This window comes from Varanus komodoensis, unplaced genomic scaffold, assembly GCF_004798865.1.
Source record: "Varanus komodoensis strain SLA01 unplaced genomic scaffold, ASM479886v1 scaffold20_1, whole genome shotgun sequence".
NCBI classification, from domain to species: Eukaryota; Metazoa; Chordata; class Lepidosauria; order Squamata; family Varanidae; genus Varanus; species Varanus komodoensis.
In genome coordinates, this window is record NW_025335587.1 from 11,038,168 (window position 1) to 11,110,256 (window position 72,089).

General features: G+C 41.8%; 1 protein-coding gene across 1 annotated transcript; it reads left to right on the forward strand.

Moving 5' to 3' along the window:
- The first annotated feature begins 642 nt into the window (after positions 1 to 642).
- DNAJC6 (DnaJ heat shock protein family (Hsp40) member C6) lies at positions 643 to 59,559 on the forward strand. Its single transcript, XM_044430218.1, has 20 exons — positions 643 to 781; positions 812 to 910; positions 12,462 to 12,612; positions 15,241 to 15,290; positions 15,408 to 15,556; positions 22,857 to 22,979; positions 25,633 to 25,766; positions 27,918 to 28,112; positions 29,512 to 29,629; positions 35,439 to 35,518; positions 36,094 to 36,287; positions 36,400 to 36,480; positions 36,981 to 37,424; positions 40,493 to 40,625; positions 41,426 to 41,496; positions 43,347 to 43,481; positions 49,368 to 49,622; positions 51,970 to 52,115; positions 55,022 to 55,198; positions 59,323 to 59,559. Exons 1-20 carry the CDS (start codon positions 643 to 645, stop codon positions 59,422 to 59,424), a joined length of 2,976 nt encoding a protein of 991 aa, XP_044286153.1. The 3' UTR covers positions 59,425 to 59,559.
- The last annotated feature ends 12,530 nt before the right edge of the window (positions 59,560 to 72,089 follow it).

The window sequence follows — 72,089 nt, forward strand, 5'->3', positions numbered from 1 at the left end:
CAAAACTTGAGCCTTTTGAAGGGTAGCCTGCTGCAATGGCCTCTTCCCAGGAGCTGAAAACAGTCTGATATCTTGCCGGGGCAAGCGATTAACTTCATTAGCTCCGGCACCCGCGCCAAATTGCTGGATTGATTTCTGGAATGTGGCGCTCTCCTAATGGGGAAGCATCGGCTGTGCCCAAGCAACGCGGCCTCTCGCTGCAGCTGCGGCCTTTCCCACGGTAGGGGATGCTGCATCCTCCTCACTCTTTTCCTCCCTGGACCGAGGAGAAGTCGAGTGGCAAAGGCTATGGGGCCTCCCTGATTGCTTCCGGGCGTCGTCTCCGCAAAGCCTTGAGCTCCTCGCCCGAAAGGCCTCGGTTTTTGTCTGTAGCAAAGCGTGAGGTGCGCCTGGCCGAGGCTGCTCCAATCGCTGGCAGGCAGAGAGGCGGGGACGCGAGCAGAGAGGCGGGGAGGCCTCCGCCCACAGCCAGCCGGCTAGCCAGGCCCTGTTCGGGGGGCTGCAGCCCCTCTCTGGGTGTGTGGCCGCCTCCGCCTCTCTGGGAAGGTTACGTACTGGTGATTCCCCTTTCTCTGGCCCCTTTTCTTCTTTCCTCTCCTTCCCTCTTTATGTCAGCCGAGTCTTCCTCTGTCTGACTCGTCCATGAGTCTTCTCGGGAGCTACCGGAAAAAGACCAACAATGATGGCTATGAATCTTTGCAGCTGGTGGACAGCAACGGTGACTTCTGCGGCAGCCGGGAGCGAACCGGCGGAGGCACTGGGGGCGGCGGAGGTAACAGCAGTAGCACCAGCAGCGGCGGCGGAAAACAAGGGGTGATCCCCGCGGTCGTGGCGGCCGCATCGGCAGCGAGGAGCCCAGGACGACAGCTGCAGCATCAGCCGCTCGATTCCAGCACCATGGACAGCTCAGGTAGCCGGTTTTGAACTTCTGTGTCGATTTCCACCGGACGACCCAGATAATAGGTGCTGGTGCACCGGCCCCACCTTCCTTCTAGGCAGATCTGACAGGTCCAGGCATGCGTGCACCGGGCTGGGGGTGGCGGCGAAGCTGGACGTGATCCAGACGATTCTCGGATTTCTCAGGAAAAGAAACCTTAGAGGGCCCAGCATTGCAAATTCAAAGGGCTGTTAAGTCCAGCTAATGAGGAAACGTCTGTTATTGATGAGGGTAAAAGGGTGCGGAGAGGGGCACAGCTGAACTGCTCAAGAAGCTCAGTGTATTGTTCTCTGTGGTGGTGTGCAAGTGGGCGGAGGAGGGGGAGGGGGAGGGGGAGGAGAGGGAGGGGGAGGAGGAAAGATTGCTTGGACTGGTCTTCCTGAAGTGCTTTCTTATGATGATACACAACTATATTAAGGTAACCTCAGGGAAATACTAGGAAGAAGCATTTTTCAAAAAAAATGTCTGGTTCATGGTCAATTAATGATTCTCATAATGAACATACCTAGGGAGCCTTTTAAAATGAGTACATTATCTCAGTTAAAATCTGTACTGGCAAAATATGGATTGATAAGCTTGTTCTGTAAATTGGCTTGTAAATTTTACAAACAACTATTGTTATGTTGGCTATGATCAAAAGAGTACTCTTGTTAAAAAGTGATGGAATATTGTAACTTCTGCAAAGTTTTTTTTAAAAGTAAAAACATAAGAGTACAAGAAGAACAGATTTTGTTTAAGATGTGGATGGGCAACTTGCATCCTGCATTTTGCAGGTAGGAGGTTGTATCAGATGATCTTTCCAACTGTATGATTCTCATGAACTGCCAAGAGAGCTTCAGCTATGGGTAACATAGAAATGCAAGAAATGTAAGAAATAAATAATACAGCAAAAAGGGAAGGAAGTGGACAAATTTTCTAGCATGCTCCCTGGACTTTTAGATAATACAACCCGTGAAATTAGATTGACATGCTGCATGGATAGGACTTCATAGGATTGGTATTAAGAAGTCATTCATTTCAGGAGGCCTGGTTTAGATTTGCCTTGATTGTGGAGAGTAGTTACTGATAGATTATCTGTTAATGACCTGTACTGAAATTGGTAGATGGGCAAGTATCTGGAAAGGATTGTTTTCCAATGCCACTGACACAAGCAGCATTTGCTAAGAATTTTATCCATGGCTCTGTTTCATTTCTTATGCCAGTTTCTTTTTATGCTATACTCTAAGGAGCATCCATGTATAAGCACTTTCTATAAAGTGATGTGCTGCTGCTACATTTTTAAAAAATCCTCATATGAAGTAGAGAAGTTGCATCCCAAGGCACAACTCTCAAATGAAGAGTCTGATAGTCTACAAGTACTCAGTTGTAGCCTGAGTAATTTTACATGATGTGAATTCTCTGTTGAAACTCAAAAAGTTTATTTGTTTATTTAAGGTATTTGTATACTGTCTGACTACTAGTCAGGACGGTCTTACAATAAAAACAGGATAAAAATGAAGCATAGCATCCAGTAATAAAATCATACATTAAAAACCTAACCAGCTTTTAAAACAATGGGTAAATAAAAAGGTTTTAGCCTGGTGCTGAAAAGAATACAAAGTCCGTGCGAGGTGAACCCCTCTGGGGAGAGCATTCCATAACCAGGGCGCCACCACCAAGAAGGCCCTTCTCCAGGTAGCCACCCTCCTAATCTTCAGGGAGGGCTCCCAAAGAAGGACCTCTGCAGCAGATCTTAAGGGCAAGGTAGGCACGTAGGGAAGGAGATGCTCCTTCAGATATTTAGGGCCTTATAGGTCATTACCAGCATATTAAATAGGTCTTGGACTTCAGTTGGTAGCCAGTGTAGGTGGTAAAGGACTGACATTATGTGTACATACCTGCTGGTCCCTGTTAGTATCCTGATAGCCCTGTTCTGAACCAATTGAAGTATCTGGACTGTCTTCAAGGACAGCACCACATAGAGCACATTACAATAGTCCAGTTGGGAAGTTAGCAGAGCATGGGCCTCCATTGCTAGGCATTGCTCATCCAGGTAGGGTTGCAGTTGGTGAATCAGCTGTAACTGAAGGAAAGTGTGCTTTGCCACTGCCACCACCTGAGACTCCAGGGACAGCTCCAGGTCAAAGACCACTCCCAAAATGCACACCCTGCCCTTTAGGGGGAGTGCAGCCCCATCCAGAACAGGGCTAACATCACTTACCCAAAAGGCTGAACTGCCCAATAGGACCTCCATCTTGTCTGGATTGAGCCTCAATTTGTTGGCCCACATCCAGCCCATCACCCTGGCCAGACACTAATTAAGGACAGCCTCTGCCTCACCTGGATTAGATGAAAAGAGAGGTAGAGCTGGGTGACATCAGTGTACTAGTGACTTTGCAGCCCAAACCCCGGATGACCTCTCCTAGCAGTTCCATGTAGATGTTAAAGAGCATGAGGGGTAAAATGGAACCCTGCAGAACTCCATGGCAAAGCTGCCATGGCACAGAGCCACAATCCCCCAGCACCACCTTCTGGAATCAGCCAGCCAAGTAGGAGTGGAACCACCACAGAGCAGTGCCTCCAACTCCCAACTTGGCCAGCTTATCCAGCGGGATACCATAGTCAATGGTATCAATAGCTGCTGAGAGACCCAGGAGAACCAACAAGGATGCACTCCCCCTGTCCCTCTCCCTGCACAGGTTATCATACAGGGAGAACTGGTTTAGGAGGTTTATACAGTTAAATAGGTCCAGATGGTCAGTTTCTATCAAGAGAGCCTGGAGTTGCCCAGCCACCTTGCCCAAGAATGGGATTATTAGCCACCCGCCAATAATTGGTGGCTATCTTTGGCTCGATGGTCACTCCCTTCAGGATGGGCCTGATCACCGCCTCCTTCAAAGGAGGGGGAGACCAGACCCTACCCCAGAGAGGTGTTGATGACCTCCTGGACCCATGTAAATTTCCCATCTTTGGCTTTGATGAGCAGCCAGGAGGGGCAGGGGTCGAGTAAACAAGTGGTGGGTTGGACTAGTCCAAGCATCTTGTCCACATCCTCAGGCTGCAATAATTGAAATTCATCCAATAAAGATGGACCAGATGGCGCGCCGGACACTTCCCATTCAGGGACCTCATCAACTGTGGAATCCAGCTCATGGTGATCCTTAAAGTGCTGGGCAAAGTCGTCACAGCAAGCCATGGATGCTGCAAACAAATCCTTTTTAGGCCCAGAGTGTAGTCTTTTGCACCACCCAAAAGAGCTCTGTGAGGATGCAGTGCAGGCGGAGAAGAAGTCCTTCTTCGCTGCCCTCACCACCATAGCATAGGCTCAGTAATGAGCTTGAAGGCATGTTCGGTCATCCTTCCAAGTATAAGTTCTTTTGCTGTCCACCCGTTGATTCCCACAGCACAGGGATACAAATGAGAAGTGCATGAACGCCCCTATTTTGTATGAACAATGATTTCCAGCTAAAAAGAAGTTACTACAGGACATGCCCATACCACTTCTGCTATATCTGAGCCCCACCTCTCCTGACAGCTATGTTCCCAGGAACATGCATAATCTCTGACCATTCTTGGATGTACATGGCTTAGCAGTAGAAAGGAACTGAGCCAGTCTCTGTGTCATTTGCTTTCCCAATAGCTTAGTAAACAATTTAAATAAATATGGACGAAGGCAAAAGGCTATGCAGTTTGCTCTTGTCTTCCATGGAAGTCACTCACAGAGGTTTTGCATTTGTAAAGGTAGCATTAAATATATGTCATTTTGGGCTTCTGAGCTCCTCCTAAACCAGTCATCCAAGGAGCATGGCAGAAAGGGGAGGAGTTCCTATGGCCAGATATTCCCCATATGTTAATGTTGCACTCAAAGGCCAAATTCCATTTCGGAGCAGATGGGCTTCTCTACAAGAAGAGTTTATTATGTATTTGTGATTCCTCACTCATGGTGGTTTGTGGGTGACTTACTGATGTCAGTAAATTTTCAGGCCTCTCTCCCACACTCCAAGCATTCCCATGCTTTTTTTTTTATTGTGAGAAAAATGAGCTATTATCTGGCCATCATGCTAAAGCAAACCTGTGCATTTTTCCATTGCACTATGCCACATTGCCACCTTGTGGATGTGTAATGGAGCACTTACGAAAGAAAAAAAGGGAAAAATGTGTAGAAGAGCTAAACTTAATCCTGCAAAGATGTTGAAAGCCAAACCTTTGCGAAGTAGCAGGTTAAAAACCTCTACAGAGAAGCCTGCCCTTGAGGTTGCATTTCAGTGATAGGTAGGGCTGAAGGCCAATGGGTTAGGATCAAAGACAAAAAGGTAAGGCCAAAAATCCCAGCATTTTTTTAGTGAAAAGCTCTTCAAGCAATTACTAACCTTTAGAATAAGCATTTTGACAGTTTAGTTCAGTTCAGTTCAGTTCAGTTTACTTTTTCTTTTTCACAAAACCTGGAAAACCACCAAGCAGTTCATTGGCACAGGCAAATGAAGGGGGCATAGTCATCCAGAAAAGCCAGGCAGAATAGACTGGGATACAAGGAAGGTATCCACAGAATTTGGGGGGGGGGGGGTGAGTGGGCAAAGCTGCACAGCAATGTGGGGTTGTAATTCATGTGTACAGTCACAACATGCCTCTGCATTTTCCTTGACTTTGTGCAGTGTGACTTAGTATCATATTTCATTTAGAAGCCTATGCAGAGTGGTAGAAGATGCTGGCTATTAAGCAGCACTGATGTGGAAGAATTTTATATTCAAGAAGCATCATGAACTCCAACAAAACTTTATATCAAGTGAGGGACAAAATGCCATCTAGTCCAGTGTTATGCTATGCTGTGCAGAAAATGCATGGCAGATTCAGGTACCTTCATAATACATTTGTTCCTATAATATTTATTTATTATTTATTTATTTCTATACCACCCAATAGCCAAAGACTCTTTGGGTGCCTCACAGGTTAAAAAGAACCTATAACACGAATACTCCAAATTAACTACAACAGTAGGCCCACAGCAACTGCACTCAAAACAGTCCAGGGAAATAGTAGCAGTGCAAGATAAATATAGTATTACAATTGGAAATAGAATTTAACTATTAAAATACTGGGTAAATAAAATGGTTTTTACCCCAGGTAAAAAACAACTTTTGGGGGAGTTGATTAAGTAAGGATCAGAATGCTACAACTGAAAAGACCCTTCTCCTGGTAGTCACCTTCTTTACTTCATTTGTAGGGGCTCCCTGAGAAGTACCTCAGAACATAAACTGAGGGCCTGGATAGGGACATACAGGATGAAGTGTTCCTTCAGTTAACCTGACGCCAAACCATTTAGGACTTCAAATGTTAATGCTAGCACTTTGAATTAGGCCTGGACTTCAATTGGCAACCAGTGCAGCTGAAAGAGGACTGGCATAAATGTCATCTTGAGCCAGTCTCTGCTAACAGCCTTGCTGCCCTATTTTGAATTATTTGAAGTCTCTGGACCATTTTCAAAAGCAGCCCCAAGTAGAGCACATTACAATAATCTAGACAAGAGGTTACCAGGGCATGGATCACTGTGGCAAGACTGTCCAAGTAGAGTTGTAGTTGTTATACCAGCCAAAGCTGATTAAAAGTGCTCTGTGCCACTTGTGACTCAGGTGACTGTTCTGGACCCATGAGCACCCCCAAAGTATGAACTTTGTCCTTCAGGGTAGTGCAGCCCCATCCAGAACAGACTGAATATCACCAACTGGACAGATGACCCACCACCAACAGCATCTCTATCTTGTCTGTACTGAGTCACAATTGGGAAGGTGTGGTTTGTTGATCCCCTAATGTCATATGCCCCTCTATCTTTGACCGCAATAATGCTCCCCAAAGTCACCCAGAGGCACGTTAAAATATGTATAATCCAACAATAAAATGCCAAAATCAAGCTGCTATACCTCTGGCTGACCAACTGCAGCTGCTGTGGGGATTGTCCTTTTCCCCTGCCAAAGACCCAGCACCTGAATGGGCACTGAATAGGCACCAAATGGTGATATCCTTTCCACCTCCCTTCAGCTGCTGCCCAAGACTGCTGCCTTCGGCAAAGGCCTCCAGAAGAAGGTCACCACCAGTGGAAAGCCCTCCCTCCCTCTCTCACTGGCCAGTCTCACCAGCCAGGCGAGGGACAGTCCACAGAGGGGGAGGGTGGTAGGCAAACACCCAGTCCACAGTGGGAGGGCAGCAGATGGTGTCTGGTCTGCTGGGAGGGGACAGTCGGCAGAGTAGGGGCAGCCTTCACTGTACTGACAGCCTTCATGCATCTTTTCAGGAGCTGCATGGTGTGACATATTGTCTCAGCTCCAAGGCCTGCGCTGAGAGGGAGATGAAGAAAGGTTTAGGAGAGCTAATAAAAATCACAGCTACCTCTCTCTAGCCCTTAATACACTTGTACTGCTAGTACAATCTACTTCATGGCATCAGCTATAATTCCCTAAAACAGGAAGCTGCATATCCAGGAAGCTGGACAACAACTCTGGACTACACTGCAGCATTGTCATACTTTCCCCCTCCACAAAATGGGATTAATATTGGCTACTTTGCAGGACTAGTGTAACTCACACTTTCTCAGTCACAAGATCACTTCATGCAATAATAATGGTGAACCATATCCGTATACAGTGTTAGGCCATTATTGAAAATGTTTATGAACTCAAGGGGAAAAATAACAAACGCCAAGTTAGAAGCCCTGACCATGATGTAAAGTCAGCAAAAGTGATCAGCCCCATGCTGAGTATGCGAGATAGGGCCTTTTGTGCAGCAGCCCTGCATCTTTGGAATGAGTTGCCATGTGGGGTAGGCCAGACTCCATCTGTGCAGGTTTTAAGGAAAGTTCTGAAAACTGGATTGATTGTACACTAAGTTTTGTCTTATGCTGGTATTTTTCTTTTAATGCTTGGTGTGTTGTTGTTCCATTGGTTCTTACTATGTGAATATTATTATTGTACACCACCATACAAGAATGTTTATTAAGGTTTTTGCTTTAAAGATAATCAGGAAATATTTTAAAACATAAATAAATGGAAAGATCCTATCTTTGCTGCAACCTATTTATTTATTTACTGTCCCGACTTAAACTCCTGGATTTCTAAAGTTTTTGTTGTTGGGTTGTTTTTGTTTTAATTAGACTGCAATTACTTCCTAACTGTGAAGATCTCAGAAAGGTTCTAGAAGGGTTAATGAACTTGATACTGGTTAACTATATCCTTACAATACTGAAGAGCAGAACTAGTTCCTCTATATTTTTAATGGGCAGGATACAGCCTCAGAGAAGCAGCTGACACAGTCCTTTCCCCACTAGATACAGGGTGAGAAAGGGGTGGGGGGGGCGGTCTGAGTGTGGATCTCTAGATCCAAGGATGGAGCTCTTTTCCAAACTTGGATCTGGAAATCTGAAAAATCCAGTGCCCTCCAGATACTTTCTAGGGGCCAAAGGACTGCTGCATAAGGCATCCAGCTAGCAGTTAAAATTATAAATTCAACGGTAGTAAGCACAGACTTGAAATAGCAACTTCTTGAAAAGAATGCAGTCTTATATGATTGGCACTCTATAGATGGAGATACCCTATATCTGGTATTATTAGGGCCCTCTGTCTATCCTAAGCCCTCTGGCAAGAGCTAGGCAGGGTAGGAGAAACGTTGGATGTATTTTTGCCCTTCCTTTAGACCAAGGGTCCTCAAACTATTTCAATAGGGGGCCAGTTGAAAGGTGGCGGTGACCGGCGTGGGTCCTGGGCGTGTGGGCCGGTGAGTCATCGTTGGGCGCGCGCAAGGCGGGCAGCAGCGGCGGCTCCCTCTCTCGGAGTTCTCCCATCGAGTCCAAAACCATCTCCGAGCGGCCAAGCTACCACCTGCCGCCCGCACGGCGAGGCGGCGGTGTGCACAGGTGTGGGTGGCTGCGCGGACCGGATAAATGGGCATTTAGGATCCTGCATACCCTGGCCTCTTCTACCTCCCCGCCATGCGTTTCCACTCTCTTTGTCCACTTGCAAAGTCATTCTGGCATCTGCCTCACAGATTCCATGTCTGGATTTCCTTCTTTGTGCTAATAGCTCTGGCTAGAATCATGGGAGGAGCTCTATAACCTCCTGGCTCACCAGATGCTGCCTGGGGCACGGGGTTGCTCTGCCCATAATGCTTAAGTGCAAAATGCAAATAAGATTTTGGGCACCTTCATAGGTTTAAGGTAGATTATGAAAATAGGTAAATATTTATTGGACCTGAAACACTAAAATTAGTCTTGAAACATTTTGATTATTAAAAATGTTCTAAGTGCCAGCCTAAATAGCCTCCATAGATCAGGAGTCTCAACCATTACTTGGTTGCTTCAAAAGTTAGTTCAAGAAACGTGTAATAACTTCAAAAACATTGCATTTCTAGAAATAAAAATCTATTTTTATGTTTAATATTGAATAAGCCAAGGGATATCTCCATTATCAGTGAAAACAAAACATGGCAATGTCTTAGACAATGTCTGGTCTGTCTTTCTCCTTCTGCCTTTTTAAGCAGAAGGCACATTTCATAAGCATCTTTGTTTCTTGGAGCTGAATAGCATGACCAGATCATCCAAACATCTTTTGTCCCAGTAGCATTGGTCCCTGTGTTTATTTTTCCTTCAATGATGCTTTGTATCATGATGCACTTGAAATTACCATTTAAGTTGCATTCTGTTGCTTTGGGTCAGCAAATACTTTGCCTATGTAAATAAGGATTGTATTAAAGTTAATGTAAACCTTGGCTAATCGATTTGCAGGAAATTGGAGACTGCAGGGGAGGCTTAAATAATGGGGGAGGGTGTGTTAGTAAAAGGTTGGTGAAATCCTCAGGACTAAGCCATATTCTGCCAATAAGGCTACCAACAGAGGTAGTTATTATGCACAGCCTTCTCTCCTTCGTATGAAAATTCCTTACAGTGAGAAATCTTGAGATGAATTAATAAAGAATCTGTTTTCACAGTTAAATACTATTATTCTAAGTATTAGTTTACCTTGGAGGTTAGTGTTAACTTGGGTGTTTGGAACAGATGCATTATATAACTGTAGTATGGATATGGGGTTTGCTGGGGTCTCTGTTCAATGGGGATGGTGGAACAAATTAAGACTGATGTGGCTCTATTGTTTTCTTGGTTGTTGTTTATTCGTTTGCAATATTTGTGTACTGCTCCATATCAAGGCATATATCAGAATGAACAATAAAGCATGTAAACAAAGGAACAAAAACAGGACTTAAAAAACAAGGTAACATTAATACAGTGCCTGGCAAGTTAGAAAGCCAGCCCAGAAAAAAGATGTCTTCAGCAAATACCAAAACAATACAGTATTGATGGCTTTCTGGCCTATCGCTATAGGGAGTTCCAAAGAAATGAGGCTGCCACATTGAAGGTTAGTGCATAAAGCACTTTGGAATCCTGCACTGCCTTTCTGTAACTTCTCTACAAGAGGGGGAACAAGGACTACATCACTAGCTTGTCAGTGCAGATATCATGCTGATCCATAATTAAAGCATCCCCATCCATGCTTTGGTGCATTGGATTAAGGCATTGCATGCATTTATCTCTAGTAGCAGGAGCTGTTGCTAAGGATGAAGAGAAAATGCATAAAATGCACAATTACCAACAGTGAGAAAGATAATCTGAAAGATAAGGGAAAGAGATAATTTGATTCTGTATCACATCTAGCTTTCTCCTTGCATTCCTTAGCCTTGCATTCTTTTCCTGTGGCTGCTGTACAGGCTAATGCTAGGAAATGCAAGGAGAGCTAGCTTCTGAGTGCTTTCATGGAAGGGCTGCAATCCTATGCTCACTTGCTTGGGAGTAAATTGTATAAAATCCAATGGGACACACTTCTGAGTATTGTACCGGAGTTGTACAATCTTTGAAATAAATAGCTGGTCATGATGCTGACGGTGTAACTAATAGCACAGAGGTGGCCCAGTGTGTGCTAAGAAAACTAATAACAGATGTGCTGTGTGTGTGGGCCCTTGCAGGATTGCATCCTTCATTTATCTGCTACTTTTGTGTTCATATATGCCTCAGTCCAGAGATCTATGTCTGCTCAGATAAGTGGATCTACTTCCTTCCTTGGAATTAATGGGGATGCTGTTGTGGTCAGGCACTTGATGTGAACACTGCAGCTTCTAGAAAATAAATGATAGAGTCACATGACAATGAGGATTGCTGCAAAATAACATCTGGGGTTTTGGGCTTATATGTAGTCAAAAGGACCCATACAGCAAGAATGAGGGTATGCTAGAAGAGGAATTTCGATTGGTCACTTTTTAAGGAGGAAATGTGCAACTATTACTGCACATGTCTTTACTGCCAACCTCTCTTGATGACATGGAAAAGCTCAATCTCTTCAGCTTATGAGGGGTTTGATTGCCTCAGGGTTAGTTATCACTACCTCTCTAAATGGATTGTTCATTTAAATAAACACTGTTTCAAATACTTTGCTTTTTTATTTTCAATCATTCTTTGGGGCAGGGGTTGAAAATGAATCGCGCCTAGAACTTATGGAGAGGGTGAGAATTTTTGGCAAATTTCTTAATGCAAGGCTTTAGTGTGTAAGGAGGTGATTGTGGGAAGTTTTTGTGTGAGCTTTCTTTTATCCCTTTTTTTACTTTGTAGATTTTTTGGATGTTTGAAAAAACACAAATAACTTCACCCTCACCCCGACACCCAGCTTAACTAGAACTTTTTCCTAGGAACTCTACTGTACTGCTGCCTGTCAAGTGCTGGAAAACTGAGAGCAGCGCTGCTGCTGCTTTGCACTTTAAACAACAACAGAACCAAGCGAAAAATGCTTTGTTCATCTTTCAGGCACTCAATGGGCAGCAGCAGTAGAAAGGCCCAAGCGAGAAAGTCCTAGTTAAGTTTCCTAGGGAGCTTTTCAAAAAGCTCAGTTTCAAGTGAAAATAACATTGAGAAATCCGGTATAGGAGCAATTTGCATGGAACAATATGTATATTACTAAAAAAAATGCATGTTTTAACAGAAATGCATGCATGAGTTTGTATGAATTTCTGTGCAAATGTCCCAAAGGTTGGAACAAACTGAACTTACACTGGGAAAAATGAGAAAATGAAATCAATGGATTCAACCATCCCTTTGTCTTATCAGCCTCTGTCTCGAGGAGCTCTTCCAGGTCCTGCACTTTTTGGCAGTGACAGCAACCCGTTCAGCTATTGACACTTCTTTTGTTTTTGTTTTGGCATGCCATTTCCTGTTGCTGGGTACTTCTGTACCAGATCAGTTCACTTCAAATCTTGTTCAGCACTATCTGGATTCTCAGCCAAATGGAAAAAGATAGTCATGATATCTGGACATATCTTCATCAATAGTTTCATTGCCAATGCAAAATCTCACTGTCTTATCCTACTTTACCGGAGATTACAACTTACCTTGATTGGTGTTTATGTTCATTTTCTCATGCCTTACCAGCAGCTGAATGTGGTGCTTGCAGTTAGTAAACTTCCTGATGTATGTTTATGTGTGTGTTTGCCTGCCTGCCTGCCTTTCTCTCTCTCTTTCTAGGTGCCTCATCTCCTGACATGGAGTCTAGTTATGGTGGTGGCCTGTTGGACATGATGAAAGGAGGAGCAGGGAGACTCTTCAGTAACTTAAAAGATAATTTGAAGGACACACTGAAAGATACTTCTACTAAAGTTATGCAATCTGTTGCAAGGTATTAAAGAACAAACACATCAGAAGTGTGCTCCTTGGGTGATAACTTAGAGATACACTGGTTTAAAAAGGTTATTAAAAAGATTATGAAGAGAATTCAAAATCCCTTTTTTAAAAATATGATGGAAGTATGGGAAAAATGGAGACAACAGTTGATCCCTGGAATTTCTCCATTAACACCAGTGGTCGAAATGGAGAAATTCCCAAAAATAGAATTAAAGGATAGGATTAATAAATTAAAAAATAATTATATATACAAATGGGAAGACTGGAAAAATAAGATTAAAAATATAGCACAGTTAAGGAGTATATTGACAGAGGCCAAATTAAATTGGTTAAATTTAATTCAATTAGAAAAATGGAAAAATATGGAGGATAAATTTAAAGAGGAAGGAAGACAATTAACAAAATTTGAAACAATTATGAAAGAATGTGAGATTGAGGAAGAATATACAAGCAAAGGAAGAATTGCTAAAATTTATAGGATATTAATGGAGTTAGAAGATCAGACAAGTTCAAAATTAATTTGGGAAATGGACATAGGTGAAAGAAAAGACAAGGATTGGAAGAATATTTGGAATAGAAGAGTATATAAGAATATGTCAGTTAGAATTAAAGAACATGGATGCAAAATGATATGGAGATGGTATTTAACACCGGTTAAATTAAATCAAATTGATGATAAAATATGTTGGAGATGTTGGGAAATTGATGCTAAGTTTGATAATGGCAGCTAGGTTAGTGATAGTTAAATAATGGAAACAGAATTGCATTATGCAAAGGCATGAATGGTATAATGAAATATGCAATATGGTAATTAATGATAAACTGACAACAGAAATAAAAAGGCTTAATGAAAGCAAATAAATGTAATGAAATTTGGGAATATTTTGTAAAAGCAGTATTGATAGAAGGTAAAGGTTATAAGCCTAATCAAGATTATATGGATTTTTGGAGGGGATATGCATATAACTGAAGTATATTAAATGTTATTGTTATAATATATGAAATGAAATGGAGGTAGTATTTGTCTCCTGGGTGGTGGGGGCATTGTATTATTTTCTTTTTATTCATTAGTTGGTGTGTTATATTATTAATATTGTGATGTTTGTATTTATGTATTATGTTTTTTTCTGTATTTAAAAAAATAAAAAAAGGGGGGGGGGAAGAAATGTCCTCCTTGGAAAGCAGTCATTTCAGGACTTGAAAGGGATTTTAGGAATCAGTTTATGGATAAATTTAATAATACAAAATGCAGGAGTATTTGAATTGCAGGAATATTTTGAATAACATAAACAGGGTCATAAGAGCTTATGAATGAGTCTTTATTTTGAGCCAGACTCCTGAACAATCCAGCTCAGTATTGTACATTCTTGCTGGCAAGCAATTCTCCAAAGATTTTCTAGATCTGTTTCCTATAATTTCAACTTTCCCTTTTTAATGTTTTTGTAAGAGAAAAGTGTGACAGAGAAGTTTGTGTTCATCTTTCTAATCTAAAATAAAATCTCTCATTTTTCCAGTGCATCCAGACACAAGAAGCTCAAATGTCTACATAAAATTGTAATAACTATTGCCAGCCTTTTTAAAGACTGAGGTATTGGAAGAAGCTAGTCTGGACCTGAAGTTTCCTGGTGCAGTTAGATAAAGTGTACTGGATTATGTATTACACTAAGTCAAATCTTGGGCCTCAGCTGTGAGCTGTAAAATGTTCAAAGTGGCCACTATAATGAATTTTAGGCCTGTATCTTTCCTAATGTTCAAAGTGGCTACTACAGCCCATCACTTCTTAGTTGTTGCTGATCTTCCTGTTTGTGTGCCCTTCCCTATCTTGCATCTGATTGTGTTGAAGCATCAGTGCAGAGGCTCCTTTACTTTTAGCTGAGGAGACAGTACAGAATTATTTAGCCGCCATCATACACAGTTGCTTGTGAGTGAGCACAGAAGATGAGAACTGGAGATGTTGAGAATAACTTCTGATATTACACATTAGTTTGAGATTTTGGATATTCAATACTGAGGCACTTGAGAGGCATAGGAGATGAAGTGCTGGTTTACTCTTGTTTCACCACATCTCTTTGTATTCTTGTGCAGAGCAAGTTTAAAATTAGTAATTCATGGACATAAATATTTTTCATGTTTTTGTATACCAGTTTCTAGGGAACTTGAGCAAGGGCCTCTTTTGCATTCCTGCCCCACTTTTGGGCCTCCCACAGGAATCTGGTTAGCCACTATGTCAACAGAAGGCGAGCCTTAATGGACTTTTTGTGTGGTTCAGCAGGGCTGTTCTTATGTTCTTATCTTCATTTCTGATAATACAGCTGGAATGTACAAACCTGTTTCAGTTTTTATGGTATAATGCAGAAATTTGAGGAAATATGAATCTAGCAATTAGAGGAAGAACTATAGGGGCATAATGCACACTGGGTGTTTTGCTAAATGGTTTGGTAGTTTCTGTTAAACAAACACACAGTCATGGCAAAGAGGATCAGCACCTAGGAGATTTTCTAATGCAAGGGAAACTGAGCATATGAATATGCCTTCTGTAAATCTTTTTTTTTTCAGATCCCTGTGTGCATGTATTCATTAATCAGAATCTGTTTTCTTGTCCTGTTGTCTTCCAATATTATAGCTACACCAAGGGTGAACTAGATATTTCTTATATTACCTCAAGAATTATTGGTAAGTGTGTCAGTTATTTCAAATGAAAAAACATTACAGTCATCTCAAACTTTTGAGTGCCCATTTTGTGTGTGATCTCATTTAGAATATACACCTGTCTCTTTGATTTCTTGCTAGTGATGTCATTTCCTGGTGAAGGAGTTGAACTGGGATTTAGGAATCATATTGATGATGTACGGACGTTCTTGGATTCAAGACATCCTGATCACTACACAGTTTTCAATTTGTCACCAAAGTCTTATCGTACTACCAGGTTTCATAATAGGGTATGTGATTTCTGCTATTGCAATGGTATGTCAAAGACCATCACAGGTATTCAGCTCTCTTGACATGCCATTTTTATGAATGATGGTATAAAGAACAATGATGTAACCTCTCACATGTCAAGATGCCTTTGAAAAAGACAGGGAGAGAGAGAGATGGATATAAATTACAACTTTAGCAAAGTAAATTGCTTTTATAGCTTGTTGGCATAAGATCTTGTTGGAAAACATCTTTCTTTTGGGGGATGTTAGGAGCACCCTGTTAGTTGCACACACACATTGAATTGTTGCTTAGTTCTTACGCAGTTTGCCTGAGTTCCAGTCCTGTGCTCTTCACCACTACACCACACTGGCTCTCATGAATAGGTCTATGATCATCTCATGTCCATATGCTAGTTACAGTTCAGAGTTTGTAAGCTAGAAATGAGAGAGGCAGCTGTTCAGAGGATCTGTTCTATCAGTTGTCAGCAAGCAACTTTTAGTCAATTTGAGGGAAATTTCATGAGGACAATAAAGAAACTCAGGGACCTAAAGGCCCAAATGCTCTTTTCCTTTATCTTACTGGTCTAGGGATTTGGGTCAGCCAGGGAAAGAAGGGGTGCCAAGGTAAATGACTGGCTCAGGGTGTGGTGCCAGAAGGAACACTTCATGTTCCTCAGTTTCTTGACAATGGACTTCTGGCGAGGGATGGGCTGCACCTCACGAGGACGGGCAAAAGGTCCTTTGGAAATGCTCTATTGTGCTTCATCCAGAAGCCTTTAAACTGAGCCAGGGGGTGGGGTTCAGGTCCCCAGAAACTTGTCCTGATCGAACAAGAGAAGGGAGAATCAGGGTTTTGGGACCAGCATGTTAGAGGTACTGCATGGCCTGGCAGGACTTCTATGAAGAGGGGGCCGGTATCAGGGAAGATGGGAGGAAGGAGGAGGCTGGGGATCCCAAAGAACGGGATCTCTGGGAAGGAGTTGAGATGCATGTACACCAATGCTAGGAGCATGGGTAGTAAGCAGGAAGAGCTTGAGCCTTTCTTAGGAATAGAAGGGTATGACCTGGTGGGGGATGATGGAAACTTGGTGGGATGAAAGGCAAGACTGGAATGTAAACAGAGGGGTATCACCTATTTAAAAAGAACAGCAAGGGAAAGAGGGGTGGGGTCATAGCTTTATATGTTGGGGATAAGTAGAAAAAAGGGTATACCAGGAGGAGGAGACCTGTTGCAGAAGGATTCTTCGCAAGGCTAAGGCTGATTATGAGCTGAGACTTGCAAAGAATATCAGGAGCACATGCTGAAGTAATTCACTTCATTTGTCCCTCCCAGCCCACTTCATCAGAAGGGGGATGTTGCATTAGAGTAGTCCAACCATGTGCAATTTCTGATTTCTACCATGTTGTCCCTTTGCCAACAAGATTGTGTTTGATAGTAACAAATGAGGGCTTTCTCTCTTGTGGTGCCAAAACTATGGAGTAGGCTTCCAGTTTTACCTGGTTTTCTCTTTGCTCACTTTTAAGTAGTGTTTTAGGACAGTTTTATTTCAGCTGACCCTTTCTTTGGGTTGCTACGCATCATTATGTATTTAGTTTGTTGTAACTTCTATAGATAGTCTTATTCTTGAGTGTTTTGTGTTTTGTTAGGGCTTCCTTCTAAACTGTTCTATATTTTCATTTATTTATTTATTCAGAACATTTCTATAGTTTTTCATTTAAAAAAAAATCCCAGAGCGATTCACAAAGTAAAATCATGATAAATTAGACATAATTAAACCAATCAACAAAATAATAATAAAATAGTAAAGCATTGCATGGAAATAGACATGAGTATTTAGTGAGACTTGTAGCCAGGAAATGCCAGGGCAAACTGGTGTTTAATTGTCATTAGGCAGGTGCTGTGCTGGTCTTGACAGAAGATGATTTCTTATGGTGGGCACTGTTATGGGGAAGGCCTTTCTTTGCACAACAATGAAGAGCACTTCCTGGTAAGCAAGGTCATCCCCTCAGCACAGAGAGACTGGGGCAGCAGAAGCTGGTCTTTTAGGCAATCTGCAAAGAATCTAGTGGAGCCTTTACACTCCCACCAGTTCTCTTGTGTTCCACTGATTCTTTTGGGTAAGCAGGACCTACCACCTGCTGTCTTCTGCCCTGCCTGCCTGCCACCTCTCAACCTGATGACTTGCCTCCTGTCTCTCCACTCTGCTGGAGAGAGTCACTGCAGCTGTGTCCCAGAGACAGGGCTTACCACTGGCAGTGGCCTCTTTCGAAAACCTCTGTCCAGGGCAGTGGCCTTGAGCAGCGGCCAAAGGGTGGTGCCAGAGGGAAGCCCCCGTTTGGCACCAGTTTGGGTAATGGGAAAGAGGACAACCCTACTACAATTGCAATTGCTTAATTAGGGGTACAACAGCCAGTCTGCTTTAATATTCTTATTATTGTTACTATTTATATTTTAATATATTCCTGAGGAACTTTGGGGAGCAAGGGAGTGCCCCCATTACTGTGGTCATGAGCAAGGAAAGGTATGGCACTGGGAGAATCATCAAGTTAGCTGAGGAAAAGAGGGGCTAAATACCTCACAGCTACTTCCTCTTCTGGTTCTTCCCCAATCCTGACAATTCCTAGCAGCTCTACCACCTCATTCTTGGACCTGGCGATACTGCTGCTGAATGCCAGGTCTGCCCAGAATAAGACATCCCCCTTGATTGTGGAGGAGGCTGATTTGGCCTGCGTTACTGAGACCTGAGTGGGTAAAATGGGAGGAGTTACTCCCTCTCAACTGTGCCCACCTGAGTAATTGGTGCGGCAGCTGCATTGTCTCAAAGGTCGGGAAGTGGGGGTGGCTGTCATCCATAGGGATATGTTCTCCTCCTCTAGGCTTCCTGTTCATTTGAATGGGGGTCTTGAATGTTTGTACCCTGTGCCTGGGCACTTGAGACAGATAATAGATTATTCTGGTGTTCTGCCCACCCTCCTGCCCATCAGACTTCCTGCCCAAGCTCAGATTCTGTGTTCAGCACTGCCCAGGATGATCTTAACTTCCATGCCGAGGCTGCTTTATCCAGGACAGCTCAGGAATTAATGACTTCCATGACAACCATGGAGCTGTCTCAACATGTTATTGACCCAACACACACAAAAGGTCACACTTTTAATCTTGGTTTCTTGACAGGGAAGGAGGATGGTAATTTGGTACAAAAATTAATATTAACTCCCTTGTCATGGTCAGATTCCTTCCCACTGAAGTTTAGACTTCCGGTTCCTCTTCCCCTCTGCAAGGGTGGAGAACCTTTTAAAATGGTCCACACCTGGAGCCTAATGGATTCTGATGATTTCCAAAGGGTTCTGGGAGAGTTTCTGGTTGGTATAGCTGGCGCTCCTGGTGAAGCCCAACTTGCTCTTTGGAATACAGAGATGGGTGGTTGACATGATTGCCCCCAAGTGCCCTCTTCCCTTTACCAGAGCCCAGTCACCTTCTTGGTATACAACTGAGGTGAGTGCAATGAAGCAGGAGGGAAGACAGCTAGAGTGCAGCTGAAGGAAAACTCGTGCTAAATCCAATCAAACACAGGTTAGAGCTCATTATCAAGACTACTTGGTTGCAGTGAGGGTGGCAAAAAGACAGTACTTTTCCACCAACATTGGGTCTTCTCAGTGTTGTCCAGAAGAGCTTTTCTGAGTGGTTTATGGTCTTCTACAATCTAGGTCAGAGAAAGAAACTATGAAACCTATGATAGCTTGCACAGCACTTTGAAGATAAAGTCACTCAGACACTGTCAATGCATTTCCATTAACAGAGGTATTTAGAGCATCGTCCGGTCCATTTTTAATGGATGAGCTTCAGTTATTGAGGCTTCAGGATGTGGATAAGGTGCTTGGTCAAGTCTGACCCAGCATCTGTATGCTTGACCTTTGCTTGTCATGCCTTATTGTTAGAACTAAGGTGGGGATTTGCACCTGAGTCCAGGAGGCTGTAAAAACCTCCTTGAAAGAGGGAATGGTGCCAATTGTATTTCAATGTATTTTATCATGTTGTAAGCCGCCCCGAGGTTTCGGCAAGGGGCGGCATAGAAATGTTATAATAATAATAATAATAATAATAATAATAATAATAATAATAATAAGAAGAAGAAGAAGAAGAAGAAGAAGAAGCAGCAGCAGCAGCAGCAGCAGCAGCAGCAGCAGCAGCAGCAGCAGCAGCAGCAGCAGCTGTGATGAAGCCACCCCTTAAAAAACCTAACCTGGACCCAGTAGACATTAATGACTATAGGCTGGTGGCCAACATCCCTTTCCTGGACAAAGTGCTCAAGCGGGGGTGGCACTCTTCAATGAAATTGTTTGTTTAGATCCATTTCAATGAGACTTCAGTCCTGGTTCAGAATGGAAACTGCCTTGGTTGCTCTGGGAGATGACCTGTGCCACGAGTAGGATAGGGAGTGCAACCTTGTTGATTCTCCTGGACCTTTCAGCAGCTTTTGATTCTATTGATCATAGAATTCTTCTGGATAGACTAGCTGAGTTAGGAGCAGGAGGTACTGCATTGCGGAATTCCCACTCCTAATTCCAGAAGGTGGTGCTGGGGCATTATTGTGCTATGCCGTGGCAGTTTTACCATGGGGTACCATGGGGCTGTATATGCTATTCAACATCTACATGAAACTGCTGGGGGAGGTTACCGGAGGTATGGGCTGAGGTGTCATCAGTATGCAGATGACCTCAGCTCTACCTCTCTTTTTCACTGAATCCAGGTGAGGCAGTGGCCATTCTAATTCAGTGCCTGGGCATGGTAATAGACTGGATGAGGGCCAACAAATTGAGACTTAATCCAGACAAGATGGAGGGTGGACCATCTGTCCTGTTCTGGATGGGGTTGCACTTCCTAAAGGATATGGCTCACAGTTTGGGAGAGCTCCTGGATCCAGAACTTTCACTTGAGTCAGAAGTGGCACAGAGTACCTTTTATCAGCTTAGACTGATATAGCAGCTATGACCCTATCTGGACAGGCAGAACCCAGCTACAGTGATCCACACGCTGGTAACTTTTCGTTTGATCTATTGAAATGCACTCTATGTGGGGCTGCCTTTGAAAATGTTCTGGAAACTTCAATTGATTCAAAACAGGGCAGCAAGTTTGTTAACAAGTTTAGGGCCTATGAGATGCCAGTCATGCCAGTTCTCTTTCAGCTGCATTGGCTGTCAGTTGAAGTCCAGGCCCAATTCAAAGTGCTAATATTAACATTTAATGCCCTTAGACACCCTGAGGCCAGGTTATCTGAAAGAACACCTATATGTTCCTGTCTGGGCCCTAAGGTGGTCTTCTGGGGTCATACTCAAGGAGTCCCCTCTAAAGGAAGTAAGAGGGAGGCTACCAGGAGAAGGGCCTTTTCAGTTGTGGCACCCCTAAGGAGGTATGCTTGGTGCCTATTCTTTATTCTTTTCAGTTCCATGTAAAAACCTTATTTTCCCAGTATTTTAATAGTTAAAATTTTATTCTTAGTTTTAATATTGCATTTTATCTGGTATTGCTTTTGTGAACTCCACTGACCTGCCCTTTTCCAGAAACAAGTATCTTCTCTCATTCCTGGTTGCCCTGGAAGCACTAAATTCCCGTTCCACAAATGGTGGGTGTTGGTTGCGACAGACCAAAATTTTCTACTTGATCCCAACTCAGACCAAGATTTTGTACTGGTTCACACAACTTCAAGAATATGTTTTCTGTAGTTGTAATGCCTTTCAAACTCTGCAGTACACACAATTCTTATGTAATTCTGAAGTTAAAATCTATTCCCCTTAAAGATATGAATAACTGAGTGTCTATAATGTCATTGCTCTCATCTAATGCGAAAGAAAAAATATCAACACTTTTTGCCTTGACTATCAGTGCCATATGCAGCCCTTCTCCTAGTTCTTCAAAACTAGTTCTCTTAGTGATTGTAGATAAGATAAACTAACACAAGTAACACAAGATACCTTCTCAGGTACCTTCTCCCTCCATTAGTTTAGCTATGCACTTCTTAACAAATTGACCATCAGTGAATGGCTGACCACTCTCAGCAATACACTTAGCAACATGATAGCTGGCCTCACAGTCAACAAGTTCTCCTCAACGTGTTTTCTAAAATTATTTTGCTGCAAAAACATTGATTTTTAAAAAGAATTTATCTTGTTCACTTGCACCTCTCCTTGAGCAGCTCTTGTGACAGGATTCAGTGCCTTTTAACATTGTACCCCTTTAATACTGAGATAGTTTCAGGACATATCAGGCAAAATTATTTATCCTTGTTTGAAACAAATAAGTACTGAGTAGTCCATTTGTCAGTAAAGACACGCTGGTCATCTGCAATTTTTCATTTCTTTGAAACAGCACTACCTTTTGCAGACATCTTCTCACAGAATTTTTAGCAGAGCAGCAGTTGCAGAGTTTCAATATTATCCTTGAAAAAATAAAAATTTGAGATGTATAGTTTTAGGCGTCTAACACTCACCTTTCCTATCAAACCCACCCCACTCTGGCCACTGTTAGCTGAGGATTTTCATTTGCATTTGGATCTTGGCAAAGAAAAGAAGAGGTCCCTGTCTCTACAGTTCTCAGGAATATTGGACCATATGCACAAACACAGGGCAGCACATTAGTTACATCTCACTGCAACTAGAATAGATACATAATCTCTGCAGAAGCAATACATATTTGTGATAGCAGCAAAATCAACATTGCTATACTGGTGTTTTGGAAAGCTTTTCTTTTTCTATGATGGCCCAGTTCAGACATGGCAAATATGTGAGATTCAAGTTTTATATATCATGGACCAGCATTACAAACATTAACATCCCTCTTCATTTCCTTGTGATGCCTTTTTTTCTTTTTTTGGAAAAAATAAATTTCTTCCTTATGTAATCTGCTAAATGTGCAGCATGATTCTTCTTTTGAGCATGTTTGTCAGCAAAACAATTTATTAAATGCTTTATTTTTGCAGTTTTTATTAGTTATATCTGATCAGTGTCTTGAATGATTGATGAGAGGATGACAAGGAACATATGAAGTGGATTCTGTTAAGTTACTGAATGTCCTAAACCTATGTTTTCCCAAGTAACTTCCTATTTGAAGAATGGATTTAATTTGATCAATGGCAGGGTTTTTAAACTTCTCTGTGCTCTCATTAGGTGCTTAAAAAACCTTAAAAGGTCAATTAAGCTTGAAATGTAGAAATAGTATGGCATCATTTAATTAATTGCTGTTGTCTCTTCCTCACAATATGAAGAGACAATAATGTGTTAATACAACATTTCAGATTGTTCCATTTTCACTGTGTGACTTCTGTAGGTATCTGAATGTAGTTGGCCAGTAAGACAAGCACCAAGTCTCCACAACCTCTATGCTGTATGCAAGAACATGCACAACTGGTTGCAACAGAACCCCAAAAATGTTTGTGTCATTCACTGTATGGTAAGTCAGGCAGTAAGTAACCCACTTTTGTGAAGTGTCTGTTCAAAATTACAAATTTGTTGAAGAATAAAAATGCTTTAAAACCCACACAAATGAGAAAATGCATCAGTTGTTTAAATCTTCTAATATGTAATATGAACAACCTAAATAAGAACCCAAGTTTCTGTTCAGGTGAAACAATGAATTTGTTTTAGCATGCAAAAGGTAAGTTTTATAGATATTGCAAATGTTAAGATATCAGTGTGCCCAACTCAGTAATAGCCTCAGTATTTACTCTGAAACTGTTATGGACTCTTTCAGCTATAACTGTTGATAAAAACTGGAGAGAAGGAAAATACTTTTGCTATAGAAATGTAGCTGGGTTTTGCAGTCTTTTTCCTAAGACTTTCCAGTATGCTTATATCCAACAAGATGGATTGTCACCAAACTAAAGAAATCCATAGGGGCAAATGTTTTGGAATGCCCCCAGACCTCCCAAACTCAGAGGCCTGTAGTCATCCAGTGTAGAGTGGGAAGATTGGCAGAGGTGATCTTCACCTCCCTGCTTTGCATTTTTGCTTGATGGCTTTTTTTGCCCAGTCAGCTGGGGTGACTCAGAGCAGTGGGGTGGTGTGGTGTGGTGGTCTTATGAAGGAGCCTGGAGTAGCCTCAGGATATTTAATATCTTGGCTTCCTCAGAGTTCTCCTCCCATGGAAATGCCCCCCTTGACCACTCTCTGAGGTTGCTTTCCCAATTTTGGAGAGCAGCCAGTGTGCTTCTTTCCATGGAGGAGGGGGCAAAGAAGGTGAAACTGAATAACTCCAAACAGTGTGTAGACATATATCAATGCTATTTATATCCCATGTTTCTCCTAAGAAAAGTATTCAGTGTTACTTTAAACGTTTCGAAGAACAAGAGAAAATGTTGTTCCTTCTGTTGTCACCAGCTAACTGTAGCTTGTATAACTACACCTGTATTACAAATGATAACCTTAAAAGTCAAGTTGATCTAATGAAATTGCAGGGGTCCATTTTATGAGTTAACCTAACAGAACAACATTAACTGCAGTTACAAGGGTGAAGTGATGGCCTGTTTGTTGCCTTATGTCAATCAGGGCAGGCAGTGATGGGGGACATTTTTTTTTACTGTGTGTTTAATTTTCCCACCCTCCTGTTGGTTTCAAATGGAGGCAAAATACCAGGCTGGCATAGGCAGTAGACCTGAACTTGGGACCCCACAGGGGAATGGATGGATCTTGGATCAGGAGAACCAGGGCCACATCTGTCCTGCTCAGACCTAGAATGCAGGAAAACCATCAGTGAAAGATTTATGGCTACAGAGCTTTCTGTAGGCATAAGTGGGGTCCCTGGGACAGAGATCCTGGTGGTGGAGGGGCACTTGCTCCCCCTCCTAAGCTCTTCCATTGGGCATGTGTTCAACGGGCTTAGAATCACATTCTTTGCGACAAATGGTTGTAGCCTTCGTAATATACTTGTTGTTCTATCTCTATATATCCCAATAACAAAGACAAGCAGGTCAAGAAGGAAGATCAAATGCATTTGTGAGATAGTGCATGATGCCTCTCTTAAATACATTAAAGCCAACCTGAGGGTCACCTAATACGTTGCAGGTTCCATGTAGAGATTTCAGGGGGGGAAATCCCCTTGTTAAGTACTACAGGGAGCCCTCCACATTCATGGGTGCAGGACCCCTGCAAAAATGGAAAAAACCCCTCAAATATCTCTATCCCCTCCCCAAACTGCTATTCTTAAGCCTAGTGAGGCAGAATGCTAGCCCAACTGGTCCCCCATGAAGGAGGGCCACGTGATGCCTGTTGCAGCTGGGGTAATCCACAGGAAGGGCCTGGCTCATGTCCAGAGTCACTGCCAGGTGCACCTGCACCTCTTCCAGGCACACCTGCACCTAGCCCTGCCTCGCTCCTCAGCTCTCCACCCACCCCCACCCCACAATTAATTGATGGCAAACTCATTAATAATCAAATCTGTGAAAGTTAAACCCATGGCAGTTGTGGTTTGACTGTTCATTCAGGTTCTATACTATTGATGAGCTTCTTTCCACATTCATCTACTCCATTGCATAGATTGACTCCACATGAAAGTGGAGTCTCTCGCCAGGGAGATTTAATGCTAGTGTTGAAATTCTTCCAAACATGCATGAATGGGCGTATAAATGTTAGTCTCCACATGGAGTGCTGCTATATAGAAACACTTGTTAAAGTTTTCTGAGTAATGCAGATTGGCTGCATGCAGTGTTTTGGGGCATTCTTGGTCTAGCAGTCAATTGCATTTGTGTGGATTCCATATGAAAGTTGTAATTCTTTGTGTGGAAGTAGACTGCAAAATGCATGGGTCATTTAAAAGACTAGTATGAAAATGAATAACTTTGCATTTACAGTCCTCACATCTGACTTTATCCATCATATTTATCCAATCTATTAACTATCATCCAAATATTTATGGCTGATTAATCAATTCAATCTAATGTTGTGCTTGTTTACTTTTTAGAACTCTTTTATAGAGTTTCTGCAGTTAGCTCAGAAGCTTCTAGTTTGAGGGAGCTAATTCAAATGTGCTTGTGTGCACATCTGGGTGGGAAACAGTTAATTAAAGGGCAAGATTTTCCTGATAGATGCTCTTGAATTTTATTTGGCAGGATGGTCGTGTAGCATCAGCAGTCCTGGTCAGTGCAATGTTCTGTTTCTGTCATCTCTTCTCTAATCCAGCTCCTGCCATTCAGTTGCTAAATTCAAAGAGACCTGGAATAGTACTTTGGCCATCCCACAGAAGGTATGGAACCCTGGTTTTCTAAATGAACAAATATCTAATAATGTGCAATTTCACCATGCAATTCCCATTTCCTTATTTCTTGGCTATCCTTTCCTAACATTTATCACTGTGTTTAACATTGACATAGAAACATAGAAACAGAGCGAGTCAGAAGGGGTCTCCCAGGCCATCTAGTCTGACCTCCGGCACCAGCCGACTCCGCTCACAACATGCCCACCATGTGGACGTCCAGCCTATCCTTGAACACCCACACCAATGGGGCCTCAACGACCTCTCGTGGAAGCCCATTCCACACCCTCAGGGTCCTGACTGTCAGGAAGTGCTTCCTGGCATCCAAACGGAACCTTGGCTCCCTGAGCTTTGCTCCATTGGAGCGTGTCGTGCCTTCCTCTGCAGGGGAGAACAGGTCTCTACCCATCTCCATGTGACATCCCCTCACATACCTGTATGTCGCCAACATATCCCCTCTGAGTCTCCTCGAGGCTGAAGAGACCCAGTTCTCTCAGTCTCACCTCATACGGCATCGCCTGCAAACCGGCCACCAACCTTGTGGCCCTACGCTGCACTGACTCCAACCTGGCTATATCCTTTCTGTAACGAGGGTCCCAAAACTGAACACAATACTCCAATTGCGGGTGCACCTGGGTCGTGTAGAGTGGTAGTAATATCTCTCTTGATCTAGAAGCCACACTTCTGGCTATGCAACTGAGGGTGGCTTTCGCCCTTTTGACCACCGCATCACACTGCTGACTCATGTTTAACCTGCAGTCAACCAGTACCCCGAGGTCCCTTTCACAAGTGCTGCTCTCCAGCCACTTGTCACCTAACCTGTACTTATGACAGCTATTCCTATGCCCCAAGTGCAAGACCTTGCACTTATCCACATTAAACGCCATCCTGTTGTCTCCTGCCCACTTCCATAGTCTGTCCAGATCCTTTTGGATCTGGACTACCTGCTCCTCAGTTGTGGCCACTGCTCCAGTTTTAGTGTCGTCTGCTAATTTGATCAGCAGACTGTTCACCCCTTCTTCCATGTCATTAATGAAAAGATTAAACAGGATCGGCTCCAGGACAGAGCCCTGGGGGACCCCACTTGTCACTGGCCGCCATCCCGATGATTCCCCACTAATGGTTACCTTCTGCTTTCGGTCAGTCAACCATGCCCTAATCCACCAGACAGTGCTTTGGTGTATCCCAAAACTCCTCAGTTTCTCTACCAGGATATCATGGGGCATTTTGTCAAAGGCCTTGCTGAAATCCAGGTATACCACATCCACTGCATCCCCTCCATCTAGCCATCTCAAAACCTTGTCATAGAATTCCACAAGGTTTGTCTGGCAGGACCTGTTTGTCTGGCAGGACATAAATATGGATTTTTAAAAATCACATTGCACAACAAGTATGCCAAACCATCTTCGGATGCATAACTGGATGAATGTTTTTTGGCAAAGCTTCACAAATGCTTTCAACTAGACTTTCAGCACTCTCACTTTGATAAGTACATAGACTTTTTGGTCCTGTGACTACATTCCAGCATGAAATTAATTCTATTGTCCAGAATTACAACAGAATAATTGGGAATAAGAATTTTTACTCATTCTGCAAGGATCCCAAGACATGGATTTCAAGACAACAAAACCATGCCTTTTTATTACATGAAAGCTGCAAGGCTTCAGATTGTTGTATCTGATCTCTGAGACTCTATTTTTGTATGATTGCTACAAAGCTAGGTCAGGTTGTAGCCCTACTGTCATGGAGCAGGAACCGTATGTTTCTGAAGCTTTTAAATGGAACTGAATTACACCTAGAAGAGGCTTCTGTTTCTCTCATGGGCTACTAAGGACCCTTCTTTGGATTAATGCCCCTGAGATTGTTGTTCAGTTCAGATAACTTCCATTGAATATTAGAGACACAGAATTCCTGTTCCATCACAGAAGTACTGTACTATTGAAAATAATAGGTTGTGAAAAATTATTCAATGCTTTCTCTCTCTCTTTCTCTGTCTCTCTCTGTCTGTGTGTGAACAGCAGCATCATCATTATTATGTATTTAATTTCAATACCACTCAATAGCAGATGTTCTCTGTTGGTTTACAGCAGTAATATTAGTAATATTGAATAGATTCCTTTGAACTATTATTTTCTGTCACAGGTATGTAGGATATATTTGTGATCTAATAGCAGACAAGCCTGTTCAACCTCATTGCAAGCCTCTAACAATCAAATCAGTCCTCCTTAGTCCAGTACCCTGTTTCAACAAACAGAGAAATGGTTGCCGGCCTTTCTGTGACATCCTTATTGGAGAAACTAGAATATTCACAACATCACAAGAATATGAAAGAATGAAGTGAGTCCTACTGCATCTATTCAGAATAGTGTGTGAACAAAAGTCCTGTTAATGTGTACTGAATGCAGCAAGATGCTACTCAGAAGATATGAGTTTGTTCCCCCACTTGGCACCCATGCATGCTGGTCAATACATGGTTGATGCTGGCCTGAAGTTGGGTTGCATGCATATGACTCTCTCCAAAGGAACATAACCCTGACTGACTATGGCTCTTGCATGGAGGGAGATCTACATGCATGCATTCATATATATCATGGCACCTTTCAGACTAATGCTGATGTGTCAGCATCTAGGAATGAGACTAGTGTACAGGTTGTTGCGTTGCCTTTTCATGTGTTAATTAACAATGCCTTAACAAGACTAGTGTCCTGCTTTGCCAGTTTTGAGTTTGATTATCTGCTGGTTCAAATGTGATGAACTTCCTTCCAATAGTATTTCTGAGTATGAAGTAATCTAGAGATTTAATGACTGGGTTCTGACTCCATAAGGATTGAGTGCAGCTTGTTGCTGAAATATGGTTATTGAATTATTTAGATTCCACCGCACTAACAAACCACAATTCGTTAACCACAAACAACCCATGAGGAAAACCCATGGTTTGTTGTTGGGTTGTAAGCTGTGGGTTGTTCATAGCTAACAAGTCATGTCAGACCACACAATAACTGATGTTTCAATAGCAACCTACAGTGGCAGCCCACACTCAACCCTTGAATGTGAGTTATCATGTTATCTGAACCCAGTCACTGTAAGGCGCAGTGTGATTACAGTACATGTAGATAAAGAGGAATAGTCATATGTTGCACATGAATACACACACCTTGCATCTAATTGGTTATGTGCAACATTACCTGAGAAATGCATCAATGTGTCAAATAGGTTTGAGAATTAAGGAAGTTAATACCATTTAGGGCCTAAGATATGTAAGAATGTGTTCATTTTAATAGTATTTGTATATCACTCCAGATCTAAGAAGTGATTGATAATATAAAGCTAAAACAATTAAAAAAATAAAAACAAGGCAACATTAAAATTGTGGATATTCAACAAGAAAGACTTCCCAGCTCAAAGATGTATTCAGCAAGCACCAAAACCAACACAGTAGCAGAGAACTGCATAGCAATGAGTCTGTCACACTGAAGACTTCTGTCTTGGTGGACTGTAGATCCACATTGAACCATCAGGAGAATGTTCTCTGATGACCTCAAGGAATGGTTTGGTACTCTAATCTAACAATTAGTTAGCTATTGTGGATTGCAATAAATAAATTATGTTAAACTCCTATAAAGTTAGGAATAGTTTTTCTTTTTCTTTTCTGAATAACTAGAAAATCTTTCTGTTTTGGTCATTTTGAATTGCATTCTGCACACTTTCTTGAGACATATTATTTTACTTTCTTTAGGGAATTCCGTCTTCAAGAAGGAAAAGTTGTAATTCCATTAGGAGTAACTGTCCATGGCGATGTAGTTGTTTCCATCTACCATATGCGATCAACCATTGGGGGACGGCTTCAAGCTAAAGTATGACTTGATGTATCTTTTGAAATGCAAAATGCAGGGTAGATAGCTGAGCCCCAAACAATTTGATATTGTAACATGGAAATGATATGTTAGAAAGAAAGTCTTAGCCAGAAGAAGAATCCATTTCTGTTGTGGAATGTGTTTTCTGCCCCCAAACTTAAAACTCTGGAAGATATGGAGCAGTACCCAATACTGCTGTCATGCACACTGTTTTCATTGTGCCACTGGAAACCACTGCTAGTGTAACAAGAAGCTAGAAGTACTGAAAGCAACCCCAGAAATGTTTAGAAATGCTCATTTCTGGAAAAAGACAGGTGAACAGATCTCCTTTTTGAAATTCTGAAAACTCATTTCAGTTTGCTTCAGGAACTCCTGAACAGGATTTCCTGTTGCACCAGCTTTCAGGGAATGCTGGATACTACTAGTACTTGGTAGCTGAAGGGGCATCTTTACTTTTTTTTTTTTTTTTGCAGTACTTTTTTATTAAATTTTAAAACAGTACTAAAAACATCAGTCATCACAAACATCGGAACTACTGAGTCAGCCCCTTACTACATATCTTTTAACATTCTGTAATCATATTCAGTTCCATTTATGGAATCTTAAAAAACATTTTTAGATCTAAACCAAGTCCCGTTTCTCCAGCCAATTAAAAAAAAAAAAGGGTTCCAAATTTGATAGAAGTAACTATCTCCTTTCTCATTCTGTGGTAAGATCAGTCCATCCATTTCTTACAGAGTCCCGTTTTCCTTGACCAATATTAAAAGAAAGACTCTCCAAATTTGATAAAAGTCAATATCTTCTTTCTTCTTTGATAGTAGCTTCAATCTAACCAACTCTACACAATTCTAGATCTTTTCATTTTTCTAATATTAAACAGATAAACTCCTCATTTACAGTTTATCCTCAGTTACAAATACGATCCTCAGTTACAAATACGATCAAATACATTTTTTGCTTACTAGTATTCCAGTCTAATATCCACTAAAAAGGAAAGTGAAAGAGAAGAAAAGTTCCAAGCTTAAAAAAGAACTAAAGACTTTTAACCCAGTTTATGTTCACATGTCTAACATCCATTTAGCATCTTTAAGGACATCTTTTCTAATCTATTTAATGACAACAATTATCTATGATATCTTTTAAACAAATTTTCTTTAAGCTAATTTATTAAAGTTTCATCTAGCTTACACTTCACTTAATCACATACAATTAACTCCTTGTAAGAGTCCAGCTCCTTACAATCTTTAATATATCTCACTTGTAAAAAGAAATCTATTTAGTACAGCTCCTCCTACTCCCATAATAGTCATTTTCTAGTATAGCAATTCAAAGACAAAAGAGTCATGCAACTTAGCTTTTGGTCATTCATTCTTAAGAAAAAGAAAAGAATCTCTCATTTTCCCATATATCACCCACAAAGGAGAGAAAAAAAGGGGGGGGGGGAATGCCACTCCTATTCTTCTCCTTCTTAGTTGAGTTTAAATCTTATCTTATAATCTCCTCAGAATTCAACACATTTAAATGTAGAAAAGCTTCCACAGTTAAAATCATATACCTTAGCCTTTCCATACCACAATAAACATGCCAATCCATTTATACCATTCCTTTTTAAGATTTCTTTTTTACACCTCTTCCAAACTGCTTTTGTTTTAATAGGGTTTGTTGAAACTCAATATTTTTAAACTTTACATCTCCAGCCCATCTTTCTCCCCTTGGTGTTATTTGTTGAAAATCAACCCACTTCAAAGCACTTTTCCTTGCTTTATCTTCAGTGATTGTAGCATTTGTTGTAGGTCAGTATTTATTCCCAATGGCTGTGTTTTTTGCTGCAAATCAACCTTCACTGTTTCTTCTTCCTCTGAATCAATTTTAGTTAATTCAGGATCCATCCATCCTTCAAAAAAAATATTCCTTCCTTTAGTGGCCAAATTTGTTTCTTTTTATCCACAGTTTCAAATTTTTCATATACTTGTTGCCTTTCTTGTATATTCTGTTCAGTTTTGGATTCTACATCAATCACCATCTCCTTAAAAGAAGCATCAAGCTAATCAAAGCGCTTTTTTTTGTACAATTGAGAAGATTTCCTGTTGTCTCAACATCACTTCTTGGGATATTTGTAAAGTTGTTAAAGATTCTTGTATTTCCAAAAAAAATCTCTTCAGTTCTACCATCGCTGCAATAATTCCAATAGCCACAAAGTGGCAGCCAAGATCAGTTCCACTTTTCTTTCTCTAGATAGCTAGCGTTCAAAAGGTTGGCAAGTTGCCAAATACTTTGGCAGAGGTCCCAGAAGTACAGGAGAGGAAATTGAGATTCTTATATCCTTTCTCTTTTCTCCCTTTTCTCTTCTTTCTTTTTTTTTTACGCCAATTAACAACAGATATAGTTTTTCCAAAAGTAGTATTGCAAAAGGAAAATAGGAATGCTCACCCAAACAGTCTTCACATTAAAGAAGAAAGCATCCGACAATGTGAAAAATATCCTGGCGCGTGTCCAGTTGATCTTGGCAGAAGTCCAAACAGATATCCAAAATGATCAGTCAAAGCTTTGAACTCCTTATCATGTAATTGCACCTTAAAAATTTAAACTAATTTTATACCCTTAGAGAGGTTAGAGGAAAAGGTCTTTTTCTTCGGCTTCAACTTGGACAAAAGCCTCAGCACTCTCTCATCTCTGTTGCCGCCTAAACATCTGGAGGGTTTTTCTTTTCTTAATACCAAATTATAAACAAATGCAGCTTTTCCATGGGTAATATTGCGAAAGAAGTAAACAATATTTACTCAGAGTTCCAGTGCTTATCTAGCTAATAAAAATCCTAAGCTAATCTTCTAAGATGTCGAGAACTTGAAGGGGCTGAAACCACCCCCTGTGTTACTTGTTTGAGAAGTACCTGAATTGCTCTCAGCAGATATGAGATTGCCATCTCACATCAAGCCAAAAGCATGCCCAGGCAATCTGTCTTCACCCCGACAGGGCTTAGATGAGTCTCCCACGACTCGCTGCCGAGTAATACCGGCATGATAAGCTCCGTTAATCACATCCGTCTTGTTCCAACGCCATCTCGGAATCGGGCATCTTTAGTTTTTGTTACCTTCAGCAAAGGGTTTCTGCTTACCTAAACATACTGCTGGAGGCATATCTTCTCCCAGCTTCCCAACTAGCTTGATCCCACTTTAGGGTCCAGCTCAGTTTAGACATTTAGGCTGGTGTTTCTATAACTTTCTTTTTGGAGAAAATAAATCATCACTGGGTATATATGGTAGTAGGCAAGTAAGAAGCAGGTGCCCATGACAACACACATATTAATATGAATGATGATCATACACAAAGATCATGTACAATGGAGTTAAATCTCATTTTAGTAAGGCATGATTTACTAGTTCTATTTTGTGTGTTTCTAAAGAGTCTATATCATGGACAGCATTTTTTAAAATATCTGAATCCTACTGAACTATAGACAAATTAGAACGGACTGCTATGTTTTATGAGTTCTCTAGATAACTAATAATTACAATACAGTTATTGTATTTGGAATACAATGAATTACTTTGTTCCTGTTCTTTTCCTCTTTTAATCCAGAAATGTTTTACTGTGACAATCACTAAAGCTGTGGGATTGTAGCATCCATAATGTTTTTCTAACACTGTTCCAAAGTGGAATGCCTTAATTTTAATGCAATATTTTCAAATGTCACAGGGTAAAGTTAAGACTCCTTAAGGTGAGAGCAAATGGAGGTTTAACAGAAAAAGCAAATTGGACACTACTTTGCTTCTGTATATCACATGATGTGCAAAATGAAATAAAATGAAATAAAAACATAGAAACACTGCTATGGGGTCCATGGTAGAGAGACCAGCAAGTTCAGAAAATGGCTTTCTGGACTGCTTGGGCCCTTGACAGTTGCCCAATGATGCCACTCACGGCTGAGTGCAGACTAGAACCCAGATTTCCCAGGCCACTATCACACCAGCTCTCTAGCTAAACGGTTGAGCCGTCCAAGTCCAATTCGAACAACACATAAACAGAAGCAAAGTGAGTCAGAAGGGGCCTCCCAGGCCATCTAGTCTGACACCCAGCTCCAGAGGTTCTGCTCATGTAATCCCCAACATATGGTTGCCCAGTCTTTTCTTGCATGCCCTCACTGATGGGGCCTAGACCACCCCTCTTGGAAGCCCATTCCATATCCTAGGGGCCCCAAACTATTAAGAGATACTTCCTGACATCCCACCTGAAGCTTGTTTCCTTGAGGTTTACCCCACTCAGGAATCCCATCTTTAAGTCTGAAGCTGTTTTTACAGTATCAAGCTTTTAGCAACCACATTATGGCAGAGCTCTTGCTTATTTTGTCCTTACACTAGACATGAAGGCTTGCCTTAAACTATGAGTTGCTGATGGCCACAGTGAGAGGAAGCACCTGGCCCCATGCCCAGCGTGTGGGCTTCCCAGTAGCATTTCATTAGCTAGTGTGGGAAACAAGACTAAAGGCACAGGTCTGTGCATGTTTAGACAGAATAAAAGCCTGCAGCTCCTGACATCCCCCAGCCAGCATGGCTGCTTGAGGAACACTGGTAACTTTTGGCCTTTCTCTTGAAGTATGTATAGGACTGCACTCCCAATGTTCTAATCTAGCAGGACTCTTTTTTATGCTTCAAGCTTCAGATGAGGCTTTTATGGCATTTTTACTCTGCCTTATTCACAGAACTAGATGGTGAGCTTTTTTCTTATTTCAGAAAATCCACTGAGAAAGAAAGACTGAATAACTGCACAATTCCTCTTATTAGGAGCTCTAGGGAAGTCTCCATCTGAGTCTTAGAATATTTAAAAGTGGGATCAATTATTTGGATCAGTTTGCTATCAGATTTTAAGAAATGATACCTGCTTATGGATGAATAGTGTTTCATTCCAATCCTCAGCATTCATGTTTAGAATTCATCTGTGCTTAATTTCCAGAGTGCTGCTGGAAGATATAGCTAACACTTTAGAAACACAGAAACAGAGTGAGTCAGAAGGGCCATCTAGTCTGACTCCCCCAGCACCAGCTGGTTCTGCTCATGATATGCGTACCATGTGCATGTCCAGCCTATCCTTGAACACCCTAACCGATGGGGCTTCAACCACCTCCCATGGAAGCCTTTAGGGTCCTAACAGTCAGGAAGTACTTCCTGGCATCCAAATTGAACCTTGGTTCCCTGAGCTGGGACCTGTTGGAGTGTGTCCTGCCTTCCTCTGCAGGGGAGAACAGGTCTCTACCCACCTCTGTTTGACACCCCTTCATATATGTCACCAGTAGATCCCCTTGGAGTCTCCTCTTCTCAAGGCTGCAAAGACCCAGTTCCCTCAGTCTCGCCACATATGGCTTTCCTTGCAATCTGGCCACCATCGTCGTGGCCCTACACTGCACTAACTCTAACCTGGCTATATCCTTCCTGTAACGTGGAGCCCAGAACTGAACACATTACTTCAATATGGAACACCTCCCTTATCCTTGAATAGACACAAAGAAATGGGGTCAAAAAATACTGGCTCAGTTCAGTATTATCAGACTGCACTGAATGAAAGTGCTGTTTCCACAAGTTGAAGGTGTACTTGTTTACAGAAAGGGGATTCTGTAGTTTTATCGATTATCTCCTTCAGTTGCAGACCCCTGTGCTACTTTTCATGTCATTCTGAAGAGTCCAGTAACTTCCCAGTGAGGAAGAATTATAGTGAGGAAGAATTGACTGGTTGAATCCTGCATGCCATACAATTTACTGCAATACATTGGGATATTCTTTAATCTTAAAATTGTGCATTTAACATTTTCTTTCAGATGACAAATACACAAATATTTCAAATTCAGTTTCACACTGGATTCATAGCCCTGGGAACAACAGTATTAAAATTTACTAAGTAAGTATTCCACAACCAGAGGTGATATAGCATGCTAAGTGGTGGAGTAGTTAGCTGCATATACATTGAAATGACAGCATCACCCATAAATGTTGATACATAAGCAAGAACCTTGTATAATTTGCTTATAATGCTAACTTTTGGTATAGGTTGTTAAATTCTGGGCTTTGGTGAAGTGTGAATGTAGCTGCACTATTTTTGCTACCCACAAACAACTCAGTAAAAAAATAGCCTTGGTTTGTTACTGGATTCTTACTTCTGAGTTGTATAAAAAATGGGTTGGCATTACATCTGAATCCAGAACTGTGGATTGTTCATGGATTGTGTTCTCAAGTTACCACAAAAAAAAAACAAAAACAAAAACCTCCCAAAAAACTAAAACAAAACCAATCAAATGCAAAATCAGCTGCTCTATTTGCCAGTTTTAGCAGTTATGGACAGTTTATAAATATATGAGTGAACAAACAAGCAAGCAAGCAAACCATCATATTCAGGCTCGAGATTTGATTTTGCCAGGTTGCCTTCAAACTTCATGTTTAATTTTATGTTGAGGGACTTTTCTGTCTATATTTTAGACCTGAACTGGATGCCTGTGACTCACCTGAAAAATATCCCCAACTATTTCATGTCCTACTGGAGATAGAAATAGATTCCATGGATAGACAGACTGACCTAACTCCTCCATGGGAGAACTTTACTACAAAGGACATCAATCCAAGCATCCTTTTCTCATCCCACCAGGAGCACCATGACACCCTGGCCCTGGCAGGTAAGAGCTGCCTTGTTCTTTCAGTAGGGGTTTCAGTTTTCATGAAAATACCAGTTTGACCATTTCCAATTTCACTCATCTTTGGTTTGTTTTGACTCTTCGTACATTATAGGTAGAGGTTCTGTAGATGCACCACAAGATAACCTAAAGAATGCTGGACAGGGGGCATTCTTGTCATCTCTCAGCTGGCAAGGTACATAACATTTCTGCTTGGGTAACATATCTCTCAGAACTCAGAGCTTCCTATCCACCTTCATTGTTCTGTCTGTCTCCAAGGAGCTTGAGAATGCTGTGGCAGAGCACAACCATTCCTGGACTGGTTGAAAAGAACTGGCTAGCACTTGAGCATGCACAGAGCTCAAATGATCTCATCACATTCTACAGAGCTTTGGGAATCAAGCTGAACTCTGATACTACACTCATTTTGTTCTCCATCTTTTCAGTTGAATATACCAATATGCCTTCAGAAATTCCTTGAATGCCAGCACCATATGTTTTCCAGTTCTGTATTTCAGGTTTTCCATTGTGTGCTGTGAATTTAACCAAAAAAAAAAAAAAAAAAACCGCTTGATTGCTTTTACTGGTACTGTTTACTTCCATGTGTAGTGTTGATATATCTTTCCCTCACCATATATAGCAATAAAGGATCTCTAAAACTACTAGCTAATTTAGAGCTGGTTTTGACCCCCTTAGATCAAAAATTGGAGAGAAGCAGTTCTCACCCCAGCTCAGAGGACCGGGCAGTACTGGTACATGAAGAAAGTGAGCAATCAGATGATGAACTTTTGTCCCTGTCCAGTCAGCACAGTAGCACCAGCACTGAAAAAATCCATGGGGCACCAAAGCACAGCAAGAAGCACCATGAGCCACCAGGCCCACCACCTACAGAAGATGTGGACCTTTTAGGTTTGGATGGCAGTCCTATGAGCAAGAATATTCCAGCAGCATCCATTGCACCACCATCTAATTCAGACTTGCTGAGTGACCTCTTTGGGGTTGGTAATTCTGGAGGACCAAGGCAAGGTGGGCAGTCAGCTGTTGATGATGTCTTTCAGATGGGTGGAACTGGGTCTGCACAATCCACCCCACAACGGCCTGCAGCTTCAGTGTCCCCATCTCTGTCCCCAAGAGTAGAAGGTAAAAATTCATAATTCTGGCATAATTAGTTTATAAAGAAAATAATGAATGCTAATTTATTTCTAAGATATCGCTGCTAACCTTTAAGAGCCTGTGCCTCTGTTAGGAACTTCTGGCAGGGCTCAGGGGTTGCTGTGCAATTGAGTCAGAAATTACTGTTCTGTCATTATTAATCTGAAGTAAGAAATATTGGCTTGGTTCTAAGAATCGTGAGTAGAAGGGAAGTTTCTGTCCTTCCTTGGCACTCATTCAAAGTGCCCCCATGTGATTTGGGGTCGTTTCCTTCCTCCTCCCAGGTGCCTCTTACATGCCCCATTCCACACTGTTCAAGATGGTCCCTTGGCCATTAGGAGAGGCCGTTTGGGGGCACAGGGAGAATGAGAGGACTGGGAATGTCAATTGCATTTATTTAAATTTTGTTTACAGTTCTTAGGGTCCAAGCCATTGCTTATGGTAGGGATTCTGTGGCTTACAGACCATGTCCAGCCTGTCATCCTTTATTGTGCTTTGTCTCACAGAAAAAAATTGGGCTGTTGACAGCTGGGTAGGGACAGCGTAATCTGCTTCAATGTTTGGACAGGGACAGTGATCTGCTTGCTGTGTGCGCACTCATGCACATGAATAAGCATATAAGAATGTGTATCAGTTAATACATATGAAGGGGGTAAGTACATGTGAGAAATGTGCCCTGCACTTTTTAGTGTATATTCTTTTATACTGTTTATCTGAAGTCATGCAAGCAAGTCTACAAAAACTGAGAAAACAAAAATCATAAATAATAGTCTAAACTGAAGCTCATTACAGACAAGACGGAGGTCCTGTTGGTTGGCGGATCGGGCTTCGGGGAAGGGGACCTGAACTTAGTCCTGAATGAGGTTGCACTCCCTCTTAGGGACAAGGTCCGCAGCTTGGGAGTGCTCCTCGACCCAGAGCTTTCACCGGAAGCTCTGGTGACAGTGGTGGCGAGGAGCGCTTTCTTTCAGCTTTGGCTGATCCATCAGCTGTGTCCCTACCTGGAGAATGACTGCCTGGCAACAGTGACACACGCATTGGTGACTTCCCGGCTTGACTTCTGTAATGCGCTCTACGTGGGGCTGCCCTTGAAGATGGTCCGGATACTTCAATTGGTTCAAAACAGAGCTGCCAGGCTGCTGATGGGGACTGGGCATTATGTTCAGCTTCTCCGTCAGCTTCACTGGCTCCCCGTTGAAGTCCAGGCCCAATTCAAGGTGTTGGTTATGACCTATAATGCCCTTAATGGCTTGGGTCCTGGTTACCTGAAGGATCCCTTATGTCCATATATGCCTGCCCACCCGCCCGCCCGTTGAGATCAGCGGGAGAGGCCCTTCTCTGGGAACCCTCCGTGAAGGATATTAGGAGGGTAAGCACTCGGAGGAGGGCTTTCTCTGTGGTGGTGCCCAATCTATGGAATGTGCTCCCCAGAGAGGTCTGCCTGGCGCCATTGTCATTTGTTTTTCGGCGCCAGGCGAAGACCTTTTTATTCAAATGTTATTTTAATTGTTAATATTTATTTATTTGTTTATTTATATTCTTGGCCAGGTCGACTCAAAATATATTGTTTTTATATTGTGTTTATTTATTTTTGTGAGCTGCCCTGAGGCTTCGGTGAATGGGGTGGCATAGAAGCCCAATAAATTAATAGTCTAGTGAAATATTCCAAACAGCCTTAAAAAGCACCACAATGATGTAAAAAGCTAAATTAAAAAGTTGCACCATAACACCCTTCCTGAGTGCAGAGAAAATGGGGATCAAGTCCATTCCAGGGTTTGCGAGCAAGAGTTTGTATCCAAAATGCAAATTTTGGAAGGTTATCCAGGAGGAAAGGTAGCCCTTGGACTGCCGAAAGTTTCCTACGCATAATTTATGGAGATACAGACCCCTGGAGATTTTCTTGCATCATTCTGGTCCCTTCTTTCTGCAGGAGCTGTGAATCTCATGAACCAGAACCCTGCTATGATTATGCTGGTTGTTTTCAGCATTATAGTAGGTGCAGAGGGGTGTGTGAATGTTGTAACAGCCACTTGCATAAGCAGAGCTCAGTACCTGCTGTTAGTACCTGCTGTTAGCTTTCAGCAGACCATTGTAAGTGCCTCCTTGCTTCTGATTGGGACAGCCTGTGGCCTTGATTAGCACATGCTGGCAGCAAGAGTGTATCTCCCTGCCCATGCCTGCAACCCTTCCCCCCACTTTCAGTGTGAGCTGGCTGTTCTTTTACTTACACCAGTGGCAGCTTGGCTCTATATTTTCAAGCTAGGCAACAGGAACTATTAAGAAAGTGTTATTTAAATTAACACATTGATTAAAGCATTTTGCATGCTGTTCTCAAAAGAAAACAGTTTTCATGCCCTTTTTTCAATATATGCATGCTCTCACATTGGGGTGTGTGTGTTGTCCGTTCTACAAGTACTCCAAATCACATTGCAGGCTTTGTGTGACTGGGTCTGTATTTGGTCCGGAAGTGCACTCCAGGTATATCAAAGTTAAAAAACAAAACAAAACTAAAAATTCCTTTTACCTCCCAACTCTGTCTCAGTACTGGTGCTACACTCACCAGAGCTGTTGGAATGGCAGCACCACCACTCGGGTGCCGTACAGGTATAAAACTGTACTTTTCAAAAATATTGAAAAAGGCTTTTCAAAAATATTGTGCCTACTCTTCTATCCTCTTCACAAATAGAAGAAACTGAAATCTTCTACATTCAGTTTGCAGTGAACACAAACTGAATGCAGAAAAGAGAATAAAATGCTGAAATGCTGAGGAGCTAAATGTGAGCAAATCCCTATAGTAATTTAAGGAATTAAATATACGTATGTAACCAAGGGAGGATAAGTTTTTTTAAAATCAAAAAAAGCTGTTGCACAAAACAAAAACAATGGAAATGATTCTTAGTGCAAACCAAGCATATTTTTAAAGTGTTAATTAAAGCTTGTAAAAGTTGTACAGTAAATATGTACAAAAGTTAGGGTATCTTTGAAATAAATCCCAGTTAATGGAACTGAGGAAAAATGGGATGCATGGTTTAAAAACAAATTTCTTGTTCTTGCAGCAACCACCTTTGACCCATTTGGGGGTAGTCCTAAAGAACCTGCCCCAGATCTCCTAGGCTCTTTTCTTGGCTCATCAAAAACCAGTCCTGATCCTTTTCTTCAATCGGCACGGAGTCCCTCACCTACAATGCAAGGAGACCCATTTACCATGGGTAGGAAAGATCTCTAATGTCTTGCATTTTTGTTTTGAAGACTAAGAAATGTTTTGTGGTGATAACATTCTTTCTTTAGAGTTGCAGATTATTCACAAATAGAATAATGCTAAGTAAAATGCTTTCCAACTTTTTCAATTATATTTTGGACTACAATTAGTCCATTTCTTAAACTAAGAGCAACAAGCCAGAAGCCCTTACCATTTCCATGTCAAAAAGTGCAAAACAGTTTGGTAACAAAATGTGAATAGGACTGTAGTCCTGTACTCCAAGGTGGGAAGCCTGCAGTGTTCCAGTTGTTGCTGGACTCATGGATGATGGGATTTGTGGTCCTTAAGATGTTGCTGATTTCCCCACTCTTCCTATACACACTTGTGTAGGAGCAAACCTTACCGAACTTGTTAGTAAAGATCTCTGAGTAAACTTGCCCAGAACGCTTTATTATCTTTTAGTTTATATTGTACCAAAGAAAATCTAGACACGCTTATGACTGTGGTAGATAATTTATTCTACTACAGCTGTCTCAGGATTCCATGACAGCATGAACTATCTTCATTTTTAAAGTATAATTTCATAGGCTTTTCAGCAGTGTCAGGCTTCATATTGAATTATTTCCAGGATAACAGGCTTGGGAAAAATTGATGATGTAGTGAAAAGTGCCGATGCTTTCTTCTACACAGCAATCTCTTGTTCTTTTTATAATCCCCCAACTATCCATTAAGTGATGGCATTGCATATATTAAAAAAAACTCTTTCCAATAATTCATTTCTATTTTTAGGTCCTACCAGTACACCAACTGTTTCCATTCAACCAGACGTTTCAGGTGATTGGGAATGGCCTAACAAATCAGGTCCGTCCGAAACCAGTTTTTAACTTGTTTAAAGTGATCAATATGAAGTGTATTCATCTTAGTTAGAACTGTGACCTTTCCCAAATAGTTACCAAATAGTCTACTATACAATATAATGAACTTACATACTGAGGTGGTAATGAAAATAAATACCCCTAAAGACTATCTGAAAGAAATTGATGAAGGTTATTATTTCTTTTAATCTAAGTCATACTCAAAATTACTAATTAACCATTACCATGGCTTCAAACTAAGCGTGCAGTCCTATGGGTGAGGAGCCTGAATGAGGGAATGCTCCAACTTTAGAGGCTCTATTCTGTCAGAAGCCCTGCCAAATTCTTGCAATCAGGAAGGAACAGTGGAGGCATTTCTGGAAAGCCTCTTAGTTGTCCTAGAAAGGAAAATTCATTAGATGGCCTCAGATCCATCTGAAAAGCCACCACTAAAATCTCTATCGTGGCTGGGAGGAACCAGAAGGAGCCAACACTGGGGGGAAACAAACCTTTCGTACTCTCTCTACACCCCTAGAGAGCAGGTATGGCCTCTGGGATGCTGTCCAGGCACTATACACTACATTGTATATTTTCATTCAATATGCATGTTGAGGAAAATTATCTTGCTGAGTTTCTGACGAAAATTCTTTCCCTGCTGGATTTCCTCTCAATGGTAATTGTCAACTTCAGAGGAGAGATGTTTTGTTGGGACCATAGCAAGGGGGAAAAAGGTTAAATTCTTCTTTCCCTGCCAGCTGTGATAACCATCAGACCCCAGCAGTTGCTATGTTAAAAATGTTTGCATTGCATGCAAAATGCACTGAGAGCCACTGTTGGTTAGAGTGCTGGACTGGGGTTCTGAGAGATCTGGATTCTAGTCCCCACTCAGTCATGAAACTCACTGGGTGACTTTGGCCAGTAGCAGTCTCTCAGTTCCAGTTAAGTCACAGAGATGCTGTTGTGAAGATAAAATGGAACTATATAAGCTGGTCTGGGTTCCTTGCAAGAGGAAAAAAGCTGGGATATATATGCAACGTGGTGGTGATGATGATACAGATTTAAAATCATGACTTGTTCGGCCTTAGAAGCAGGAGATCATATGCAGAGAGAAACAAGCCTACATTTTGAAAAAGAATGTTAAGTTGAGGAAGTTCCAAGGAGATGTAAACTCATCACTCCCAGGGATTCACAACTGTGGTGGAATGTGCCCAAACAGTGTGGTGTAGTAGTTAAGAGCTGGGACTCAGACGATCTGGGTTCTAGTCCCTGCTCAGCCATGGAGCCAACTGGGTGACTTTGGCCAGTCACAGCCTCTCAGCCCAACCTACCTCACAGAGTTGTTGTTGTGGGGATAAGATGGAGGAGATGTTAGCTGCTTTGAGCCCTTTGTAGGAAAAAGGCAGGATATAAATCAACAAACAAACAAACAAACAAACAAACAAATAAATAAATAAATAAAAACAGCTCTAATGGCTTGTGCACTACTGAATTGGCATATCAGCCATGCTGCATGGATTCAGTTGTCTGAAGCCACTTAATACAACATGAGCAAAGATAAATTCTTTAGTGTCTGTTCACTGAATGGCAAATTTTAATGAGAGAGCAGCCTAAGGGAATACTTTCCTCAGTGTGCTTTGCCAAAAGACTGCTGGAACATGTTCAGCATTTGTTCTTGAATTTATCATCTGTGTGAACTTTTTAGAAAGATTTCTCTACACGTTACAGTTCTGTTACCAGTTTGTATATGCTGAGATAACCAACTAATACATACAGCAGGATTATATTAATTGTATTTCTGATATCTTTACATTGTATTTTATCAGTTGTCTTCTTTTAGCTTTCTCTTTTTCTTCTTAGGTGGTCTAGGCATGGGGAGTAAATCAGCTGCTACCAGCCCCACAGGATCACTGCACAGCACTCCTACACACCAAGCCAAACCACAGACACTGGATCCTTTTGCTGACTTGGGGGCTCTTGGAGCAAATCTAACAGGTAAAGTTAAACATAATAATTGAGGAGAATCAGTAGCCAAAAGCATGAATGATCACAATTGCATTTTACACTGAATGCCAGGATACCATAGTGAATTGCCAACCCATGAGTAGCTGGTAAGCAATGCATACAATGCCCTCAGCAGAGGTAAATAACTTGTGGACACAAAACATCTGGAAGGCAACAATTCCCATCAACTCTCACCACTGACTGTGCTGAATAGGGCTGATGGGAGTTTAGGCTTAATGCCTGGAAGGTCACAAGTTACACATTCCTGCATATGTATTGTTGCTGCATTTAAAACATTCAATGTGTATGCTAGGTCCCATGAAGATTAATTAATTTAGGTTTGCAGTTTGATTAGACTTCCAATAAAATTATTCAGGTAACATACTATTTTAAAACTTTACAAAGGAGCTATATTTACTTCCACCCATAGTTACACTGAGAAAAAAAAATGGTGGCATGGCATGGATGAAGTATAGCTACGCTTGCACATCCTCCAACAGTATTCCAAAGAAAAAGTATGAGCAAGAGTGTTGGTCCTGCTGAGACAAAATATTCTGTGGTGAACTGGGTACACTGTAACTCTTAATAAAATACTGTTTGTTTAATCAAATTCTGAGAATGACGAATTTCTATAAATGACTCCAGTTGGGCTTTTGCAGTGAACTTGAGGTTATGGAAAGCAGGAAGAAGCAGGCTGAGAAGGGACTTGGTGGGAGGCTATAAGTTCTCTACCACCTGAACATTAGAAACTTTGTCCAAGTCTGTCATTTAATTTTTCTTGCCTTCAGTGGATTTTTCCACACAGCCTCAAACTGTTCAGCAACTTCTCCCCTTCAAAATGAAATATGTCATTTTAAAGAAGTAAAACTTGACAGTATAGTGAAAATCCAATGTTTCCTTCTGTGAGTCAGAAATACATGTAGGTTTGCAAGCAAGACCTAACAGTAAGCACTATTTTGTCTCTTGATCCCTTGAAAGTTCTTAGTATCTTTTTTCTAAATTCTGCCTTTGATACTTGTGAATCTTGCTTTCCCTGCTAGAAAGACAGACTGCTAAGCTGCAGAACTAAGTTCTATTTTCTTATTTTACTTTGTTTGTTATTAAGTTTGTTTGGAAGTTTATTTGATATGAAACTAAAAGCATTGTCGAATGTCTCGTGCTATTTGAGTATGAGCGAATATTCTGTATAAGACAGAAGGCTAAAGAGAGTTGTTCTTAAATCAGTTTCTACAAGCCTGCCAATGCAGGTGAAGTCATATTACTTCGCAATTCAAGCAATGATCTTATATCCATTAGGATCTACCATAACAGGAACTTTACCAGAGAAGAGTGTCTCCTCCTGCTTTTTAACTGGTGCCAGTCAATCAGTGTTGGTTCATGATATCCAAGACAGACATTCTCACACACCCAGATTTCCCATTATTATGCAAACAGTGCAATGTGATCTTGTCCAGTGCTTCTCCTAAACATTAGGTGCAATTTCAGAAGTTACAGTGTCTCCACTGCAACTTTAGCTTTTGATGTAATATTTACCAATTTTAATAAATCCCATAGAGGAACATTAACATGTCATATAACGCTGGTCCTCTACCAGCTACGCTGGCTTCCGATTGAAGTCCGGGCCCAATTCAGGGTGCTGGTATTAACCTATAAAGCCCTAAACGGCTTGGGACCAGGATACCCGAAGGAACATCTCCTTCCTTATTTGCCCTCATGCCCCTTAAGATCTGCAGGAGAGACCCTGCTCTGGGAACCCTCCCTGAAGGAGGTAAAGAGGATGTAGGGCTTTCTCTGCGGTGGCGCCCAGACTGTGGAACGCGCTCCCCAGAGAGATTTGCCTGGTGCCAAGCTTATACTCCTTTCAGTACCAGGAGAAAACCTTTTTATTCTAATGTCATTTTAAGAATTAGGGATTTTAGAAGTTTAAGTTAACAGTCACATTTTCTTTTTCTTTTGAATGTGATTTATTCATTTTTATTGTTTTAACACCGATTGTATTTTTATTACTGATTGTATTTATTATCACTATTTATTTATTATTGTCTACTGTATTATTGATTGTTCTTTATTACTGTTGTTGATTTTAAACTTTGTAAGCCGTCCTGAGACGCTGTCATGAAAGACAGGATAGAAATGTTTTAAACAAACAAACATTAGATATAGGAGAAGAAAATCAATTAACTAAGAATAAAATGTAACCAACTGCTTTGTTTTGCAATACTTTTTCAAGTCTTTGAATACCTTCCCTCTCTTCCCTGGTTCACAAATAGATTTGCAACCTCCCTTTTCATTTCTTGGTTCCTAGTCTCTACCATGCTAGTAACAGCTTGAGTTTATCCCCCTGCTGTGCGCTACCTCATCTGCTTAAATGTCACATTGATTCTGAAATTAGGCACCCTCTTTGTTGCTTTGCAGGATCAAAACAAAAAATGTGTCTGATGTTACAAAGTACAGAAAGGGTGACTATTTTCTTGTCCCTTTCTTTAATTCAGTGATACAGAAGGAGTTGCATAATTCAAGAAATAGAATTAGAACATGCTGGAAAATACAAATCTGAGAGAAATAATTTTATAAGTAAAAATGTGACTTTTTAATATTCGGAAGTTTGTATTTCATTTTTATGGTGGTTTGATGAAAGTAGGTATCTTTTTTGGTTCAGTCCATGTATCTTCTCTTCAACTGCTCATAGTACCATGATGTCAGGTGTCAATTAAATTTCTGATTCTATTACTGGTGCCTAGAATGCATTCAACTGGGGTTGCACATGGTGGCCTATTTTTAGTCATGCTTCAATATTAGTCATACTATTTTATACGCAATGCGTATGACACAAATAAGTTTTTGAATGATGTGATGGTTGTTGGTTGGAAAAATCCAGTTTTCTCTGATCTAGAAACAGCACCTTTCATGCAACCTCCCACCCACAAAGAACCCTTATGCAGGGGCATATGTGCTTGCAAGTTTGTGTGCCTGCATTTTATGTCCTGCAAGGAACCCCCAAAGTAGCTCACATAGTTCTCCTTTTTTCCATTTTATTCCATCCCTGTTAGGTAAGTTAGGTGGAGAGTCAGTGACTGAGCCACTCATGGTTGAGTGGGGACTAGAATTTGGATCACCTGAGTCCGACTACAACATTTTAATCACTACACTACACTGGTTTTCTGTGTATAATTGTGTTTGTTTTCTCTGAAAGTGATGATAGCTTGTGGAAGAGGAGGGAGTAGACTCAATAACCCCTTCAACTATCAGGATTTTCATTACATGAGATCTGTGTGTGTGTGGAGACTGCTCCAGAGTACAATCATTTCCCATACTTACAGACTTGGATAACTTGGACTTGGACTTTAATCTAGCATATGCTCCTGCCTAGTGCAACAATTTCAATATAAGGAATGTACACATACACACAGGTACACAGACTTAGATTCACATGGGTTAGACTAGCCCTTCCTTTGATACAGCCTTCAGGCAAAATCATACAGTTGTCAGATTTGGACACATTGCTCCTGGTCATTCTGAGTGAAGCCACACCCAGGGGGCACAACTAGAATCAGCCTCTTTCTTCTATAGTCCACTTCTATGATGCAGGCCACATGAGAAGGGTCTTTCCACATTGTTCCCCTGGGTGGGGCAGGGGGAGCTTTCCTACAGCAGCAGAGGTGGAGAAAAGATACGTCTGTCCCTGAGACCACTTCTCTTGGTTTCAAACTTAGGGATAGATGCTTATCTAGTGACTGGAGACTGCATTGTAGGCTTCTGGTGAATAGACAGAATGCCATTTTATTGGTGGAAGGATAGAGAACAAATCAAATGAGTGAAGAAATAAAATTCAAATACATTTAGAAGACCCAAAAACTTTTGTGTTTCATGCCTTTAGAGTCTGCCTAATATGCTTACCCACTTTTGTGTGTGTGAGCGCATGCATTTTTATAGCCAGAGTGAGAATACAAATGCTTCCTAAAATGTTGGATTCTAACTGAATGTTTAAAACATGCATACTAAAGTATTTTGATAACCGATCCAGATAATATACATAAGGTTGCACACCTTATAGGGAATTTAGGAAGGGATTTGCACCTAGGTCCAGGAGGCAAATCTTTCCTTCCTGGGCAAGGTGTGTGAGTGAGTGGTGGCTGGGCAGCAAAAAGGATTTATGGATGAAACAGATTATCTAGAGCCATTTTAGGTGTGTTTCAGACCTGGCTTTGGAATGGAAACTGCCTTGCTCACCTTGTGGGATGCCCTCTGCCAGGAGAGAGACAGGGCGAATGAAACCCTGTTGATTCCAGACCTCTCAGTGGCATTCATCACCATCAACCATGGTGTCCTTCTGGATAGGCTGGCCAGGTTAGGAGTTGGAGGCGCTGCATTGCACTGGTTCTGCTCCTGCCTCCCTGGTGGTGAGGTGGTGGTGCTGGCAGATTATTGTTCTGCAACATGGCAGCTATTCCATGGGATACCACAGGGCCCTATTTTATCCCCCATGCTCTTTAACATCTTTATGAAACTTCAGGGAGAGGGTATCCAGAAGTATGGGCTGAGGTGTTATCTATATGCAGATGACACTCAACTCTACCTCTCTTTTTCATTGAATTCAGGTGAGGCAGTGGCCATTCTAAATCAGTGACTGAACTCAGTAATGGACTGGATGAGGGACAATAAGCTGCAACTCAGTCCAGAAAATCTAGAGGTGATTTTTTGGGTTGATTGTCTGTCCAGCTGGGAGATTTTCAACCTGTTCTGGATGGACTGCACTCCCCCGAAATGACAAGGTTTATAGTTTGAGTGTGCAGAACTGTCACTGGAACCACAAGTGGACTCAGTGGCACCTTTTACCAGCACAGATAGAATCACTACATCCCCATCTAGACAGGCAGAACCTAGCCATGGTTACCCACTCTGGTAACCTTTTGTTTGGACTGTTACAACACGCTCCGTGTGTGGCTGCCTTGAAAACTGTCCAGAAACTTCAACTTGTTTAGATTAGAGTAGTATAGGTATTCATGGGGAATGGTGCATGAGATCACATCATGCCAGTCTTCTTTCAGCTGTGTTGGCTCTCAGTTGAAGTTTGGGCCCAATTCAAAATGCATGTTCTACTATTTAGAGCCCTTAAACAGCTTGGGCCAGGTTATCTGAAGGAATGCCTTGTCCCATATGTTCCCACTCAACCCTTAAGATTGTCTGCTGAGGCCCTTCTTAGGGAAGCCTCTGCAAAAGAAGTAAGGGGGTGGCAACCATGAAAAGGGCCTTTTCAGCAGTGGCACCCTGTCTCTGGAACATGCCCCCCAGAGAGGTATGCCTGGCACCATCCCTGCCATCTTTTCACACCGGGTGAAAACATTTTTATTTTCCAGTTATTTTAATAGTTAAGCCTGTGTATTTTCTGTTGGGCCAGTTTTAAATATTGCTTATTATTTGCTGCTCTGCCAGGTGGTGGGGGCAGGTTAAATTATTATAGCTGCTGTGGCTTGTTGTCCTATGGTTGTTGTCTCATTGTATAGTGTTAGTCTTTATTGTATTTTATGAGTATATTGCATTTACGAGCATTTTATGAATTATATTTATGACTTTTGATATTTGTAAACAACCCAGAAAGTTCTTGGGCTATAGGGCAGAATATAAATGAAATAAATAAGTATAGTCTCATGTGCTCACCTGAAATGTATTAAGTTTATTTAAGTTGCTATTTCTAGCAAAAATTAAAATTATGGGGGAAAAAAATTAAGATAAAGATGCAGAATACTTCTAAGATGAGAGGTTGTGATTATGCAAGTCCACTGTTGTGAGTTCCAATAGCATAACTTAAATACAATATCCAGTCTCAAACTGATTTCCTATTAAATAGACCACTTACCATTCTGTTCCATCTTTCAGGTTGTCCTTTTGCAAGCAAACCTAGTACACCAACAGGGATGGGAGGAGTTTTTCCTCCTATGGGATCACCACAAAAACCATCTCCCCAGCCAATGGGTGGGGGCAGCTGGCAGCAGGGCACTGGATATTCCTGGTCACAATCACAGACGAAAGCCCAGCCACATTCCTCTCCACAAAACAGGCCTAATTATAATGTGAGTTTTTCTACAATGCCTGGTGGCCAAAATGACCGTGGAAAAGGATCAGGCAGTTCGGGTAAATGAAACTTTTGATCTTTTGTGGCCTGCCTGCCTGCCTGCCTGCTTGCCTGCTTGCCTGCCTGCCTGCCTGCCTGCCTTTCATTTTCTTTCTTTCAATATAAATTTGTTTAGTAGACTGAAGAGGTTCAACCTGCTATTCTATAATATACATAGTATGTTTGAAATTAAATCTAAGCATTCTGATTCTACGAAAGAAATGAGACACAGGGCTACATGTTACATGTCACTGCCATGCACATTACATGGAATATGAATCATTATGTATGTTTTCTGTGAGATGCATCTTTGGAGGGCCATCCTGGAGGGCCATCCATTTCTGCAGGAAGGCAGTGCTAGAGGAGTGATGATTAAACTCTCCTCCCCATGCTGATCATGTTGCAGAGGAAAATACAGGTGCCTCCATAGAAACTTGTCTAGCCTGATTTCCATGTAGTGCATGCAGCAGTAACCATTTGGCAACATTTTGGAGCAATTGGCATTTATATCTCTATACATCAACCCATTCCCTTCATGGATCACTGCCTTGCCATAGCAAAGGGCCTTGTGTAGTGAAATGAAGCTATGAGCAATGCCGTGCAGGGCCACCCAAGACAGACACAGGTCATAGCAGACAGCTCTGACAAAACATGCTCCACTGGAGAAGGAAATGGCAACCTACTCCAGTTTCCTTGCCATGAAAACCTAATGGACAGTACCAAAAGCCAAAAAGATAAGATGCCAGAAGATGAGCCCCTCAGGTCGGAAGGTGTCCAATGTGCTACTGGGGAAGAGCAGAAGGCTAGTACTAGTAGTGCCAGAAAAAATGAAGCGACTGGGTCAAAGTCAAAAGGACACTCAGTTGCGGATGTATCTTGTGGAGAAAGGAAAGTCCGATGCTGCAAAGATCTATACTCCATAGGAACCTGGAATGTAAGATCTATGAATCAAAGCAAGCTGGATGTGGTCAAACATGAGATGACAAGACTGAACATCAACATCTTGGGAATCAGCAAACTAAAATGGACAGGAATGGGTGAATTTAATTCAGATGACCATCAGGTATACTACTGTGGGCAAGAATCCCTCTTGAGTAGCCTTGGAGTAGCCTTCATAGTCAATAAAAGAGTAGGAAAAGCAGTACTGGGATACAATCTCCAAAATGACAGAATGACCTCAGTTCCAATCCAAGGAAACGATTCAACATCACAGTAGTCCAAGTCTGTGCCCCAACCACTGATGCTGAATAGGCTGAAGTTGACCGGTTCTGTGAAGGCCTACAGCACCTTCTAGAATTAACACCCAAAAATGATGTCCTTATCATCATGGGGGATTGGAATGCTAAAGTAGGAAGCTAAAAAAATAATAGGAAAGTTTGGCCTTGGAGTACAAAATGAACCAGGGCACATGCTGGTAGAATTTTGTTAAGAGAACGCGCTGGTCATAGCAAACACTCATTTCCAACAACCCAAGAGATGACTCTACACATGGACATCACCAGAAGTACAGGCAGAGTTTCGACAAGGCAGAGGAACTAGACTTCAAATTGCCAACATACGTTGGATCATGGAGAAAGCTAGGGAGGTCCAGAAAAACATCTACTTCTGCTTCATTGACCACACTAAAGCCTTTGATTGTGTGGATCACAACAAATTGTGGGAAGTTCTTAAAGAGATGGGAGTACCAGACCATCTTATTTGTCTCTTGAGAAACCTGTATACAGGTCAAGAAGCAACAGTGAGAACTGGACATGGAACCACTGATTGGTTCAACAGTGGGAAAGGAGTACAGCAAGGCTGCATATTGTCCCCCTGCCAATTTAACATATATGTAGAGCACATCATGCGAAAGTTGGGGCTAGATGAATCACAAGTTGGAATTAAGATCACCAGGAGAAATAACAACTCAGATATGCAGATGATACCACTCTAATGGCAGAAAGTGAAGAGGAACTAAAGAGCCTCTTGTTGCGGGTGAAAGATTCCTATGAGTTTCTTGGACTGCAAGGAAATCAAACCAGTCAGTCTTAGAGGAGATCACCCCTTACTGCTGTTTAGAAGGCCAGATACTGAAAATGAAACTCAAATACTTTGGCCACCTAATGAGAAGAACTCACTGGAGAAGAGCCTAATGCTGGGAACAATAGATGGCAAAATAAGGGGACAGCAGAGAATTTGGTGGCTAGATGGAGTCACTGAAGCAGTCGGTGTGAGCTTAGGTGAACTCTGAGGGAGGGTGGAGGTTAGGAGAGCCTGGAGGAATGTTGTCCATGGGGTTGCAATGGGTCGAATGTGACTTCACAACTAGCATAGCATAGCATACATCAACCTATACAATAACCTTTTGTTTTTGTTTTGGTCATCAAGATTCTAAACCCAAAATGTCTGCTGATTTTGAGGACCTCTTGTCGGGTCAAGGTTTTAATGCCCACAAAGACAAAAAGGGACCTAGAACAATAGCAGAAATGCGTAAAGAAGAAATGGCCAAGGAGATGGACCCTGAAAAGCTAAAAGTAAGCTCCGTATTAGTTCCAGATAACCTAGCACTTTGTTCTGCTTAAACTGAAAAAGTAATTTAATATTTTAAAAATGCTGAGTTGCTTTAAGATGCAAGCATGATAACAGATTTCTAATGGTGTGGCATTTTGTTTATGGTCTGCATTTTGCATCCCTATTTTTCTCATTTCTGAGGGGTGGGCCTTCTGAAGGTAGGAGGAATCAGAGACTGTTGACCTTTGTAGTGAAAGCAGGGACCATTTTTGTCCTGAAAGCCTAGCAGAGGTCAAAGCTGGCATGCTTCCTGGGAAATACACCTGATAGTAGTAAGAATGTGCGATTCTCATTCTGAATTAATCAACAAGGATCAGAACCAGGTTACCTTCACATTCACACAGTGCTTTTTTTGTAAAAAAAAAAAAAAAAAAGGTGCCGGAGCTCACGTCTTGGGGTCACACTTTTACACTAAAAAAGATTTTCAATTCACCAACTTTTTTTGAAATAAAGAACTTATTTACCTTTTGCACATAGCCAGTCACTCTACACACACATAAACATAATGGTTGCTGTCACTAGTAAGCATTCAGTGCACAACCACCTCACAATCAGCATGGACACACAAGCAGCCCACATGCACTATTTTAATTATTTTTGCTGCCGTCCTGCTACGCCCGACAGAGCGATTCAAAATCACTTGGAAAAATCCGTCAAAAAAAGGTGCCGGAACGCCATTCCGGTCCATTCTATGACAAAAAAAAGCCCTGTCTTCATACTGCACTTTTTCTCAAAAAGAGCACAGGATGGGGACTCAGGCTGTGTGGCTGACATTGGGCCGGTCACAGACTCTCAGCCCAACCTACCTTGTAATTGGTTGTTGCTGTGGGGATAAGACTGAGAGCAGGAGGAAAAGAATGATGTAAGCTGCTTTGAGGTTTGTTTGTTTTTTTAAAGAAAAAAGACAGGATATAAGTCTAATAAATTAATAATATTTTTTTAAAAGTACCAAAATACATGTTTAGGACAAAATACCTATAAAACATGTATTCACATGCTTATTTAAGTCAATTTTTGTACTTAAAAGAAATTAAAAGAATTTACATGGAGCAGATTTATGAATAAATCTGACCTAGTCCAGATATAAACAGCCTGATCCATCTCTAGGCAACAGAGGATGGAATGCAGATACTAGCCTTGCTCCTATTTGATCATGAGGGTGGGGAGCAATGGTTGGCTTTGCAAAAAGTCTTCCCTTTGGCATGCTTTCTCTAGCCTCAATACCTCTCCCTAACCATTCTTCTATACCTAGTTAACTTACAATTATTCATGAAATAACTGGGGAGAAGGAGCCAAACCCACTTAGCCCTACTTTCCCAGCAGCAGCAGCTTTGGTGGTGTAGGGACAATGAAGCTATTTTGCTCCACAGTTTCAGGGATAGAGGAAGAGAAGCCTTCAAAAACAACTAAGGGAAAGTGCAAGGAAAGTAAGGGCAAATAAATCCTTCTACTTTCTCCATGTTTTCTACAGGTTTCAACTTCTGCTTCTAGTTCTCACCTTGCAGTTTTTTAATGCGTATGTGTACATTCACCTGTTAGTTTTTCAGCTACTTTATAAAGCTGATGAAGTAGACAAATGCTTGGAAAGTTCATTATTATAAACTGGTTAGTGTATGTGCTTCTGCAGCATAATATCTTGCTGCTGTAGGCTTAGAGTACAATCCCATGGCCACTAGAAAGTGTCTGAGGGGCTAGAGGATACTTTGGATTTTCACATCCAAGGTCAGGGACATACCTCCAACCCTGGAGCTGGGAATCCACACTCCATTCCTTCTTGCTGCTGACATGGAAAGAACTGTACTATCTGAGACTGGGAAATCAAAGAAGGTAAAAAGGGTGTTCTAGTAGGTAGGGGCACCAAATGTTAGGTATCCTGCTGCTTCCTTTGCCTCTTTCCTTCCATTTTGAATTTGCTTCCTGCTCAATTATTGCAAGTGGTTGTCTAACTAAAAAGCAGGGCAGGAAGAGCATGGAGATAAAGATGCATAAATGTCATAGTTTAGAGGATTATGGTCATCAGGATAGCATTGCACCTTTAATGTGGAATTCTTTGGAGATTCTGAAACATGCAATTTTGCTTGGCCTTGGGTTTTAAATAAGAATTGTTTTGCAGTGACAGCAACTCTTGAAATTGCATTAGACTTTGTATATAAGAAGCTGTTCTAATTTCAGATTGAAAACAAAATTTATCTTGGTTAGCTTTTATTGGTATATAAGAAGTGAATCTTCTTAAGCATGCTTGTTATATGTTGGCATATCTAAAAAGAAGAAGGTCTCAGCTCTAACTTAATGGATAACATAGAAATAAAAATACTTAGGAACTCCAATCAATAATATGTTTTTGTGATAATGCTGTAAAGCATTAGCCTTATTGTATGTTGAAATAAATCTCTCACTAAGAACTAAATAGAATTTATCCTCATATTTGTAAGACTCTTCATAATCTAGTTCTGTTTTTGAAAACTTTAGTTTTTTTAAGATTAAAAAGTTCACACAAAAGGTTGAATTGTGTTAATTTTTCTTATTTTTTCCATGTGTTTTGGGGTCTCCATGTCTTTTTGGACCATACTACCTTCCTTGGTCACATGCTGTACTATATATGCAATGTTTTCATGATCTTTATTTTAGCACTGAGAAAGCTAGAGATAGGTGCCAACTGAATCCCTGCTTCCAGAAGTAACATTCTATTTATTCTTGGAAGGAAGTAGTAATTTGATCTTTCATTTGATAATAATTCTCTTATCCCTGAAATCTCAAGTGAGAAAGAATTAAACTAATAGCCATTCCATTTGAACAGGAGCACTTGCATATTCCAATTGAAATGGATGTTATCTTACAGTTTGTTTGAGAATTGTCTGTCTCTATACAGATCCTTGAATGGATTGAAGGGAAGGAAAGAAACATAAGGGCATTGTTATCCACAATGCATACAGTGCTATGGGAAGGAGAGACAAAATGGAAACCTGTGAGCATGGCAGATCTTGTAACTCCAGAGCAAGTAAAGAAGGTTTACCGGAGAGCAGTACTAGTTGTTCATCCTGATAAAGTAAGTAATGATACTTTTAGGTTAATTTCTCACCTAATGCACTAGTTAATGGATTGTTACAGGCTCTAGCTTTGCGATTTGTTGTATCATAATTTAAAATATTAGCCACTATATTCCACAGGAGGCATTTGACATTTTATTTACTAATTAATCCTTTAATTATGAAAGGATAGATGTGAGTTATTAGATGACTTGAAAATGGGTTAAGATTGAGTAGGAAGAGAGAGAATGAGAAAGAATATGATGTAGGTTGATAAAAGGACTCAGAATTGTGTAACTGTATTGTTAGCAATCTTCATTATCAAAAATAGAAACTTCCATTGTGGTCAGCCAAGTGAATGATAAATGAGACCTTGCCTGTTTGCGCATATATTTCTGATGCTGTAATCATAAATTTAAAATGCTTTAAATATGCACAGTATCCTAAAATGCTACTCTATCTCTGCTAATTCTATGGTGCTGGTGGAATGGACCATCAATGCAACAGGAACTAGTTCTTGCTGCTGCTGCTGCTGCTGCTGCTGCTGCTTCTTTCATATCTATAATGCCCAATAACCACACCTCACAAAAACTGAAAACCACTAAAAGCTAAAAACCTGTAAACTGTCTCGCTGCACCAACTAGTCTCCTCAGAGTAACCGTCCAATTTCCTGGGCCTCAGCAACTGGCAGCTGGCAAACCTCCGTCTCTCTCTTGAGGTGAGGCGCCCCAACCTGGCTGTCAGCGGTCTTTTAATTTCTTCCCCTAACCCTTTGATCCCCAGGGGTTCGTGGAAAGGCCCCAGCCTTTTGCCCTTCCCACGGGGCAAGCCAGGCCTGCAATGTCATCTGTTCTATTGCCTTTATCTCTCTTCCTGCCTTCTGGCATTCGTCCCGGTGAGGATGATATCTAGCTTTGTAAATTTTCAAGCCTTCACCTCTTTCCCTCCCACTACATGACCTCAGTGCCAAAGCATCTGTACCATGGCCACCTGTAGCTTCGCTGCTTTTCTCACAAGGCCAGCCAACTCCATCTTTTAACCTCTGCCCTTCCTCAAGCCTCAAAAGGCCCTTTCCTTTACAGTGCATTAGAAAGCATAGCATGGCTTCCCCACAGAAGCCCAGAAAGGAGTGAAAGTGCTCATTTCCAGAATGGGAAGATCAGTGGAACTTATTTTTTGGAAGCGCTGGTCACTTCAGCATTCTGGAAATGAGTGTTGCTGCTCATCTTCTTTTCTTGCAGGAACTGCTATTTCTTGTCGTGGTCTCTGTGCATCACACATATGGGTACTGCACCCATGCAGTGCCTGCATTCAGGAAGATTCTCTCAGCTAGTAACATTTTTGGCAGGAACTCCACTCCCCCACCCCCTCGTATAAATGGGCGGAGTCCCTGCCCAATCGCCAGTCCGTTTTCGACTGCTATTCGCTGTGCTTTGGGTTCTCTCATTTCTTTCGATTTCCCTCACAAACTTCTACTTAATGTTAACCTTTAAACTTTAGTTTCTTCTTCAAGCTAAAATTCCTCACATTAAACTCTACCACAACCTCAAAACACTCCTCACACCCTTCCCTCTCCCCTTTCCCCTCACACATTCCCCCCCCGCCCCCCCAAAAAAGAAAAGAAGTATAGTGTCTTTCTCTACCCTGTATTTTCTTATTCTCCCTCGATGGTGCAGTGCTCTGCTTTTAGAAGGTGTGGCCAGTGCAGAGTGAAGATGCTGTCTATGAACATGCACTCACTCTGCCTGCTTTGCTTTGCTGAAGGACTTCACGTGGACAGATGCGTCCATTGTCAAGCCTTCACTAAATAGGCTAGCAAGAACTGAGAAAATCGCCTCAAGAAAGTGCTGTAGGATAGAGCCTTGATCACAATGAAAGAGGCTACTTTGCCTCAGCCCACCGGCCCTTCAGCCACTGAAGGAAGCACCCCTCTGTGTGCCGATCATGGTGAGAGTGCCAAGTCTGCTAAAGAGCTCTCAGTATGGTCTCAATCTCCTAAGAAACATAAGGAGAAAAGGAAACATCTCAAGACTTTGTTTGATTATGTTGTAAGCCATCCTGAGACGCTGTTAAGGATGGGGTAGAAATGCTGTAAATAAATAAATAAATTACTGAAGGGACCGCTACAGACAAGCATCCCAGGATGCATTCTCATTGAGTGCAGCTTACCTCTCTGAGTCAGATCCAGAAGACACAGAGCAGGCATCCACCTCACCCGACCTTATGGTTTCAACGCAAGGCCTGGGATCGCCCGGAGATAGTATGGGACGCTTCTCCAAACTACAGGGAACAGGACGTTCCATTTTTGTTGCGACACCTCATCCATACTCTGCAGTCATTGAGTCTACATAGGCTTGACAAACCAGAGAGCACACTGCACCGGTGCGAAGGACATAAGATTGACAGGATGTCTCACCGAATCTAATCAGCCATGGGACTTGGACTCAGAATTTCCCATTACGAGGCCACTTTGGCCCGTTATCAACATTTCCTATGGCAAAAGATGGAGTCACTCACTGCATTCCTTCCTGACCAACGAAGGGACCTGGCCAGACTCTTCATCGGCGAGGCAATGCAGCTTCCAAAATAAGAGTTGGCAATGGCGAGGCATCATGTAGACTGTGACTTCAGGGCGCTGGTCGTTGCAGTGGCTCTCAGACAGCATGCATGGCTATGAGCTTGTAAGCTTCCACAGGAGACAAAACAACACATGGAAAATATGCTGTTTGACGGAACTGGATCTTCCACTCAAAAATGGACAAAAGACTCGACACCAAGCGACTGTTTATGAAGTACTCTGAACATTACAAGGGAACATTGATGGAACCCCAACACTTGACAAAATGGATCGTTGAAGCTTTCATACCAACTCAGTAAATTGGACTTGCCAATCCTTCCAGGAGGCCATTACACCAGAGCTGTGGCCACCTCATCAGCCTTATGTGCAGGCAAACCTGTGCAAGGCTTATGCAATGCTGCTACATGCACCTTTATCAGATATTACCATCTTGATGAAAAGGCTAGAATGGACTACTCTTTTGGTTGTGCCGTCCTATTGACTGTCCTTCAGTGATGACACTGTCCCGCCTCTGAGGTTGGTAAGCTTGCTAGTCACCATGTGTGTGATGCACAGAGACCACAACGAAGAAAGGCAGGTTGCTTACCTGTAACTGTCATTCTTCAAGTAGTCATCTGTGCATTCACAGAACCCATTTGCCTGTCACACATTGGTTTTGGTGACTGGGTTCATATGATACAATCTAACTTTTATCATGTTCATCATATATTATGCTTTATCATGCTGGTACATTAGGGGTGAACAGGTGGTCTCCCGCTGGACTGGAGATGGGGCAGGGACTCCGCCCACTTATATGAGGGGGTGGGGAAGTGGAGTTCCTGCCAAAAATGTTACTAGCTGAGAGAATCTTCCCAAATACAAGCACTGCCCAGGCACAGCACCCATATGTGTGAATGCACAGATGATCACTCGAAGAATGACAGTTACAGGTAATCAGCCTGCCTTTCCTAGTGGGCTAGTTGTTCATTCTGCTTGTGTGGGGGTACTGTAGGATACTGCCAAAAGGCTGTGATTCATGCTGGGAGAATTTAGGGGTTAAAGTTTAAGATTGTGAGCTAAAAACATTTGTTTTCAGCTCACAGAGGCTATATCAGTATGTAAGTACTTTGTTGATATTTTTGCAACTGATAATCTAACAAGATGCACTATAGATTGCAGTGCAGGTAATAACACAAGAAGGAAGAATGATGTACCAAACATCTGTTTCTATTGTATCCCTCTGTCAGGAATAGATGCAGTAAAAAACTTATTATGTATAGATATCAACTTTATAGTAGCTTGCTTTATTTCTTTGGATGACAAAGAACTGCATGTAGCTTGATATCAAATTTTCTTTTAGCTTACTAGTGACTAATAGGTACCTGTGGGGATACAGGCTAGAAAAATTTTGTGTGTGGAATAGCAACTTTCATGGATGTGATCCAAAGTCTTGAACTGCCACACAATCTGCTCAATCTTGTGCAATGTTTAATGTCAAGCCAAGCTCTTGCTGGGTACCTTCTGTGTGAACAATGTCGTATTTTAAAAGCTTCTGATATGTTGTGATATATCTTTTTCTTCTTCCAGGCTACAGGGCAGCCATATGAACAGTACGCAAAGATGATTTTTATGGAGCTCAATGATGCCTGGTCAGAATTTGAAAACCAAGGCCAAAAGCCCTTGTTTTAGCATACTTCTTCAGATATTGCTGTAGACCTGTGCTAGTGCCCACATAGTTCCTTGCCACAAGATTTCATGGCTGAAATGATATCTGTCTGGAAATGAGGAAAATAAAACTTGCCCCAGTACTAAAACCTTTCTTCATGTAGTGGGGAAAAACTATGGATGCTGTTTCTTACATATGCCATGAATAAAAACAAAGAGATGAGTTCAAGTGGTTAATCATATAATGTTCTTTCAGATTTAAACAGGGTAGTTACAGATGTAAATCAGCAGTTTGTTTTGGAATGAGTGAGGTAAAATGGATGGCTCCTTCCACTATTACCCAAAAGGTTCCTGTACCATTAGGGATGTAGCTTTATATTGATCATGGTATCCCGGACAAACATTCCCCAAAACGTTAAGATATTTATTCGTATGTGCTTATTTCCAGTACTCTATCTCTCAGAATACTTTGATCCTTCAATTATTTCTTGTAGTGTGTTTTGAATTTGACAGCTAGACAACTGGATATGACTATGGCAACTTACTGCTGCCTTAAGCATAATGCTGTACTTCATGTTTCAGACAGGCTAATACCTAGACATTCTATACTACCATACAATTTGGGCAATATCTTTATATTATTATTCAATCAGAAGATTGTTGAAGATAATGTCCAAATCAAGAGAGCACTGAACTGACTGCTGTGCATTAATAGAAAGTGAGAATATTAGCAAATGTACAAAGGCTTAAAAAAAAAATCCCAGCAGAAATAATGTCATAAATTTCCGCACTTCATGACACTTTCTTCTCTTTTGGCATTGCATGGTCCTGTTCTTAATTCACTCACATTGTTTATTTAAATTCAGTCAAATATCCAGTGTTGCCCAATTTGAGAACACGAACTGAAGTTATGAGATAGCTTCATCCTCTAACTTCTTTAAGTAATTTATCATAGTTTATGTAGCTTTATTAGATTTGAAAAAAGAGAAGGAGGGAGGGAGGAATAGAAATAAACCTACTTACCTACACAAGATATATTGGCTCAATAAGCAATAATGTTCATATAGTCACATCTATAAAGATAAAAGGCTATTGTTTCATCTTTGTACAAAATTGTACAAAATTGATTTTACATCACACTACAGAGTGTTTCTCCTTTTGAGGAGAAACTTGTAATGACAATTTTATTTCCTGACATTTCCTGAATGAAATCCAGTCTCCTGTATGAGGAGGATTAAAATCATGTACTTTGAAATTTAATTTAAATATTCTTGTTGAAGCAGTTGGCATTAAGTCCAGCTGGGCTGCTTAAAGAAGTCCATCATGTTTGTAGATTCTGGGGTGACATCTCTGTTGAAAACAAGATGCTTACAGTTTCTTGAAGGCAAACTGTGGCATTGGATACAGCCAATCTCCTTGTGGTTCAATGGTAGGTACAAAAATCAGTGCATGAAAAAACCCTAATCACATGTCTTTTCACTAGGTAACTAGTGGATGGGAAGAACAGTTTCCATATGCATCTTAAAGGGAGAATCTCTAGGTGATGTGAAACCCTTTGTCAAAGTAGTGTTTTAAGATAATCTGATTTTCTAGTGGGAAACCCTTTTCTGCAGATACAAGAGCATGTCAACCAGCCTACATTTATTTTTCTGTTAAATGCCATCTTTTTGTTGTATTGATCCTTTAATTATTGCCACTTACTGCCAATGTGAAACAAAATACCAAGTTTTCCTTTTTATATGTACAAGACCTTAGGATGTTTGAACACCTATAATGAATTGGATGTTATTTATTAACATATTATGAAATGTTTTGATCAAGTATGTGCTTGTTCATTAAAAACATCCGGAATGTGAATTATGTTCCTGTGACTTGTTTTACTCTTTCATTTACATTTGTAGATATTGTGTGAACTATGCTTATGATACATAAATGTATTTAATGTAGCATACATTTTTGAAGTTGCAAAATTACACTAGCATTGTAAATTAGACTTATTGCTTTTTTAATAATTCAGATTTCACAACATAAAAGATATCATTAAGTTCCATCTAGTTCAGTAAAAAGAAAAACCCAGCTCAAATGTCTCCTCTAACTGCAGTGTTTTTATGGTGCATGAAAGTGAGACCTGCTATGTGTCAAAACTACTGAACTCAAAGAGGTTTCCCTTTTTTCTTCTAGTAATATCTGGTAGTTACAAAGCTTGTTAATGTTCAGATTTTCTGTTTAATTAAAAACCCTATTGTATTTATTTTTTGTAAATATACAAATGTACTCAATGAAATGTGATTGGATTTTAAAAAAATGTACATATTAAAGAGCTTAAAGAACACAGACTACTTTATATTTGTATTTTATTCTTTTTAGAGATATAAATTGGTAATATATGACAACCATTAGGAGCAATTATACAAAAGGGGATACAATGATTCTAAATTCTTATCCAAAGAATAAATTCACTGGAACAAATAGGCTGTGGAACAAATAGGCTTTTTTCTGCAGGTTCCAAAATGTATACCATTTTGTGTTACTTTACTTTTTATATGATTTGAAGAGAATTCTTAGAATCTCATATGTTTAATTGCTTCCCTTTCTAGGATTCTAGAGATTCAGCCTGCCTCAGAGCTTTTGGACTTACTTGGAGAAAATGATCTCTGAGTCCAAAAGCTCTGAGCAGGTGCAGGCATTCTCTGAAACTGAGCAGAAGGCTGGTGAATGCACAGTTGAGCTTATTATTATTATTATTATTATTATTATTATTATTATTATTATTATAACATTTCTATGCCGCCCCTTGCTGAAACCTCGGGGCGGCTTACAACATGATAAAATACATTGAAATACAATAGTACATAATAAATTACCATTAAATATAAAATTACAAAAAATACATTGATTTACAAATATAAAATTAAAATTATTAGTATATAATAAAAATATAGGGGGAGAAAGAGAAGGAAGAAGAAGTTGCCCTGGCCAGATCATATGTTTTAACAATTGAAATGATGTTTAAATAAAAAGGTCTTTACCTGGCGCCGAAAAACCAGTAACGACGGTGCCAGGCGGACCTCTTTGGGGAGTGAATTCCATAGGTTGGGCGCCACCGCAGAGAAAGCCCTCCTCCGGGTACTTACTCTCCTAATTTCTTTCATGGAGGGTTCCCGGAGAAGGGACTCTCCCGCAGATCTCAAAGGGTGGTCGGGCATATACGGACGTAAGCGCTCGTTCAGGTAGCCAGGACCCAAGCCGTTTAGGGCTTTATAGGCCATAATCAACACCTTGAATTGGGCCCGGGCTTCAATGGGAAGCCAGTGAAGCTGACGGAGGACTGGAGTCATGTGAGCATAACGCCCCATCCCCGTCAGCAACCTGGCAGCTCTATTTTGCACCAATTGAAGTGTTCGGACTGTCTTCAGGGGAAGCCTCACGTAAAGCGCGTTACAGAAGTCTAGGCGGGAAGTCACCAGCGCGTGTGTCACCGTCGCCAGGCAGTCGTACTCCAGGTAGGGGCACAGCTGATTAATCAGCCGAAGCTGAAGGAAGGCATTCCTCGCTACCGCTGTCACCTGAGCTTCCAAAGAAAGCTCCGGGTCGAGGAGTACTCCTAAGCTGCAGACCTTATCCCTAAGAGGGAGTGTTGCACCATTCAGGACCAGGTCAAATCCACCCTCTCCGAAACCCGATCCGCCAACCAACAGGACCTCCGTCTTGTCTGGGTTGAGTTTCAGTTTATTGGCCCTCATCCATTCCCTTACCTCGGCCAAGCACCGGTTCAGCACAGCCACTGCCTCACCTGGATTAGTGGAGAACGAGAGGTAAAGCTGGGTATCATCAGCGTATTGATGATTCCGCAGCCCACACCTCCTGATGACCTCTCCCAGCGGTTTCATATAGATGTTAAATAGCAGAGGGGATAGAATAGAGCCCTGTGGTACCCCATGGCATAGCTGCCATGACGTAGAGACATGGTCCCCCAGCACTACCTTCTGGAATCGACCGTCGAGATAGGAGCGGAACCACTGCAAAGCAGTGCCTCCAACCCCCAATCCCGCAAGTCTATCCAGAAGGATACCATGGTCGATGGTATCGAAAGCTGCCGAGAGGTCCAGAAGAACCAACAGGGATGTACTCTCCCTGTCCTTCTCCCTGCACAGGTCGTCGTACAGGGCGACCAAGGCAGATTCAGTACTGTACCCGGGTCTGAAGCCGGACTGAAAAGGATCCAGATAATCAGTTTCATCCAAGAGTGCTTGGAGTCGTCCCGCCACCACTCGCTCCAACACCTTGCCCAGAAACGGGATGTTGGCCACAGGTCTATAGTTAGTGGCCATCTCTGGATCCAGTGACGCTTTCTTCAGGACCGGTCGTATTACCGCCTCCTTTAAAGGGGCAGGCACTCGACCCTCCCTCAGAGAAGCGTTAACCACTTCCAAGATCCAGGTCCCAATCCCGTGCTTGGAGTTATTTATTAACCAAGACGGGCAAGGATCCAATAGGCAAGTGGTGGGACGTACTCTTCCAAGCACCTTGTCCACATCATTGGGTCGCAATAATTGAAATTTCTCCAATAATTTTGGACCAGACGGTGGCATTGGCGACTCCTCAGAGACCTCTGATTCATTAGTGGAGTCCAGCTCGTGACAAATCTGAGCGATTTTCTCCCTGAAATGCCTGGCAAAGTCATCACAGCGGGCCTTTGAGGGTGGCATCGGATCTTCCTTAGGACCCGGGCGAACCAGGCCTTGCACCACTCGAAAAAGCTCCGCTGGACGGCATTGTGAAGAGGCAATGGAAGCGGGAAAAAACTTCTTTTTCGCCGCCTTCACCGCCACAGCATAGGCCCGATAGTGGGCTCTCAAGTGTGTTCGGTCAGATTCATCCCGTGATTTCCTCCACCTATGCTCTAGTCGTCTCCCAACTCGCTTCATCGCCCGTAATTCAGGTGTATACCAAGGGGAAGAGCGGACTCTGCCCGGTGGGAGAGGACGCTTGGGAGCGATCGTGTCCACAGCCCTGGTCATCTCTCCGTTCCACAGTTCGACCAGAGCCTCGACAGGAGCACCAGTCTTGTCCGCCGGAAACTCCCCCAGGGCCTTCAGGAATCCATCCGGATCCATCCGGCTCTGGGGGCGGGCCCATACAATCGGGTCCGCACTCTTATAGAGGGAGAGGCCGCTCTCGAGCACAAACCTCACTAGGAGGTGATCTGACCATGACAGGGGAGTCAAACATAAGTTCTTCACCCTCAGGTCATCCTCTACCTGCCCCGTCGTGAATACCAGGTCCAGAGTGTGTCCACGTTCATGGGTCGGGCCAATGACATGTTGAGACAGGCCCATGGCCGTCATAGAGGCCATGAAGTCCTGAGCCGCCCCGGTCAGTCCAGACTCGGCATGGAGATTGAAGTCCCACAGGACCAACATCCTGGGGGTCCTCAACACCAGGTCCGAGACGGTCTCTGTCAGCTCAGATAGGGAGACTGCTGGGCAGAAAGGTGCACGGTACACCAATAGAATCCCCAATCTGTCTCGATAGCCCAACACCAAGTAGAGGCACTCCAGCCCTGGTCTCAAAGGGACCGGAAGACCCGTGAGAGAGATGGAGGCTCTGTAAACCAACGCGACTCCCCCTCCCCTCCCTTCTGGGCGTGAACAGTGTTGAACCAGATACCCGGGCGGGCACAATTGGGAGAGGGCAACATCCCCTCCCTCTCCCGCCCAGGTCTCCGTTATGCAAGCCAGGTCGGCTCCCTCATCCACAATCAAGTCATGGATGAGGGAAGATTTATTAATGACACTTGTAAAAGCTCAACTGTGCATGTGCTGGCACGCCCCCCACCCCCATTGCATGCATATACAGAGTGGGAAAACAGAGCGGGAAGAGAGAGACGAAGATGCAAAAAAAGGATTGAAGGTAAAAAAATTACAACTTTTTAAAATCTATTTTTAATCATGTGAGCCATGTCCCTGGGCCGTGGACCAAGCTGCCTCGCCAAATCCAGGGGCAGCCACTCGAAGGCAGCGGCAGTTTGCCCATAGAAGGCTGTCCCCAGGCTCAGCGAGGCAGCTTGTGGCAGACACGTGGGAGCCACAGCCTTCAGTGGGGGAGCCACTGCTGCCACTGTCGAGCTGCTGCCCCCAGGCTCAGTGAGGCGGCTTGTGGCGGAGGCGCGGGAGCCCAACCTTCAATGGGGGAGCCCCCCCCCATCGAGCAGCTGCCCCCGGGCTCAGTGGGAGTGGAGCAAACATTTTAAATTAATTTTTAATTAATTTTAATTATTTTTAATGTGCAGTGTGCATAGGAATTCATTCATTTTTTTCAAACTGTAGTCCAGCCCCCCAACAGTCTGAGGGACAGTGAACTGGCCCCCTGCTTAAAAAGTTTGAAGACCCTTGCTTAAGTCTTGAAACCTTACTGAGCTGAAGTTACATGGAATGCAAACTTGGTCCTGACTGTTTTTGGGAAATGCATTTCTTGTTTTGTACAGTATGCTAAAATAATGATTGCCTCACATTTTTGTATTCTGGAAATTATAATTAGGATATAATTCCTGTGAAGAAATGGTGTATGTAAGGAGTTTGTACTAATTTACATATATAAATATATATTCAGGGTTAAAATAGGTCAGAAATAATCACTATAATTTAAATGCTTATTTTTATTATGTTTATATTCTGCCTTTTTTCCTTTCAATCTCAAGGTGGCTTACATTATTCTTCCTCACCCTCGATCTTATCCTCACAACAATAACCCTGTGAGGGAGGTTGGGCTTAGAGTCCATGACTGGCCCAAAATCACCCAGTTAACTCTGTGGCTGAGTGGGGACTAGAACCCAGATCTCCCAAGTCCCAGTCTTTCACTTTTAACCACTACACCACACTGGTTTTTCATGGTGTTGAAGGAAAACCAATTAACTTCTTGCTTTCTTTCAGGACAGCTATGCAATGGTCTGTGCCTGTTTAAATTTTACTCCTGCCCCACCTGATGTATATCCTAGTGTGCATGTTAAGCATCCCTGTCTGAGGCAGGTGTTGGAGAAATTGTGTTTTCATTCTCAAAAACCAGAAGGTGAGAGATTTAGCAAGTAGTTCCCTGGTTTGTTGACTTGGGGGTCAATAAAGCAATTAAAGGTTAGTGGCATGCAGCCACCATGCTAAGAAAAAGAACAGATTCCCTGAACAAAGAATTTATATTTCTATTGATGTCATATAGCATGAGTGTACTTTAACTAATCACAAACATATGTATTTGATCCTAATACATGCAAAGGACTACCACATACTATAATTAACAGAAACTTCTCATATGTCCATCTTATCCCAGGAAGTAATACCTGATATGGTGAATCTTCTAAAACTTTCTTCCCTTCTAAAAGATTTTTTCCCTAAACTTTCTATGTAACCCTTGTAATTCACTCACCTTTTTCTTCCCCCACAATTCTCCCCTTTGGTAGTTCTCTGAACTATAACATTTCATTTCCATTCAATTGCTCTCAGTCTTTCTTCATCTTCTAGTAGGTCATATCTACAATCACTAAAAACACCATGGGTTTTAGCTCCCCTTGCATTTTCTTGCAGTAGTTTAACAGTTTATTCAGTGCATGTGTCTATCTTTTTAGAATTCTCATAAATATACATATTCTACACTAAAAAGATTATATAAATGAAAAAAATAGAACAATAAGAAATATTGCATAATACAGGAGACCAGACAGTGGGATTCCTTCAGATTGTGCAGGAGGTGTATGAACAAGGGAATACTTTAAATTATTTCCAAACTCTTCTACTAGTTTGACATGTAAACTCTCTTTTCAAAATGCTAACATCTGAACTGTTGTATTAGGAATTAGGATTTAACACATCAGAAAGAAAAGGATCTGGGTTTGAAATGTACAGAATCAAATTGCAGGTGCCATAGCCTTTGTCTTCTAATTCTCCTAATAAACCAGCTCTTCTTTAATTTGGTTGTTTTGTTGGACTTTCTGCTCCGACTTGCTAAAGCTTTAGTTTTGTATCATCCTCAGAAGTCACCAGCCACTCACCTGAAGAATCTTGCTGTACTGCTGCTGCCTGCTGCTTTTTTCACATGAGCTCTATTGGAACCTTGTCTTTCACTTTGTCAACAGTATGAATAGTCAGCAATACTTGAAATGGATCTGCTTAGGAAAGGTTGTCCCCCCCATCCTTTTTTTCTTAAATTCTTTTGTTTAGCTTAATCAGGCTAAATGTTGTAACATGGCACTCAAGTTAGGACAGGCAAGGCCTCTCCATTGTTTCCTGAAGCTGACCTGCAAGGCTAGCAAGAACTGAGCATATCACTGTTTTACTCACTCATAGGTCAAGTGGTTGCTTAGGAGGCTTTGTCCTGACTCTCATCAGCATCTAAAATACAGTCTCATTAAGAATTTTGTTTCAGGTAGTTCTTTAAGTGCATCAAAACTTTTAGGGAAACTTTTGGTCACTTTATCACCTATACTGTGATGCAAATGTTCCAGCCTTGCATCTGTCCTGATTACAGCTTTCAATATGTATGCTAGAATGAGGATTGTATAGTATATCATCCTTCTGTATGATTCCTAAAACCTAATAAAGAAACAAAGAGGAAAACAAATGCACAGACCAGCTAAACAATACTCAAAATTCATGAACAAATATTTCAATAATGATTATAATGGAATTTCAAGCCGGAAAATTAGACTTGGGTTCAGTCCCTTTTTTATGGGTTCTTGACTCAAAACTTTTTACATTGTGCACAGCTTTGCATTACCCTTGTTGCTCCTAGATGTGTGCTTATTACATACCTATATGCAGGGCTTTTTTTGTCATAGAATGCACTGGCACCTTTTTTTCCAATGGATTTTACAAAGTGATTTTGAATCGCCTGTCAGGCATAGCAGATCAGCAGCAAAGATTATTAACATAGTGCCTGCGGGCTGCTTTTGTGTCTGCTATCTGATAGTGAGATAGTGAGGGCACTGCTCAGCTGCTCGGCTTGGGATTGATGTGTGTGGTCGCATGCTGAGTGCTTACTGCCAGCGGAGACGTGAGTTCAGGCACCTTTTTTTTTTTTTTTTAACAAAAAAAGCACTGCCTATATGTCAGGATTTGTCCAGTTATTTCCCTTTTGCTCATGTCACGCATATAGTGGGTCACATGAGGAAGTTGTGTTTGAAGATCACATTTTGTTGTTGTTAGTTGCGAAGTCGTGTCCAACCCATTGCGACCCCATGGACAACATTCCTCCAGGCCTTCCTGTCCTCCACCATCCCTGAGTCTACTCAAGCTCACACCAACTCTATCTAGCCACTTCATCCTCTGCCGTCCCCTTCTTCTTTTGCCATCTATTGTGCCCAGCATTAGCTCTTCTCCAGGAAGTCCTTCCTTCTCATTAGGTGGCCAAACTATTTGAGTTTCATCTTCAGGATCTGGCCTTCTAAAGAGCAGTCAGGGTTGATCTCCTCAAGGACTGACCGGTTTGATCGCCTTGTGGTCCAAGGGACTCACAGGAGTCTCCTCCAGCACCACAGCTTAAAGGCCTCAATCCCTCAGCGCTCAGCCTTCCTTATGGTCTAGCTTTCACAGCCATACATTGCAACTGGGAAAACCATAGCCTTGACCATACGCACTTTTGTTGGCAGGGTGATGTCTCTGCTTTTTAGTATGCTCTCTAGATTTGCCATAGCTCTCCTCCCCAGGAGCGTCTTTTAATTTCTTGGCTGCAGTCCCCGTCTGCGGTGATCTTGGAGCCCAGGAAAATAAAATCTGTCAATACCTCCATTTCTTCCCCATCTATTTGCCAGGAAGTGAGAGGACTGGATGTCATGATCTTACTTTTCTTAATGTTGAGTTTCAGGTCAACTTTTGCACTCTCCTCCTTCACCCACATCAAGAGGCTCTTTAGTTCCTCTTCACTTTCTGCCATGAGAGTGGTATCATCTGCATATTGAGGTTGTTGATATTTCTCCCAGCAATCTTAATTCCAACTGGTGATTCATCTAGTCCCACCTTTCTCAAGATGTGCTCTACATATTAGTTAAATAGGCAGGGAGACAGTATACAGCCTTCCCAAACTCCTTTCTCAATTTTGAACCAATCAGTGGTTCCATGTCCATTTCTCACTGTTGCTTATTGACCTGCATATAGGTTTCTCAAGAGACAAATAAGATGGTCAGGTACTCCCAGCTCTTTAAGAACTTGCCATAATTTGTTGTGATCCACACAATCAAAGGCTTTAGCATAGTCAATGAAGCAGAAGTAGATGTTTTTCTGGAACTCCCTAGCTTTCTCCATGATCCAGCAAATGTTGGCAATTTGATCTCTAGTTCCTCTGCCTCTTCGAAATCCTGCCTGTACTTCTGGTAGTTCACAGTCCACATACTGCTGGAGCCTAGCTTGTAGGATTTTGAGCATCACTTTGCTGGCATGTGAAACGAGTGCAATGGTGCGGTAGTTTGAACATTCTTTGGCATTGCCCTTCTTTGGGATCGGAATGTAAACTGACCTTTTCCAGTCCTGTGGCCACTTTTGAGTTTTCCAAACTTGCTGGTATATTGAGTGTAGCACTTTTATTGCATCGTCTTTTTAAGATTTTGAATAGCTCAGCTGGAATGCTGTCACCTCCACTAACTTTGTTGTTGCTCAGACTTCCTAAGGCCCATTTGACTTCACATTCCAGGATGTCTGGCTCGAGGTCAGTGATCAACCCATCGTGGTTATCAGGGATGTTGAGCTCTTTCTTGTATAGTTCTTCTGTGTAATCTTGCCACCTCTTCTTAATCTCTTCTGCCTCCATTAGATCCCTGCCATTTTGGTCCTTTATCATGCCCATCTTTGCATGAAACATTCCCTTCATATCTCCAATTTTCTTTAAGAGCTCTCTGGTCCTCCCCATTCTATTGTTTTCTTCTATTTCTTTACACGGTTCGTTTAAGAAGGCATTCTTATCTCTTCTAGCTATTCTTTGGAATTCTGCATTCAGTTGGGTGTATCTTTCCCTTTCTCCCTTGCCTTTTGCTTCCCTTCTTTCCTCAGCTATTTGTAAAGCTTCCTCAGACAGCCATTTTGCTTTCTTGCATTTCTTTTGCTTTGGGATGGTTTTAGTTGCTACCTCTTGTACAATGTTGTGAACCTCCGTCCATAGTTCTTCAGGCACTTTGTCTATCAGATCTAATTCCTTAAATCTATTTGTCGCCTCTACTGGATATTCATCAGGGTTATAATTTAGGTCATACCTGAGTGGCCTAGTTCTCTTCCCTACTTCCTTCAATTTAAGCCTAAATTTTGCAACGAGAAGCTCATGATCGGAGTCACAGTCAGCTCCTGGTCTAGTTTTTACTGACTTTATACAGCTTCTCCATCTTTGGCTGCAGAGCGCATAGTCAATCTGATTTCTGTGTTGACCGTCTGGTGATGTCCATGTGTAGAGTCATCTCTTGGGTTGTTGGAAATGAGTGTTTGCTATGACCAGCATGTTCTCTTGACAAAATTCTACCAGCCTGTGCCCTGGTTCATTTTGTACTCCAAGGCCAAACTTGCCTGTTATTCTGGTTATCTTTTGGCTTCCTACTTTAGCATTCCAATCCCCCATGATGATAAGGACATCATTTTTGGGTGTTAATTCTAGAAGGTGCTGTAGGCCTTCACAGAACCGATCAACTTCAGCCTATTCAGCATCAGTGGTTGGGGCACAGACTTGGACTACTGTGATGTTGAATCGTTTCCTTGGATTGGAACTGAGGTCATTCTGCCATTTTGGTGATTGTATCCCAGTACTGCTTTTCCTACTCTTTTATTGACTATGAAGGCTACTCCAAGGCTACTCAAGAGGGATTCTTGCCCACAGTAGTATACCTGATGGTCATCTGAATTAAATTCACCCATTCCTGTCCATTTTAGTTTGCTGATTCCCAAGATGTTGATGTTCAGTCTTGTCATCTCATGTTCGACCACATTCAGCTTGCCTTGATTCATAGATCTTACATTCCAGGTTCCTATGGAGTATAGATCTTTGCAGTATCAGACTTTCCTTTCACCACCAGATACATCTGCAACTGAGTATCCTTTCAGCTTTGACCCAGTCGCTTCATTCCTTCTGACGCTACTAGTACTAGCCCTCTGCTCTTTCCCAGTAGCATATTGGACACCTTCCGACCTGAAGGGCTCATCTTCCGGCATCATATCTTTTTGCCTTTTGGTACTGTCCATGGGGTTTTCATGGCAAAGATACTGGAGTGGGTTGCCATTTCCTTCTCCAGTGGATCACCTTTTGTCAGAGCTCTCTGCTATGACCTGTCCATCTTGGGTGGCCCTGCACGGCATAGCTCACAGCTTCATTGAGCTACACAAGCCCCTTCGCCACGACAAGGGTGATCCATGAAGGAGGAAGATCACATAGTGTGCATGATTTGCCATCAGGTGAGAGAATGATTCTTTAATGGCCTGTTCACATTTCCTGGAGCTGTATGTTAGGGCAACCACAAAGGAATGCATGGTTTGTGCCAAGAATGTGGAAATGTAGTTGGTGCCCTGCTCTCCCTGCTCCACCCCGAGCAGCTTGTTTATGACATCAACACTGGTATTTACTTTTGCTGTAATGTGCCATCAAATCAACTCTAATCCATGCCAGTCTCATGAACGAAAATCCTCTAAAACCTGCTGTTTTGGACAGCCCTTCTTAGCTCTTCTAAGTTC

Excerpts from the sequence above, each read along its gene's own strand:
- DNAJC6 (XM_044430218.1), top strand. The coding sequence starts at position 643 with ATGAGTCTTCTCGGGAGCTACCGGAAAAAGACCAACAATGATGGCTAT. Across the intron at positions 28,113-29,511 it reads CAAGAATATGAAAGAATGAA|GGAATTCCGTCTTCAAGAAG; the intron begins GTGAGTCCTACT and ends TACTTTCTTTAG. Across the intron at positions 52,116-55,021 it reads TGGACCCTGAAAAGCTAAAA|ATCCTTGAATGGATTGAAGG; the intron begins GTAAGCTCCGTA and ends GTCTCTATACAG.